Source organism: Lissotriton helveticus, chromosome 2_1 (assembly GCF_964261635.1).
Source record: "Lissotriton helveticus chromosome 2_1, aLisHel1.1, whole genome shotgun sequence".
Taxonomy (NCBI): Eukaryota; Metazoa; Chordata; class Amphibia; order Caudata; family Salamandridae; genus Lissotriton; species Lissotriton helveticus.
In genome coordinates, this window is record NC_136059.1 from 267,552,409 (window position 1) to 267,624,497 (window position 72,089).

General features: G+C 45.0%; 1 protein-coding gene across 1 annotated transcript; it reads left to right on the plus strand.

The window, feature by feature from the left end:
* Positions 1 to 13,975: 13,975 nt before the first annotated feature.
* Positions 13,976 to 56,575, plus strand: MEX3C (mex-3 RNA binding family member C). Its single transcript, XM_078674809.1, has 2 exons — positions 13,976 to 14,512; positions 53,677 to 56,575. Exons 1-2 carry the CDS (start codon positions 13,978 to 13,980, stop codon positions 54,927 to 54,929), a joined length of 1,788 nt encoding a protein of 595 aa, XP_078530935.1. The 5' UTR covers positions 13,976 to 13,977; the 3' UTR covers positions 54,930 to 56,575.
* Positions 56,576 to 72,089: the final 15,514 nt, after the last annotated feature.

The following is a 72,089-nucleotide window of genomic DNA, read 5'->3' on the forward strand; positions in this document are numbered from 1 at the left end:
CCATGGAATGAGAATGCACCCTACGTCCAGTCGCTGCGAGGTCCGCCGGTCACCACACAAACGCAGCAGGGATCTAGCAATTGGGTGAGCACATGGCAGCAGCAGCCACTGATAGGGAATCCAATGCAGCAAGGACCATGGGCCCAACACCCACAGGGAGGGGTGACAGTGGGGGAAGGTAGCACCTTCACGCATACCCAGAGCTATAATGCGCAGTAAAATAAAGCTCCCAGCGCAAGTAGGAAATTACCCTTCAACCTAAAATCCCAGTGGTTAATAGCTAGAACCCATTTACTCTTTTCTCCCAAACAACTACAAGATCTAAAGAATGACTAAAAGATAGCACTGGGAATTCAAAATTCTTTACTTTATCCAGATATTCAGAGCAGCTGAGAGCTGTGTCAATTGGGGACCCGCCTCAAGTTCGTCAGCAGCAGGGGTTCCCACCCTGCTGCTGATCCTCCAGGGGCAGGGCAGTCTGACAAGGTGGCGTGACCAAGATCTGTTTCAAAAGAGACAACCAGATCCTGTGGCCAAAGTCACAAGGGATGCATTCTGATCACCAAGTCAAAAGGTCCCCATTCTTGGGGACCTGGTCTAGGGCCAATGTTTCGTTCATGGCGTGTAGTCCCCATAGCACCTCCAAAAGCTTGAAATCGCATCACAAATGGAGGCCCTCTTTCAGTTCTAAAACAAAGCTATCCTCAGTGGCAGGAACCCGGATTCCCGGGCACCTGGGATGGTAAAACTCCACAGTGCACACCTGAAGAGCCGGTAAGCTGCGAGGCCTCAGCATGGTGTCGAGTTCAAGCCCCCATTTGGGGGGTAGGAGCAGCCTGTGAAGGTAAGAGTGGTGTGGCGGGTGGAGGCGAGTCGACAGACAAAATATTTATTTATATTTACCTAATTTTCTCTTGTTGTCGGTCGAATCCACCCCACCGCTCTAACCTGCACGGGCCGCTCCTGTGTGGGGGTGTTATTTCACCAGGGTGACAAGTAGTCCCGGATTTGCTGACACAGTCCAGTTTTTTCATCGTCACTCGGCGGACCTTTGCCATTTTTCAGTCAAAAGTACTGGGTTTTCTTGTTTTTGATGTTACAAGGTGAATACTATCTCAACTAGCCTTCTTCCATGTTTTGTGAACTGTCCACTTTTTGATTTCCAAAGTCTCATCACCTAGCCCCACCCCTCAAAAATTCGACCAGTTCATTAGGCAACACACAACCGTAGAGACCCCGGCCACAAGCTAGGGACAGTGGTCCCACCAGTGCACTTAGAATTGCGGGGTTGTCTGAGGGAAAGGGGGTTACCTGGGGAGAGGGATCCCAAAACTAAATTCTAGCTCCAGACGAACGTAGGGCACGGGGTATGCGCACCTCCATAACCTCACCGACATAATTCAGAGGAAGTCTGGGGGTTGGGTTTTTAATGTAGACAGGAAGAATGGCGCTGGGACTAGTACGCGTAGTGTTGAGCGGATGTATGATGTTACAACGCATACTTTTACATCGCATGCCTTTACAACGCGGTATTTACAACGAATACCATTACAACGCACAGTGCTTTGGGGCGCTGGATAGTGAATAGTTTAATTTACTATTCCAACTCCAGTCCCCGTGGACACTAGGGAAGGTGTTGGACAGTAAATTAAACTTATTCCCTATCCTAGAGCGCCCCCCAGCGCAATGCGTCGTAATGGTTTGCGTTGTAAAAGTTGCGTCGTAAAGGCACTGCGTGGTAAAAGTTGCGTTGTAAAGGATGTTTCCCTGTTGAGCGAGCCTGAGTAGGTACGGTGCTGACAGGTCGGGGGAATTACCCAGTAACCCCCGGAAGTGTCTGGGTAGAAGGACCCACACTGAGAAATAAGCACAGTCCTGGGCACACGTAGTGAGGGTGCAACACAGGTGTAAAAAGTCTTGTGTGAATCACAATTGGAAAGGTCGAGAATGGTATGCAGGTGAAAAGTTATTTAATGAAACAATGACTGGAATAGAAACAAACAACCAGCTGCCATGTGTTTCATCACTAGAAGTGGTCCCGTGACTCTTCAGGGCTGGGTGGCGTTTGTATGGATGAGTAAAGCAGGCCCCATGTAGCCGGTGATAATTCCAACCCGGCCGGGGTGTGAGGTGAATTGCATTGAGGAGGATGAGGCGGTGCTCTTGTTGGTTGACCAGCACGGGGTGCGTGCCTCGTGGTATCGGGCAAAATGGGCGGTGGTAGGTCTGCGGGCGAGTGTAGTCCCAGTGGGTATGGGATCAGTAGAGGAGAACGAGGCGAGTGCGCCAGTCTGGAGGTAGAGGAGAACGAGGCGGGTGCACCGGTCTGGAATTCGATGTATATCCCAAGAACTGTGGAGATTGACGTCCAGTGTCTGGAGGGGGGCTTGAGTGCTGGGTAGCAGCGGGTGTATGGGAGCCAGGAAGACACTAAAGATAGAGAGGGACTGGCCCTCCCTAAGTTTAAACTGTATTGTTGGGCCACTATTCTGAAATACTGTGACGTACTATTGACTCTAAGCAGAGACAATAGGTTAAGGTGGGACATACCAACACCATAAGAACTTATTTTGGGTAATGAAGCTAGTGGGTATCTATGGAGATACACTTCAAAACTCTGGTGGATATATAAAGCTTGGAATAATGTGCGTAAATTTCTGGGAATTGGAAGGCTCTCTTGCTATACAGTACTATCTAAAAACAATAATCTGCCGGAGATATTTAATGATGTATGTATGAATAGATGGTTAAATGAAGGGATCACTCAATTAGGAAGTTTTTATTCTACTGCTGGGCTAAAATCTTTCGAAGAATTAAGAAGTGATTATACGGTAGACTATAGGGATTTCTTTGAATTCCTTCAAATTAGGATTTTTTTAACAAAGAAATGGGGGGCAGATCTAAATTCCAGAAAATTCAAACCATTGAAATTATAAAAAAGAATAAATCAGGAAAGATCGGAGAAATCTATGATAGTGTGGTCGCCGTACTCCCAGATGATATGAATAAATTCTTGTTAAAATGGCAGGATAAACTTGGGACAACAACAGAAACATATCTTACATCGTATGAATTATCTAAGTCTATATTAATGTCTGCTATATTACAAGCTCAATATTACAAGACATTTTTCCAATTGTATTATACACCAAGTAGGATAGCTAATGGCTAGATGTAGGTAAAAAGGTTTTACCGATTCTAAAATACCGAATTTTACCGATTCGGTATTTTAGAATCGGTAAAACCTATGTAGGTAATTATTCTGTATTTTTTACTGAATCGTTAAGATTCAGTAATTACCGAAACGGTATTTACCGATTCGGTAATTGCCATTCATTCCTATGGGCCTGGAGGCCCATAAGAATGAATGTCAATTACCGAATCGGTAAATACATTCGGTAAAATTGTGAAATAGTCAAGGGTGGCAGGATGGCACTTTGACACCCTGTTGCACCCCTGATTAGTGCTTGTGTGCCATGTGGCACACATACACGCCCCAAGGGCATGTATGTGTGCCACATGGCACAGGTGTAAATGCACATATTTGCATTTACATAGGAATTCGTTATTTACCACCAACTAATAGTTGGTATTAAATAACGAATCCTTAAAGCCCTAGCACTGTTTTAAGTGCTACCTACATTTCAAAATACAGATTCTGTAATTTTACCGAATCGGTAAAATTACCGATTCGGTAAAATTACCGAATCTGCATTTTTTTCATGCCCTACATCTCAGTATCCAAATACCGGTCGGTAACGGCCAAAAATCTGTATTTTCGGCCGTTACCGACCGGTATTTGGATACCTACATCTGGCCCTAAGTGGGGATCTGGTAAGGGAACAGAATGTCCATGGTGTGCCTTATACTAAGCCGACATTATACATATATTTGCAACATGTGATGTACTACAAGAGTTGATAAGGGACATATCTTTTTTTTATCTGAAATCTTTAAGAAATTACAACAGGAGAAATAATGCTGGGTACAGATAGAGATACTCGACCAAATAACATAGAAGGACTGATATTTATGTCTGTGGCGGTGTTTAGAATATGCATAGCTTCCACTTGGCTGGATCCGAATTCGCCCGTATTCCAACATGGCGTGCGCAATTGATGGCATCGTGCAGCTTAGAGGTAGCTATATAGACAAGGAAGGGATAAAATACGTAGAAAAAGGGGCTGGAAATTTGGGATCCCCTGTTGCAGTGGATGCAAAGCCAAGAGAGTGCAGGCTAGACTCCTGGCGGTCCCAATTGTACAAATAACAAAACGTACCGGGAAATGATCTTGTTATATATATATAGTCAATTGCTTTGACAAAATTAGCGGTACATAGAAAGAGGGGTCCCAGTGCACAATATTAGTCGGAACAGGAAAAACAAATGAGAAATATATACATAAGTAAAAGGACACAGATACATATACTTAGTTGATAATGGATTTATGGGTGCGTTACATAGATGACGTCCTTTTGATCTGGACTGGAACTACATCTAACTTAACATGTTTTCATACCTGGTTGAATGAGAGGAGCCCGGACATCCAGTTCACTCTACAATCAAATAACAAACAAATTGATTTCTTAGATATAACCATTTTTTCAGAGAATGATTTGCTCCATACAACCCTGTATAGAAAACCGGCAGAATGGAATTCCCTCCTGAAATACGACAGCCACCATCCCAGGGGGTTGAGGGACAATTTACCATTTGGGGAATTCCTGCGTCTTCGCAGAAACTGCTGTATGAAGTTGAACTACATGATTGAGTCTCAGGAACTAACAGACCGCCTGCCGGAGCGGGGCTACCCTGCCAGGCTGATCAAGAGAGCACACAAGCGGGCATGGTTCACCCACGTGAGAGCCTGTTACAACCTGGGGACAGAAGTGACTCAACCTGTGAAAGGATGACGTGTGTGACAACTTTTTCAACCAGGAGTAATGCCATCAAAAAGGTCATAAATAATTATTGGACCCTCATATCAGATGACATACAGCAAAGTTCCCTTCCCCTCCATTCATACATAAGAGCCAAGAACTTGAATCACCTGAACCAGCTACTGTCCTATCCATGTGGAACCATCCGCCGATTCTGGGGCACCACAGATGTGGATCATACAAAGCCTGCACTACTACGATACAGTCCAAGATATTCATACACAACCAACGCAAGATTGTCCTTAAATTCTACACGAATTGCAATACTACGAATGTTATATATGTGATTCGATGCCCCTGCGACCTTGTATATGTGGGTCAGACTCAACAAAAAGTCAAAGCAAGAATAATGCAACACTGCGGCCGGATACGTTGTGAGGTACCAGGAGCACCACTGGTGGAACACTTCAAAAGGCTTGGACATACCCCTGATAGCCTGAAATGGATTGTCCTGGAAAAAGTATCACTGGGACCAAGGGGCGGTGAAATGAGTTTGATTTTGAACCTTTGTGAATCAAAGTGGATGTCAACATTTGACTCCATAAATAATGGACTGAACGAATTGGACAGTAGTCATGCCCAATTGGCAACATTATGCCGGTAGAGCTGATTTATGAACTCTGTCCCCACATGAATGCCCATCTCCATTTCTCATTGCTTTAATTTGAATTCTTATTATGGATAACTATAAATCAGACACACTATTTTTCAGTACTTTATGCTATGTGACAGACAACTATATCGGATTGTTCTTATGGCTCTCCGATATGACGCAGCTTTGTCTAGCTCTGTATACAATGTGGCAGATGACTATACCCTCGTGACAGAGAGGTATTTATCTGACCCCCACATGATCAATTGAGTACAATGTCCTGAGTTTATTGTGGCCTCAATACTATCTGATGTGCTGCTTACGTGTTGAATCATGGATCTTAAGTAATCAATACATAGGGGACGCTTTCACCCTCGTGCCCGAGAGGTGCGCGTCTCAAATGCCAAATAACCTCATCCTGTTTGCTTAAATTCAGAGTTTTTACTGTGGACTATTTGGTCAATTGTGTACTTTTTCCTGAGTTCATTGTGGCCTTAACTCTACCTAATGTGCTACTTATGGGCTGAATCATGGATCTGAAATATTTAATACCGTATTTTCCGGCGTATAAGACGACCCGGCGTATAAGACGACCCCCTACTTTTCTTGATAAAATGTAGGTTTCGTGCTATACTCGCCATATAAGACTACCCCCACTTCCAACGCAGTGCACAGTGCCACCATCGCCATTATCCACATTAGTATTGTTACGTACTCATATGCATGGTGGTTTGCCATTATCCACATTAGGGTAGTTTTGTTACTCATATGCATGGTGGTTTGCGGTGGAAATTACTTCTGTTCATTAGCATAGCCTGTGGTGGAGCCAGATGATTTCCCCTGTGTCTCGAGAACAATAAATAGGGTGGATATGCTGCTGGATGCATTAAGGAAAATTTGATGTTTTTGGCAGATTACCGGTACCGTAACTGTAATTTATTTCCCTTTTTCAGATCCGCTTTCAGTATGTTTGCTTTTGATACTTCCACAGTGCCACCATCGCCTACGTAACGTTAGTTCTTGTGTTTGAGTGCCCTCCTATACCGTACCTCTACTTGCACACATGTAACTTTTTCCTCCTGTCATGCCCATTTCCTATTGAGAAGCGGTCTGACACCTTCGGGTGAAGTCCGCGCTATGTAAAAACACATGAAAACATACCTTCAAAATTTGTACCCGGCGTATAAGACGACCCCCGACTTTCCAGAACATTTTAAGGGGTTAAAAAGTCGTCTTATACGCCGGAAAGTACGGTACGTACAGGACGCTTTCACCCTCGTTCCTGAGAGGTGCGTGTCACAAATGCTAAGTCAATTGATCTTGTTTTCTTCCAATTAACGTCTGTTCTGTGGGGCACGACATTTTCACTATTATCATTGACCGCAGCCCATCTAGTCATTTCACTATGGCCATCTACGCATTGTGCGTGAGAAAACGTGCACATGCGCAGCGTGCCTCTTTAATCCAATTCGGCCCGCACTACCCGCGACTGCTGATTCATCGGTGGCAGGGCCGGACTGGGAACCGAAATCGGCCCTGGCAAAGTGCTCAGCCGGCCCCCCCTCTACCCTGGAGGTGCGACCGCACTCTTTGCCAGGGTCGATTTTCGGCCGATTTTGTTACAGGGCCGTTTTTGCAGCTATGCTGCGAAAAACGGCCCTGTAACAAAAACGGCCCCCTGGGGCCCAAAACCGGCCCCCACCCATGCGGCCGACCGGGGGATTGCCCGGTGCCTGCAACGGCCAGTCCGGGCCTGATCGGTGGGAGAACTGAACCCCTTCAGGAATCGTTGGTTGACGTTTTTCTAGGTATTTACTACTCCGCTAAACAACCCAGGGCCGTACAGTGAGATCGGTTGTGTCCCCATGTGAGGATTTACCGCTCACTGAATCCTTCGTGCCTTCTTTCCATTTCAGACCATTGTAGCGGCTTTTTCATTTTCCCGATTGTACCCCGAGGACCACGACTACACCTTGACTTAAGTGAGTGTTCAGGGTGGTAGTCGTATGTGTCTGTGCTCAGGACTCTCCTTGTCTCCAGGCGAGCCCTACTCTAATGTTGCTCCCTCCGTGTTTTATTTATTTATTTTAGTAATTGCTGACCTACGTGGCGACTGGTCTATTTCCTATGAACAAAGCCTTTTGATCACGATTTTGCCTTGATCCATGTAAGTTCATATCGACTACCACTAATTGTGTATACTTATAATTGATCTCCATTTGAGATGTCTCCTCCCTGGAGCTTATGCCCCCCCCTTTTTCTTGCAATGTTTTGCAGATTGACCTTGGTTCTCCCTGGATTAGAGCCGGACGGCCCAACCACCCATGTTTTTTTTCACGGTAAATGCCCTTTGGCAACCCCTGCGATTTTAACTCACTGTGTTGCTTTTGTTACTCTGTCACTTATTGCACTACATTATTCTAGGTAACCCTGCCCCACCACACCACCCCTTTCCTGATGAAGACCCCGTTTTAAGGTTTTACGGATACCTAACTCTGCGTTTGGGGTCGAAACGTCGACAACCTATCCCCCTACCAGCTTGCGCCACTTACACTGAGGATATCTGCATAAGTGCATGGAGCATGGTTTCGCTTAATTTGCCATGAACATTGGTTGTTCCGTTTGTTTCAGCTGGCTCTATGTTGAAGCCAGTGCTGACTAACTCAAAACTTTTGATCTGAGGACTAGCATTGTTTACCTTTTTTAAAACCTTGCACATATTTTTCTCACACACACCCCTTCCCATTCTTTCCCCCTCACTCCCTGGGGCACTAATGTATTTTCAATATCAGATGTAATGCATGTGTGATATACTGTACCTCTAGGCCCATTGTGATTAAATAACAGTGCGCCAACTAAGTATATGTATCTGTGTTCTTTTACTTATGTATATATTTCTCATTTGTTTTTCCTCTTCTGACTAATAGTGTGTAAATAAGAGAGAGAGTACCCCACTGTCACCAGGGAACAGGGTACAAAGACAACTAGGTCAAAAGGAAATCCCTGGGTATGCACTATAGCTACTACTTGCTATATTGCTATATAGATTCTAACCATTCATACGGTCATTCATTCTAGCCTTCAAACACGGGCAGAATACTCCAGCGAAAGTGAACATTGGGTAAAGAGTTCCACACTAAAAAGTGAACGTTCACAGTCTGTTTATTTTCAATAGGTTAAAAGCCTCTGGTTACACAAAATTACACAAAGTTTTTGGTTAAAAATTCAAAGATAATTCTTTGAACAGGTACAATAAAATAAATCACAGTTCATTACACAAAGAAAACAATATCACAGTCAATTAAATCACAATTCTTTGCACAAGAAAAATAAAATGTAAAGAGGAGACCGACCCGACCAATATATAGAAGAAAGACCTACTTACTAGGAGAAGTGGCATCACCCCCGAGAGACTTTTAAATATATATCTACAAGCCGGTGACCCCAAAGAGACGGCAAGTTCTGATGAAGGTGTTACAACATCGAGTAGTACAACACCGAAATGCGTCGACGCATTTGTTACCAAAATCCAAACAAGGCCAAGGGAGTAGCAGATGTTACTGTATCTTTAATACTGTATACTTTACCACTAATATCTAAGAAAGGGCCAGTGGATCTAGAAAGGTGGCAGGAGTATCTTAAGGCCACAGGGATAGGGGGTTTGTGAATAGAATTTATTTGTATGTGTATTGGACGAGTAATGATTATAAAAACTTTTTTTCTGTGCTGTACAATTTTATTGACTGTGATTTTATTTTTCTTGTGCAAAGAATTGTGATTTAATTGACTGTGATATTGTTTTCTTTGTGTAATGAACTGTGATTTATTTTATTGTACCTGTTCAAAGAATTATCTTTGAATTTTTAACCAAAAACTTTGTGTAATTTTGTGTAACCAGAGGCTTTTAACCTATTGAAAATAAACAGACTGTGAACGTTCACTTTTTAGTGTGGAACTCTTTACCCAATGTTCACTTTCGCTGGAGTATTCTGCCCGTGTTAGAAGGCTAGAATGAATGACCTTATGAATGGATAGAATCTACATAGCAATATAGCAAGTAGTAGCTATAGTGCATACCCAGGGATTTCCTTTTGACCTAGCAGATTAATAGTGTGTACTGGGACCCCTCTCTCTATGTACCGTATCCCACCCAGGTCCCAGTGACTCTAATGGGTATACCCCTTTCTCGTAACGTTTACAAAATTAGCTGCGCAGACGAATCAAGTATGTGATATTTCAATATTTCTGGTTTATGTAATATAATGAAATGTAATGTCTGAGTGTTGAGGAGGGGTGGGTAAGGGAGGGGATGGAAGTAACTTGTATGTAAAATGAAATAATAAAGACCAATTAAAAAAAAAATTCTTTCAAAACCAGGTAACAGAGTAGACAACCACAGTGCACCAACGCGACGTGTCTTCAACTTACACTAATAACGAAAGAGGAAAAGGACAATTTCTGAACTCACATCAATGAAAGGAGGAATGACCCACAGCCTGCATAAAACCTAGGTGGGTGCACCATTCCTGCATGTGGTTGAGCCCTTCCATGGTGATGACAACCATGAAATAAAGACCGCAAACATTTTCCAATTGGGCAGAAGAAACACAGCCACCGGAAGAGCACAGATGGCTCCAAAGGGAATCACACCTCAAACTACCACATTGCGATAAACATTATGTATATTTCTGTGCATATGTATCCTCGGTCTACTACACTCCCACACATACATATCATTGAGGAACAGCTGAGTCAAAAGAGAGTCACTAATGGGGACAAATGGAAAAATACAGCACTTACGTAGGGAGCTTTCGTATGCTGCCTACAATTACACTAAACCAAACATGGGAATACCACACACTGCATAGTGTACTCCTACATAACACCTGGTACCAACACATGACCTCAGTTGGCTCCCAGGCATCAGCCAGGTCATGTTACGTCTGTTTGCTGACCCCACATGCGTTAGGCAGAGATAGGCTTTAACTGTCTCATGAGGTAGCCCCCGAAAACGCCAAGTGCCTTATTCACCTTTAATTATGCAGGATAAGGGCCAAGATCCAGCCCAATAAGATAGAACCTCATAAGGCAGTTGTAAATCCTGACCCAATATGACACCAACCCAACAGCGTTATAGCTCTTGATATCCAGACCGACCAGGACAGGATGCATAGCATGGGCACCATAGGGGAATATACTGTTTTTCCCCGAGACATCCCAGAGAAAAGATTCTTGGAGTTAGCAAAACCACCAACTCAATGCACAAACACATCCACTCCTGCATTTATCTGTGGACCGAGGGTGGCCCTAGCATATCTTGGGTGGTTTTCTTTAACAAGTCGCCTCTTGATATGGAGTTCCTGTGTAGGGTCATCCAGCTTGGGAATAAAAAGGGGAATTAGTTGAACGGGGTATGGTTCAATTAAAGTACGGTTAACCCATGTAAGGAAATCTGGGACACCGAGCTGGGTGGATACACTTGGCTAGAAGGGATTAGTCAACCCCTGATTTTGCGAAAACTCACCCTGTATGCCTTGTGTTTCAGAGGAAAAGGAATGCTTCCAATGGGCACAAGTACTAACTGCGGCATAATAGTGCACATTACAGATATGCAATGGGAACCTTCACGCTTATGGATTCCTACTGGCAGTGTGGCGAACACGCCTACACCCAAATGGTTCCTGGTTAGAGGGGACTGTGCTCCCTAGTGACTGTGCATCCCCCTGACCCTGGCCATTCCCTGAGAAAAACTAACAGAGCTGTACCAACACCCCTTGAAGAAAAAGACCACCTTGCTGCGCCAAGCTCACCAGAAGAGAGCTGCAGACTATTTTGGCTGGCCTCAGTTCACGGACATCCCAGAAGAGTTTAGACTGTTCACAGAGGTACTGCTGTGGAGGTCAATACCCTTCTTCACCCTATAAACAAAAGGTAATGCCCGCTGGCTCCAAATAGCCAGGTGAAAAATGCCCAAGATAATGAACAGCACTGAGATCGGCCTTAATTTGATCAAGGAAGAAATGCAAGTCATCGCCTTATGGAAATGCAGCATTGGTATGTGCTGGAATTAATGACCGCAATCAAGGGAGGGGTCTGTGCCAAGATTTTCACTTTGTGCTGCACCAATGGAACTTTGACTCTTGCCACCCAAGCACTGCATAATCTACAGAGAACCATGCATGAAGAAGGAGGCGCCCCTGTGCAGGAGTGTTTTTTTAATTGGCTCTCCTGGCTCCCACAATGGATCTCCGGTCTCTGCAAATCACTGTTGCCAGTTATTATTGTCTTCGTTTTGGCTTGTGGTGTCGTACAATTGGGGATCACTTGCTGTAAAAACACAGATCTCAAATTAGGTAGAATGCAAAAAAACAGAAAGGTTGTCATAGTCAAAAGCGAACAAAGGGAACAGCACAAGCCTAATAATGTAATGGTACAAATGCATCAGTTGGATAGTGTAGTTCAAGGCAGGAATGTTAATACGGATATCGAAGAGTTTATCGTCAAAAATTATCTATCATCGTTATTAATAAATCACCCGTCCTTACTCGCACCGCTGATACATGGTAGGTAGGTTTCCCACCTTCCACGGTGTGTAGATAGTTTATCCACTAGGTCCTGATGAATTGCCACTGATCCTCCTGACCATCTGGCATGAAACATGTTGACCCACAAGAGTAGATCGAAGTTTCCCTGAACCATTACTTCAGATAGTCGCCACTCTTCCCCCCTTTTAATCAGGTGGCGAACCAATTTGAACAAAAGTGTTTTTGGACTACCCAACCTGTTTTAATCACTTCTCACTACATCTACACTTCTTAGGCCCCTTACCCCCACTGCACCAAATGACAAGGAACAAAAGATCTCCACTAAAGAGTCCCTTTATGGGTGCCCGTCGGGTATTGCAGCACCGACCCGACGAGGAGCAGGCCCATATGATGAAGCATGACACCTAGCTGGCTGGGTGTGTTAGGGCCTTAGGTCCGAAATGAGGGATTTCACTCCTTCCGATTTTCTTAGGACCACCATTCCCCTTTGTGTCACCCTGACATATCTCCTTCTACCTCCTTTGACCTACCTGAGGAACTGCATACCCTCTTTCGTATCAAGAAAACTACATTGACATCTAATAGGGAAGAATCATAAGCTTCTGGAATCATTGTCAAATGGATACCCTTCAAACTGTTCCTGGTGAAAGAATGTTCAACTAATAAGGTAATGGAAACAGGAAAATAACCTGCATCAGGCATAGGATGCTGCACTCCTCTTCACCATCCTATCTAAACGAGAAACAAAAATCTCTGGAGCAAATAAGGGTTCCATAATGCCCAATCCCTGATCCTGGAACCTCCCACTTCAGTTGAGAACGATACATGAACCAGTCTTTCTCTGGTAGTGCCACAAGAATCTGAAACTCTCAGCCTCCCTTCCTTTGCCTAACCACCCGCCTAATCACCTTCAAAAATGGCCTCTAGCTACTCCTATTTGACAGACACCTTGGTTAATTACCCTCCGCCATACTGAAGTACTCTCTCCACCAAGATCTGAACTACCTTTGATCATAATACATTTGTGATTAGTAATTATATTTTTTTAGCAGGCTGAGGCAGCTGACAGCCAATTGCTGGGGCCTTTCTCACATGCTGTTTCAGTTTGGTTACAGTCGTGTCCCAAAGTGGAGAGCCTGTGTGTCATGTTGGTTAGTGCCCTTCCATTTCTGGTGCTTTGCAGCAGTTCTAAGATTATCATACATTTTCTCGTTGCTCAAATGACTGTAATTTTTTATATTGATATATTTTCCCTTTCTTCATTGCTTAATTTTTGTTCGAGGATAGTGTCACTCATAGTTGTTGAATGTCACTCATAATTACACTGACATTATGAAAATGTCACACATAAGCAATCTGAAACCTTGGCAGCTATGTTGTCATGTGATCCCACAACCTAAATCGATGCTTAAACTGTATACGACCTTTAACCAACTGCTGCTATTGCCTTAAGTGGTTAACTGGTGCACGCATCCACCCATGTCAACTCCCAAGTTTAATTACCGTAACTTGCTGTAACCCATTTAACTTGCTACTATTGTAAAGCGCTCTGACGCTAAACAAATTGCAAAAATAAATAAAACAAAATGATTTCTTAGTATTTTGGACTTGTAGGCCTGGTCAACCTATTATAAAACAAGAACTACAAGTACCGCAATGCAAGTAAAAATCTCGACTGGATTGGTTACTCGCGCAATGGCCACGGAATCTCATAAACTCTGACAAATACGTATTTCATTGATTCTGTGTGACTGCATTAAATAGTATCATGATGGTTCTAAATTCAAAAACGTCTTTAAATGGGTTTACGTATGCATTTTCTTAAGAATGTGCATGTTTTCTCCGTTTACGTGGATTTATGGCAGTCCGATAGAGCAATTGTGCTAGCATCTTTTGGACATGTCCACGTCTTTTTGTGGGTCTGTCTTGTTTCCGGCATCTTTCCCCCGGTGGTTGTGCACGTCCCCCTCCCGGCTTGGCAGCGCCGGTTCCGTCCGAGAGGTAGCCCTAGGCCGCACTGAAGCCCCGGCGGTGATGCCGAGCGGTGCCGGGCCGCTGCTGCCCGAGGAGGGGGGCCACGGCCTAGACATGGAAGCGGCACTGCTCCGGGAGCGCCTGGCTGTACTCGGCCTGGAGGAAGAGGGTGGCTGCGGTCAGCCGGACTCCCCACGGGCGCTGGAGGAAGCCGAGTCCGGGGAGGAAGAAGATGAGGACGGGCCGGTGCTGCTGCTCCTTCCCGGGGAGAGCCTAGGACAACCCGAGGCCCCGCTGCTTTACCCGGACGGGCGCCACGGGGGTATGGCCGTCGCGCTGGCCCAGGCTTACGGGGGCGAGCAGGCCGCGCTCATCCGCAGTAGCCGGCGGAGCGTCAACACAAACGAGTTCGTGCCTGTGCCTACCTCAGAGCACGTCGCCGAGATCGTAGGGCGCCAGGGTGAGTGTGCTGTGAGTTAAAAAAGAAAAAGTGGGACATCAGCAAAGAATGGTGATCTTTTGACGGGTGTGCTTCTGTGAACATGAGGTTAAGATGCTTGTGGAAGCTGGGAGGGGTAAGGCTGATGAAGGACGAGTGGGTGATATCATGAGAGGCCGTGGTGTAAGATTTCGTAAAATGATGTGAAAGAAAGGAGATTCAAGATCAAAAGGTGGGAGAGGCCGATGTGCTAGATGTTGACGAGTGGCAATCTGAGCCTGGTAGGAAAGAGTTCTATAGAAAGCTCTCATAGAGAGAAGGTGTGGTTCATTGATTATGTGAAGCTGAGAGAGGGTCTACTGGATACTAGAGTTAAACGTGACAGTGGATCAAGAGCTTTTGATTGAGGTACAAGGGGCACATAACTAATTGAATATTTGATGATTAAAGGAGTTCTAAAGGTGGATATCAGGAGTATCAGTGTAGTAGAGAGACCAAGAACAGTCTGTATTGTGTTGACTGAAAATAGTGACATATCACAAGAGTTGGTATCGTGAAGAACAGGTAGAAGATGGTGAGTAGGTGGGACACAGAGAAAATTGGGGAGATATCACTAGAATAATTATCTGAATTAACAAGGTGGTGAGACGGAGTACTACAATTTGAGCGTATCAAACCTGAGTTAATAGTAAATGTGGAGCAAATAAAGTGGTGTGTGGCAAGAAAAAATATAACAAGGGCCTAGTTAGAAGGGATATTGCATAAAATGGGGAGTAGAAAACTGTAAACATGAGATAGATGGATATATGCAAGGTTGTGGTCTAGAGACGTGAAGTTGATGTCAAAATTTGGATAAGTTAAAATTTTGTTACCGAAAGTGAAATGTGATTGGGATCTAATGGAAGTGTATACTGAATCCAGGTAATGCGGGGCACTATCAGTCAGTAGCCAAAATCTCGTCATCTTGTGTTCCCATACTTCTCCCAATAAAAGGACCCCATTTGCGCCATGGGAATGGATCAAAACTGGGATCATATGAAGACCACATTTACAGTACATTGACTTCACAGGTTACAAATTGTGAACAGTTGATATCGTGAGCAATGTGCCTATTCACACACGTGTAGTGCCATTTTTCTCATGTGTGGACATTCTTGGTGGTAGGGCATTTGTCAGAGGAGTTGTTTCTTGTTTCTCGATTACGCCGCCTTGCTTCCATTAACACAGCCCTGAAGAGTCGTGGGACTACTTTCCCTTGACGAAACACGTGTCGGCTGGTTGTTCTATGCAGATTGATTTACAACGCAAAGAAAATTAAAAGAAACAAGAAACAACTCATCTGCAAACTTTATTTAATTGATCTTTCTCATGGACTTACGGTTTAGTGGATTTTTCTAATTACTCCCGTATATGAGTGCCCAGGACTTGGCAGCACGATATTGTTGTGGGAATTCCCCACACACACATAGGGGTTGCAGGGGTCTCCCTTACCTGGCTGGCACCATATCTACTTTTAACGGTCTTGACACACACGCAAATATAGCTGAGCGCCATAACGTCCTACTTACTGAAAGCCCTCTCTTTTATCTATACCAAATCCCAACATCCTGTGCTGTTAGCCAAAGTGTAACATTTGCAGGTCAATATGGGTAGGACAAATTTGGAGTATTTGCATAAGCTCGTGTGGTATGATATTATGTGGTAAGTAGTGGAACAGTTAGAGATGTGATGCTCCAGATAAGAATGTTATTTTTTGAAGTAACGGGGAGTTGGAGCAGAGAAGCAGTGAAGCTCTGACTGCTGATGGATGGGTTTTAATGTACTGAAGGTATGTACTTAATAAATTAGGAAGGAGTATCAAACTGAAATGTAGAGATGTCCTTTCTACACCCAACCACTCCGTTCTCTTTTGGTGGCTTTCACAAATGTTTGAGGTTGATAGGTGTGTCTAAGTTCTTGCGGATCCTGGGCCCAAATGCTGCAATTACCCACCTCCCCAAAAAGATAGAAATGTCAAGGAAGAATCTTACTGTCTCTGCTGCGTTGCATATTGGTGCCTTTGCAGTTGTTATATGCTCACACACACATATAAGTGGGGGATACGGTTCTTATCAGGGGAGGTGTAGGAAACCTGTGTGGTAGGACTTTTGCTGTTCCTGTAGATTTTGAAACTTTCTCCCTCTGATAGGTGCGGAAAGTCTAGGTGTGTTTGCAGTTTATTGTGCCTTATGAGAAGTATGTGTAGCTGAGTAAGTCACACGACCCATGACTCCATCAGTTATATAGCTTTTAGAAATGCCTGTGGTACCGGAAACATTACCCGAAAAGATTTACATTTGGGTCTTTTGTGCTGGTGATAGGCCCACCCACATAAGTTCCGTACCATTTTTTGGTTGAGCCTACCACGCTGCCTGGTTGCGAAAAACCTATTGTGAAACTGCTCACTCTTGGGGAACTTCTTTTTTTTCTTTTTCTTTCGGCACTCCATGTGAATGCGTGTGTTTTTAGGTCGAGGCTACCGTCGCACTGCGAAGCAGTGGGCAGAGCCGAAGATTTTATGACACTTCTACAGTGGGGCTTGAACCCACCCCTCTTCTCCATTGGCTGGCCTCGTAAATGCTGGCCAGCCATTGGAGGAGAGGGGCGTCACTCGGCTCAAGCCCCGTCTTGAGCGGATTCGGGGGCGTGGTTTTTTGCATTTTTTAATCAGTGACATCATCCGTCACTCAGCAAAAAAAACCACGCCCCCGAATCCGAAAATGGCCATGTGTTTCTCCGAGGCATTTCCGCCTCGCCACGGAGAAACCTGGTTGTGATCAGATGTACCTCCCAGCCCGAGCCCCGTGCATATGTAGGTAGGAGCCAGCCCCTGGTTAGTCCCGAGGAGACAGGGCTTTGCGAGGCGCACTCGGCTCCCTGCGGACTTTTGTGTTTCCTACCATCGGGATATCGACGTTTTGAAACACAATCAGTTAAACACACGCTTCCATGCACACATGAAAAGAAGCCCAGCTTCAGCCCCTTCCCGCGCCCGTCCTCAGAGGCTTGCGAGGCGCACTCGGCTCCCTGCTCCAAGCGGACTTTTGTGTTTCCTACCATCGGGATATCAAAGTTTTAAATAAAACACAATCCGTTAAACACACGCTTCCATGCACACATGAAAAGAAGCCCAGCTTCAGCCCCTTCCCGTGCCAGTCCTCAGAGGCTTGTAATCCGCTGTGAATCTCTGCCTTCCCCCGATGGCTGACGCCCCCGTGCCTGCAATCCCGGGCTCCAGGCCCCTTTTCCCCGGTCCACTCTCGCGCTCCGAGGCCGGGAGCGGCGGCCCGTGGGCGGGAGGGGCCTCCTGCAGGGAGCGGGCCCTGTGGCATGGCAATGGAGCTCCGGGGGCCGTGGGGAGCGCCTTCTGGAACAGGCCGAAGTAACACAGGGCTCCGCCGTCCGAGCGCCGGGAGTGGAGACAATGCCAGGGAGCTCTGGCCCGGGGGCCGTCGCCGCGCGCCTGCACCCTCGGCTGTGGCACCCACGACTCGGGGGCAGCCGGGGGACTTTTAACAGCAGCGGGGCACGGTCCGGGCTCAAACACCGCATGCATCACCAGGCTGCTGCGCGCGGATAGCTTCAGATGCAGGCAGAGGGCATTCACTGCCAAGCGCCGAGCGAGAGGAGACGGGCGCAGACTAAACATAATTGGTGATATAATCGGAGTGAGATTTTGGGGCTGGAAATCCAATGAAAGAATTGCCAGGGTTACGGTGAGATCAAGAGAAGTTTGAGGTGCACGTGAAGTCAAGTTGTGAGAGCCATGGGGTTGGTAATAAAGTCGAGAGGAAGGACCAGGCTTGTGATAAACGAGGGGAAAGCCAAGTCGAGGGTGGTGGTTATGCAATCCTTTATGGAGGGGATTGGAGTCTAATGGAATAGATGATGGAGATCGAGCTAAGAGGGTAAACCAGTGGAGTGTAAACGATTAAAGGAGGGTTAGAATGGGGTAACATGAAATTAGGTGTCTGTTGGCTCATGAGGGATATCCTAGAATTGTGTCAGTCAGTCAAAATAACTTTATTTCGCCAACACAATGTAGGCATAACCACATCCATCACCACCACATCCAACAACACCACATCCAACAACACCACATCCATCACCACCACATCCACCACATCCAACAACACCACCACCACATCCACCACCAAATCCACCGCATCCACCACCACCACCACTTCCACCACCACCACCACGTCCACCACCACGTCCACCACCACGTCCACCACCACCACACCCTCCACCACCACATTCACCACATCCACCACCACATACACCACCACCACATACACCACCACCACATCAACCACCACCCCTACCACCACCACATGCACCACCACCACCACATGCACCACCCCTACCACATCCACCACCACCATCACCACCACATCCAGCATCCCCGCATCCACCACCACCGCATCCACCACCACCGCATCCACCACCACCGCATCCACCACCACCGCATCCACCACCACCGCATCCACCACCACCGCATCCACCACCACCGCATCCACCACCACCGCATCCTCCACCACCGCATCCACCACCGCATCCACCACCGCATCCATCACCACATCCACCACCACATCCACCAACAACACCACATCCACCAACAACACCACATTTTAGGTTTCACCTGTATAGCGCTTGCACTGTGCTTGAGAAAACGATTGTGTTTAATATAAACCTACAAGGGACTTATATCCTGCCTCACTCTCTCACTATATAATACTCACTCTTTCACTTTTTACTACTCGCTCTCTAATACTCTCTTTACTAATAACTCTCCTACTCACTATCAACTACTCACTCTACTACTTACTCTGTGAGTGGGTGCTAATGCAATAGGTCTCGCATATGCAAACGATTAAGCTATTGGCAATGTAATGACAATGCCATTTATTTATGATAAAAAAAAGTCATGAGCAATGCCAATAGCTCTACCTTTGATAATGCCGAGACCATTGCATTATAAATGCTTGTTAGCTTTCTCCCTTGTGTACTGCTTCACCCCCTTAAATATACATTCTTCGCCTTCACTGTATTTCTCCCCACTCCTCCCAGCCTGTCTGTAAGAGCACAACAACACATTTTTGTTTGCTGGGGTATGGCGGAAAAGCGGGCAGTTTAAGGGGTGTTTTTGTTTTAACCCCTGCATTCCACATATTGCATGAAAGCACAATCGTTGGCTCGCAGGTTTTTATGGTACAATCGAAAGGGTCATTTGCTGCACTCTGCTGTTGTCTGAGGTAGAAGATATACTTATCATGAAATTTCTTCTGGAGGGAGGCCCATAAATCTTCTACCTGTACTACTTCAGAAAAGCACAAGGCTGAATCATCTGAAAAGTAAATTAGGTCTTGGCAAGTGGTTACTTTTACATTCTGATGCGTAGTTATTTTTTAAATTCTGTTCAGTTTCCTGAGTGAAAAGTATTTGGAAGAAAAACTATGCCGTTTATAAAGATTGAAAACATATAACTCCATGTACAGATTTGAAGTACCATCAAAAATGTTTTGCACCTCTTCCAGTATTTTGCTGGTTTTTATGTCTTTTACTTTTGTAAAACAATACTTTAAATTCAAACATTGGCAAAGCCAGCAGCTTGACTCTCACGTTAAGAAGGCAAGACAGATTGCCTCTGTTAGTGCTTGCTATCAGGATAGGTGTGTGAACAGGAAATGTAGACCATTTGAAATCGTATTTCTTTCCATTTATGGCATCTAAATGTAAGTCAGTGTGACATAAAAAACATCTTTTGCAGTCGCCTTCTGAATCACTTGGGTAAATCATATGGGCAACATTCAGGCGTACAAATAACCAATGGTCTTAAACTCAGATTCTTCGGCTCATTTCAGAAACACATCGCTTTTCTGTATGCTTATTTGTCCTTCAATGGATTTGTTAATTGATGCACGGTTGGTACACAGTACAAAAGCATAACTGTAGCCCGGTTGATGGCTCTTGATATCGCATGTTTTTGGGACAGCCAGCAAACACTGTACCTCTGCAACTGGAGGAGTTTGTTGGACGTAACCGCATATATTACTCTTGTAGATTGGTCCTTGGGACAAAAAAATGACATCTTAAAATATCACCTATGTATTTTCTTCCTGATCGATTTGGACAACTTTTGACGTGGAGAAACCATAACCAATGTACACTAATGACTCCTTTCTAAATTCAGAAATGTATCTACTTTTCAGAAATGTACAGCTTTCCGGGTTCAGTAGGTTTCACACCTTTACCTCACAAACTGCACGCATGTAATGTAAAAGCTGCAAAAATAAGAAGCAGAGAACCACTTATAAAACTGCAAAAACTGTCTTGGATATTTCCCCAAACTTTACCTGTCATAAGGAGTGCTATCTTAGCACAGCAAACCTTTTCTTGAAGCCATTTAAAAAAAAACACACAAAAAACAAAACAAAAAAAACATGCGGTGTTGCGAAACTGAGATGTTGCGAAATCCATTCTGAACAAAGAGATGGAATCATGGATGTGGTGGGTCTGTAGATTTCTTTTGCACAAAATAGGTTATCTGCAGTCCGTTATCTCAAGATCTATGTTGTCCTGGGTTCGATACTAGTGGTAATAGGGTTTACCATACTACCAATATTTAAATGACTCTGGGGTGCAGTGCAGGGCTGTCTTCTGTTGACATTGCGCTGTCATGTTTTTATCAGTTTAATGTAAATGTAAATTGATACTTGTATAGCGCACTACTCACCCGCAAGGGTCTCAAGGCGCTTGTATGAATACCGCTGTGGAACCCATCCTGGCTTTCCCTGTGAGGTGTCCACTCCTGGGCACCCCCAAGGTGGAGGCCAGGCATCCTTAGCGTTGTGGGGGCCTTTGTGGAGATTAAGCAAGCTATTGCCCAGAGTTGCAGAGTGGGACTCCATGATTGGAATAGGCACTGAGGCGAGAATTATCAGGTCGGTGGAATTTTTGAGCCCAAGACCCGCCGAGGCGGGGAATTGAACCCTGGTCCCGGGCTAGACCTCTGCATCAGGGTCTGCCGCTCTAACCATTGAGCCACACTTCTCCACATGAAGAAAGCTGTCGGCAAACTCCATTGAAGTCACTTGGTCAGCAACTATATTGATCTCGCCTCCAGTTAAGTTCTCTCCCTGGGATTCGGTTAAGTTCTCTCCCTGGGATTCGTACCAATGCCAACGGGGCTGGAAGTTCAGAAGGCTTCCTCTGATCCTCACCATTATTTCAAACCCATAAAAATCAGAATTTCTTTAATATCTGAACCTGGCCAAAACAGGCGCATCGTACACTGGTCCCCCACATTGAAGGAATTAATTATCACCCCTTTTCAGGTACTGTGGCCCCTACCCTTACTTAATACTATGGTTACGTTACTTATATAAAATACCAATATTACATTTCCTGCTTTCATTTCCCAGCTATTTTCATGGAATGGGTTATCCTTTTACAAATGTGCGGTTATATGCTGGCAGTTTTTTCTTTTTACTATTTCCAGAGAAAATTGATTTTAGCACTTGAGTGGCTATAAGGAATGGGCCAGATTGCGGGTGAAGTCTGCCATCTTCTTATTGTCTAAAGCTTTCTTGAGATAAATAGCGCTAATCCCCTACTTTCAAACCCCAGTCGGGAGTCTTCTTGGATGGAGTTATTTTCTGCTAAATTTCGGACTTCGCAGGGCCTGCAGACAAACTCAATCTGGTGTTGTGCCTATAGTGGGTAGCAGACCGTAGAAGATCTACTGCATCCACTGCTAGTATTCTATGACTACTTGTGCGAGCTTAAATAATGAAGGCAAGCGAACTGGCCAGTAGTTTAACAGGATTTTAAAGGCACCACTGCAGTGAACTTTCCTTGCATTGCCCAACATTTGCGTTCTTTCTTTGGTTGGTGGTAAGCCACTGCTGCGAATCTGGACAGAAATTCGGTATTAACATGAAGCATCTACATTATTGGTAGTGACATGTGGTACCCAGCTGAGGACATGCAATCACTTTTTTCTCCTCCTTGAATCTGTACACAGACGGGTAGTTAATAGTCGGATTCAATTTATGACATATCTCCTCAATTAGGGACCTGTGCTAATAGAAGCTTACAGTAATCGTGTTGCCACACATTTCTATAAATTTTACGGATGTTCACTGATAAATTAACACATTACAAACGTGTAATACTGTATTAAAGTATAGAAACACGGTGCCACGTTACCACCGGGGTAAAGCTGGCGCTGAACTCTCCACAAAAAAAGATGTTCTAACTGCAAAGTTATTTCACATTTATTAGCAAAAAACCTACTTCACGGTAAAGCTGCATCTCCTTAAGTAGGAGGCCTTTCTTACCTTTGAGAAGTACCCAAGCCCTCAATCAATCAATCAATCAGAACATTTGTATAGCGCACTACTCACCCGGAGGGTCTCAAGGCGCTGGGGGGGGGGGTGGGGGGTCCGCTACTGCTCGAACAGCCAGGTCTTGAGCTGCTTCCTGAAGGCGAGGTGTTCCTGGGTCAGGCGGAGGTGGGTCGGGAGGGAGTTCCAAGTCTTGGCGGCCAGGTAGGAGAAGGCCCTTCCTCCTGTGGTGGCTCTTCGGATGCGGGGGACGGCGGCGAGGGCGTGGCTGGTCGATCGAAGCTGGCGCGTGGGAGCGTAGAAGTTGAGGCGGCTGTTGAGGTATCCTGGTCCTTGGTTGTGTAGGGCTTTGTGTGCGTGGGTGAGGAGCCGGAAGGTGATTCTCTTGTTGACCGGGAGCCAGTGCAGGTCTCTCAGGTGTCCGGAGATGTGGCTGCGGCGGGGGATGTCCAGGATGAGTCGTGCTGAGGTGTTCTGGATCCGCTGGAGTCTCTTCTGGAGTTTGGCGGTGGTGCCGGCGTAGAGGGAGTTGCCGTAGTCCAGCCGGCTGGTGACGAGGGCCTGGGTGACCGTCTTCCTAGTTTCGGTGGGGATCCATCGGAAGATCTTGCGTAGCATTCTCAGGATGTTGAAGCACGACGAGGAGACGGCGTTAACTTGTCTGGTCATGGAGAGGGAGGAGTCCAGGATGAAGCCCAGGTTGCGTGCGTGGTCAGTTGGTTTGGGTGCGCTGCCCAGGGCGGGGGGCCACCAGGAGTCGTCCCAGGCGGAGGGTGAGGATCCCAGGATGAGGACTTCCGTCTTGTCCGAGTTCAGTTTCAGGCGGCTGTTCGACATCCATTTGGCTACGTCTGTCATCCCTTCGTGCAGGTTGGCTCTGGCGGTGGCGGGGTCGTTGGTGAGGGAGAGGATCAGCTGGGTGTCGTCTGCGTAGGAGATGATGTTCAGGTTGTGCTGGCGTCCGATGGCTGCGAGGGGGCTCATGTAGACGTTGAAGAGAGTTGGGCTGAGCGAGGAGCCTTGAGGGTCGCCGCAGATGATTTCGGTGGCTTCCGATCTGAACGGGGGGAGGCGGACTCTCTGTGTCCTTCCGGCGAGGAAGGAGGTGATCCACTCCAGTGCCTTCTCCTGGATTCCGACGTTGCTGAGGCGCTGTACTAGGGTGCGGTGGCAGACAGTGTCGAAGGCCGCGGAGAGGTCCAGGAGGATGAGGGCCGCTGTTTCTCCGTTGTCGAGCAGGGCTCGGATGTCATCTGTAGCTGCGATCAGGGCGGTCTCGGTGCTGTGGTTGGCCCGGAAGCCAGACTGCGAGAGGTCGAGGGAGCCGTTCGTCTCGAGGAAGGCGGCCAGTTGCTTGTTGACGGTCTTCTCGATGACTTTGGCTGGAAACGGGAGCAGCGAGATGGGGCGGTAGTTCTTGAGGTCGGTAGGGTCTGCTGATGGTTTCTTGAGTAGAGCGCTGAGTTCGGAGTGCTTCCAGCTCTCCGGGAAGGTGGCGATGTCGAAGGAGGTGTTGATGATGTCCCGCAGGTGGGGTGCGATGACAGCGTCGGCCTTGTTGAAGACGTGGTGAGGGCAGGGGTCTGTTGGAGATCCGGAGTGGATGGAGTTCATCGTGCGGATGGTGTCTTCGGTGCTGATCGGGGTCCAGGCGCGGAGGGTGGCGGTGGGGGGCGGTGGTTCGGTCGTGGCGTGCGTTGGTTGAGTGCTGAAGCTGTTGTGTATGTCCGCGATCTTGTTGTGGAAGTAGGAGGCGAGGGAGTTGCAGAGGTCTTGCGAAGGGGTGATGTCGTTGTTTCCGGCGTTGGGGTTGGAGAGCTCTTTCACGATGTTGAAGAGTTCCTTGCAGTTGTGTGCGTTGTTGTCCAGTCGTTCCTTGAATGCGGTTTTCTTGGTGGCGCAGATCAGCTGGTGGTGTTTTCGGGTGGCGAGCTTGAGGGCAGTCATGTTGTCCGGTGTTGGGTCTCTGCGCCAGGTTTTCTCGAGTGCTCTGCAGTTCTTCTTGGAGCTCTTGAGTTCGTCGTTAAACCATGGGGCTTTCTTGCTGCCGGGTCTGCTCGGCTGGGTCTTCATAGGGGCGAGGTCGTCTGCGCAGTCGCTGATCCATTTCGTGAGGTTGGTGGCCGCTTGGCTGGGGTTCGTTGTGCTGGTGGGAGGGTTCTTGCTCAGGGAAGTAGTGAGCTGGTCTGCAGTGATCTTGTTCCAGCTTCTGCGGGGAGCCTGTTGCTGGAGATGGTGGAGCGTGGTCCTTCTGTAGCTGAAGTGGACGCAGCTGTGGTCCGTCCATTGGAGTCCCGTGGCGTGGCTGAAGGCGATTTCCTTGCTGGAAGAGAAGGTCGGGTCGAGTGTGTGTCCGGCGTAGTGGGTGGGGGTGGTCACCAGTTGCTTGAGTCCGAGGTTGGCGAGGTTGTCCAGCAGGGTGGTGGTGTTGCGGTCGTTGTTGTTCTCCAGGTGGAAGTTGAGGTCTCCGAGGAGGATGTAGTCGGTTGAGGGGAGGGCGAGCGGGCTGACTAAGTCGGCGATGTCCTCGCTGAATTGTGCGCGTTGTCCCGGGGGTCTGTAGATGAGGGTGCCTCTGAGGGTGGTCTTGGGGTTGACGTGGATCTGGAAGTGCAGGTGTTCGGCGGGTGCGAGGTTGTCGTCGGTGTTGGTCGTGATGCGGATGGAGTTCCTGTGGATGATGGCGATGCCTCCTCCTGTCTGGTTGACGCGGTCACTCCGGATGATCTTGTAGCCGTCCGGGATGGCGATGGCGATGTCGGGCGCTGAGGAGGCGTTCATCCAGGTTTCCGTGAGGAAGGCGACGTCTGGGTCTGTGGTGTCGAGCAGGTTCCAAAGCTCGACGGCGTGTCTGTGGACGGAGCGGGTGTTGAGCAGGATGCACTTCAGGTGGGTGCTGCTGGAGTTCGGCTTGGTGGGTGCTGGTGTAGCGTGGGCCCGGTTGCAGGTGAACTTGCAGGAGTGGCAGCTGAAGGGTCTGTGGGTGCGTCTCGGTGTGGCTCGGTAGCAGCGCGGGGTTCGGCCGGTGTTGAGAGCGTTGAGTTCGGTGGAGTCGTAGGTTCGTCTGGTCGGCTTCCGGCGGTGGGGGCCAGGGGTCCTGGCACTGGGCGCGGTCCAGGCGCGGACGGGCGCAGACGGGCTTACCTTTGGCGCACCTTCGGCGCTCATTCGGTGCTCCCGCTGCGCGCGTCCGCTGCGCGGTCGCTCAGGGGGCGTCATAAGAAGGGGGACGGGAGGGCGGGTCTGCTGGGCTGGGCGAGCGTCCGGGCCAATGGGCCGGTGGTGGGCGGGGCCGCAGGGGCCAGCGGCGGGAAAAGTGGCGAGCGGCCGGCTCAGCTGTGGCTGGGCCGCTAGGGGGTGCTGGGGGGGCGGCGGTGGCGGCAGGCAGGCAGGCAGGCAGGAGGCTGGCAAGGAGGCTGGCTAGCAGGGCAGCAGGCGAGTGAGGGGGGTGACCCGGCCTCGAGAGGCACAGTGGTCACTCCCGCGGTCACCCAGGCGCTCCCCTTAAGAAGGGGGACGGGAGGGCGGGTCTGCTGGGCTGGGCGAGCGTCCGGGCCAATGGGCCGGTGGTGGGCGGGGCCGCAGGGGCCAGCGGCGGGAAAAGTGGCGAGCGGCCGGCTCAGCTGTGGCTGGGCCGCTCGGGGGTGCTGGGGGGGCGGCGGTGGCGGCAGGCAGGCGGCAGGCAGGCAGGCAGGAGGCTGGCAAGGAGGCTGGCTAGCAGGGCAGCAGGCGAGTGAGGGGGGTGACCCGGCCTCGAGAAGCCCTCCTTCCTCCTGTTGCTGTAACAGTTTTTTTCTGCACCTTGTGCAAGCGGCAGCGCAAGCAGGGCATCAATTGTACACTAAATTGCAGTACTCGAATCTTGATAACATGGTAGCCGGAATCAAGGCCAGTCTGCCTTGTGTGTTGAAAAGCGCAAGATTTTCATAGACGCATACGCTATAGCAGTATAGTCGTGAAGACAATGGAATGATGTATTACAAATTGTTAGCTTACATGTGTGCACAAAAACAAGAATTCTTCTTTAGCCACGATGTAAAATAATTTGCAATTTCTACGGTTGATTTCCTATTGTGTCCCCTTCAATGCTGAGTAATCGGATAACTATAATCTTCACTTTCCTAGTCTGCTATCCCTTTTTTCGTGCCATAACCACTGCCCTTCTGTATGTTTTTTTAATTGTTTCTCAGAATGTTTCAAATAAAGTCACACAATCCCAAAAGTCACTGGAATAATGCAACTGTGCAGGACCAAATTATGCAGCTGCGTTGACTGAGTTATGTGACTGGAAAGGACACATTATGCGGTATGCTATGAATGGCAGGGAATTTGTATCGCACATTCAATAGCACCGTTATCTAGCAATTTTGACGAAGTTAATAATATCATAGACATTGGACTTGGTGCTATAAAATTAATATGGTGCACGATGTACTTACAGGTTGCTAATAGTTGGTACAGATTGCGCACCAACTTTTTGCAACCTGTGTCTTATTTTGCCATCTGGCGTATGTACGGATATTTCGCATCACAAAAATAAAATGTGCAGGGGGTTGCAAAATGACCTACTTAATATAAGCGACCGCCTGTGATTGGCTACTTACAACGGAATGATAGTCTACAGATGGCAGAAGACCTTTATCCCAGTGTCTGCATTCTCCTTCAGGTTTTTAGTTTTCGCTTGCACTGTGCTTGAAAAATCTATTGTTTTTAATATAAACTTGAAAAGGGACTCCTCTCTTTCCTGGCTTTCTATTGGTTCCTGTGCGTACAACTTACCTTTCCTCCATTTCTATTGGCTGTAGCATATTTTTCTGCATTTAGCAATGGTTGTTCCTTATCAGCCTCTCTTATCAGTTTCCCACCACCGAAATACTCTTAACATCCGCTTTGGTGGAATTGTATTTTTATTAAGTTTTACCTTTTACTCTTGCAGCATATTTATACAACAATTTATCATCCGGAGAGATTGCGTGATTTGCTTAGAATCAGAGGATGTTACGCAGTGCTGCTGAGACTCGAACCGAGATTCCTAGCTCGCAAGTCCCGAGCTTTGGCCTCTGTTCCACATCCTCTCCACTCCCGTGTTATCCTGTGTTATCTTTGAGGGAGCTCTTTCCTTCTGCCGGACGATGATTGATGAAAACAGCTCTTTATACATCACATAGGCGAGACCGATGCATTACCAATGCTTGTTTTTTAAGCAGACCATGTCCTTTAAAGGAACCATTTTGTGTGTGTGTTTTCCTCTTTGAGAAGACTTTGAAGGAGGAGGCAATGTGCCCCAGGGCCACTACCTCTCATCCCAAGGTTACCTGAAACTACTCCTGAAGGAAAAGTTGCCCAGTTGGACAACTTTCCCTTTGCAGATCAGTTTTCACCTCCTATGAGGAGCTGGTCACTTATCAGTGGTATTTGCGGCTACGGTCACAAACAATTGATAAATCTTTGTGCAAATCTGAAAAGTGATGCCCTCTCTTAATTACACATTAACATTTTACGTCCTGTTAGTATTTCTGCAATGTGCCCTATGTACTAACAGCTCACGTTATAACTGACCCTCCCTGTCATTGACTAGTAACTTAAGAATGGTGTCCTAGAGGTGATAACAGACGTACTTCCCCCGTTACCTGTTCGCATCCCCAAACAGGATTTATTTATTATTATTTTTTTGGATGCAGCTCCATTTCAGTAAAGGAATGTACGCTCCTTTTTTTTTGGGTTTGCCTTTGGGAAGACATGGCATGTGGGAAAGTAGGTGCTGGTTCCGTTGACCACTGCTGGGGCCCCTCAGCCACCTACCCATTCGAAACGATTCCCAAAGAGAAAGAAAGCTGTCCAACGTAGACAGCTACCCCTTTGCAAATTGGTTACCACCTCCTATTAGTAGTCAACAACTTTTCAGTGGTTTGCAACTGCAGTGGCAGTCACTAGTCGTTGTGTTGCTTTTATGTAGCGCATACTACCACTGATGAGGCGTTGAAGCGCTTTATGGTGGGTAGCTCACTACTCTGTAGCCCAAAGGTAGTGGTTAATTCAATAGGTTATTAATTATTGCTCTAGAATTGTTGCTTATTGGGTTAGTCTTGTGCTTTAAGGTAACTAAAGAATTCCTTTCATTTTCAAGTGGTGATGTAATACATAATAGGAGTTAAATGTAAATTTTATAGTGAGTTAATGCAAGAGGAAAAAGAGGAGTGAGTAAATATAGTGCAGTACATTAGATATTCTGAGATACCAAGGAGAGATTAAAACAAAACAAGCAATTGTGATTTATGTGGATGTGTAGATATGTTATAGAGGTTTTGTTGATGCAGGAATGGTATTTCATAAGTAAAGGTTATGATTTGTAAGGGAGTACTGTTAGTTTACTGAAGTTAGTAGAAAGTATGGCAGCAGGCATGTGAAAGACTGGCTAAATTCATAGGCACAGAGGCATTCAGGGAATAGTATGTTAGAGAGCATTATTAAAAAAAGAAAGGCTTAACTATAAAAATAGCTATCTTCATAAAGGGCTTATTTAATATTTAGTTGGGATACAATCTGAGGAAGTAGAAAGAGAGGATACAAGTTTATTACCTATTGTCAGATGATATAAGTTGTTCCATGTTATGATGTGATATTGTATTTGTAGAGCTCAACTAATGCCAGGAGGCATCTAGGCGCTGCCCACACAGAGAAAGTAAAAACCCTGCAAAGAAGAACAAAATAACCACTGAGCTGAACTACCCTATGTTATTGAATACCAACCCCATGTTTTGAGCTCATTTCTAGAAACTAGCAGATCAGAAGCTAACTTTAGGTGAGGAGGCGGGGAGTTCCATAGTTTGAACGTGGAGAAAACGAAGCTCCTAGCACCACAGCTCTTCAGCCGAAATTTTGGGACTTCAACTAGGTTGTCAGCAGAGGATCAAAGCTCTCTTTGAAGAGTGTACCAGGAGAACCTGTTTAAAATACTCTGGATCAGCCCCTTGTAGGGCCCTAAAGGCAATACAGAGGGCTTTGAAATTGATCCTTGCCTGCATAGGAAACCAGTGAAAGTTAGCAAGCGCTCGTCTTGCGGACTGCCACCTGGGAATTTTTAACAATAGTCGGGCAGCGACATTTTGAAGAACCTGAAGTCTGGCCAGCAGCTCCTTCTGAAGTCTGACGAAAAGGGTGTTGCAGTAGTCAAGCCAGGGCAGACTGAGAGCAGAAACAACCGTTTTCTGAAGGGACTCAGGAATAAATGGTCAGATTTTTAAAATGAGAAAGATGGAGGAGGAAACCGCATTGATATATCTGAAAGAAAACATAGTATCGAAATTGCCCGTAAGTTCTTGGCTCTTATGGCTGGGGTGGGCAGATTTCCCAGTTCTTGGGGCCACCAGTGAAAGAAACATTGGATCCAAAAAGCAGGACCTCCGGTCTTTCCATAGTTCAACCTCAGACAGCTTTCCAACATCCAGGTGCTGATCTGTTGCATGCACTGGTGAAACCTAGATGCAGTGTCCTGAATATTGCTTGATATTGCAACAATAGTCTGGGTGCTTTGGGAAGGCTCCCGTTTCGCCTGTTTCTTGTCCTTTTTTAGGTCTTGGCCTGCGTAGGCTGTACTTGTGCAGCCTCGCCGGCGAGATTTTATGTTTTCCAGAGTGGGGGCTTGAACCAGCCCCTCTTCTCCATTGGCTGGCTTCCTAAACTGAGGCCAGCCATTGGCGTCTGTCCATTTAAGCACCGTCTTTTTCGGATTGAGGGGCGTGGTTTTTTTAGGTTCTTTCTCTCCTCTTCCCATTGGCTGGAATTTTACATTTCAACCAATGGGAAGAGGAGAGTAAGAGAAACACGCCCCCAGTCACAAATGACGGCGCGCTTCTCCGAGGCATTTCTGCTTGACCTCGGAGAAACATGGTAGTGTGGAGTGCTCCTCTCTTGCCTTCCGGATCTGGCACCGTGTTTGTCACGTCGTAATCCCGTCCGTGCCCCGTGAGGATCTCTGGTGAGTTGTCTGTGCTTTCAGTCTACTCGGCGCTTGGCTGGTCTTCGTGCCGAGGATGGAAGGCAGGTCGGAGGGCTGAGCCCCCTTGGGGCCAGGGCTGACTCACGCACCTCATGGTGAGTGCGGCTCCGGGCCTTATTGAATGAGTGATAGCCAACTGATGTTGTGGATTTTGATACTGACAGTCATATGAAAGGCTGCCCATATCGCAAGTAGATAATTTCTACTCTAGTCACCTCAAGACACCACGGCAAAGGACGGTGAAAGCAATGACGTGGTCAGTTACCAGCTTATTTTGATGTTGGCCCTTGCCTGCCTGCTAGTGAGAGTCTGTGTTGTGTGCCCTTTCTGTGTTTGCTCTTCTGTCTGCGTCCGTGCGCATGCGTTTTTTGTTTCTGTATGTGTGTGTCGGTATCCCTCCGTGTGCGTTGTTTTTGTTTGTGTGTTTGATTTTGTGTGCGTGCGTGGCTGTATGTGTCAGTGTATGTGATTCTGTGTGTGCTTGAGTATGTTTGAGTGTGTCTCTGTGCATATGTGTGGTTTCCGTCTACAAAGTGGAGGGGGGGCGAGGTGTCACGCACGCAACCTCGACGGGGTCCAAAGGCTGGCATTGTGATGACGAGAGAAGGTGACGTCAGACTGCAGCAAGCATGTCAACGTGTTGGATGAGCAAACTCTTCAAGGCATCTTAGTCTCCGGATCTAAAATGTGAAAAAGAGGCCGGGAAGGTCAGACGTCTCAGTCTGAAGTTAGGTCTTTGTTGGCACGGGCAAAATGGTTATTATTAGAAGCCCTAAGAAGGCGGGCACAAGTGCGTCTCTGCAGAATGCAGAGTAGGCAACAGTTGACCATAATGTACCTGTTAACCCTCATCTTCACAAATAGGCTTCCTATTGGTTGAAATCCAAACTTCCCAGAAATGGTCACATATGTGATTTTAATTAAACAATGCAGCTACATGGCATTCATGCGCTGTCCTGTGAAGTGCCACACTTTGTAAGTTTTGATTTGTGTTTACTAATTTACACGTGTGTACACGTGAGTGTTTAGATATATGGCTATTTCACTCAAAAAACAAGCGGTTTCCAAAAGTTAACAGTCCATCCACAGTTACGCTACATTCATTCATCCTCCGCCTATCAATGTGAATAAGGCCTATGTATTTGTTTATGTTGGTGTCTACACATATACTGACTGAGGCAGCGATGGGTGGGGTGTAGTTATAATCTGCCCTGTAGTGCCAGTGTCAAGGCTTGCTGCAAACATAGTGTTTTAAGAAATAAAAAAACAAAAACGGCTTTGCTACCCTTATGGCAGGTTCATGACGCAATTGAAACGTCCATTGAAGGTGTTTCCTTGGCTGTTGCTGCACATGTGCTCGTCAAGGGGGGGGGTGTTGAGACTGGCTCCCTGCCTATGAGAGAGCAGCTAGTGGGTCTGTGTGGCGTGGCTGCTTTCGTCATTGCTCGTGCTTCCTAAACTTCTCTCTCGCGCGCGCACATGCGAATAGACTGTTTCACAAGTCAGGGCATCACATTTGTTCTATCAATCCATTTAGTATAGACTGATACGCAATTTTTGCGCCTGTTTTTTTGGTTCTGAGTGTGAAAAGGACGGGGCTTATTTATCTCTCCCCTGTGATCCCACAGCACGAAGGAATCCATTGCAAACATCCACAGTAGTTCAAGGCAAGAAACGTCCAGAATATACGGGCAAACAACAATAAATTGCGACAAACTCATAGAAATATGGTGTGAATTGAATCCCACGATACTAGATTGTGATAAAATCCACCAGGAATAGTTTAGGAAGAAATCCCTGCAGAATCAATTGGTAATGTAATTTCATCAGGAATATGTTGAGATTGCCACCGCAGGTTGAATTACAGTCACGAGAAGGCACACCGGACTGTGTAATTCAAAGACTGCATATGGAAACCGGTTCTCAGGCACTCAAACTTACTGTCGCGGAATTAGGGAGACATTCAGGTAGGCATTGGGAGAGGTCATCACACGAACGGCATGACGTTGTATCCGAGCGCGCTATACATGAGCGCCGGTTGCATTACAGACAGATACGTTCAATTTTAGGCACAGGGGAGGTTAAGTGTTTTGCCCCGAATCCCAGGATGAATAAGCCTCTTTCCTGCCGGACTAGAACCTGGTTTCCCAGCTTTAATGTTGACCGCCCCTCGCCGTTATGCCACATCCTTTGCAGAGTGTTAAAACGTGAACATATGGCCGGTATTTTTCTCGCGGTAAGACGGCACCTCCACGTAACGACAGTTAGTAGTAAACAGCAAGGCCTCAGCCAGTGTTCCCTTCAGTCGATTGCAGTCCAACTTCTTGTGGCGGCTTTCTGGTTCTAGTGGGTAAGACTCCCTTTTAAAACAACTAGGGACCTTTTGGGTAATCTGCGAAGACATTAAAACGATAAGAGTGGGTTGTCCTTTTACTACTACTTTTGTTCAGGCTACTTTTAGCTCTTTTATCTTCTTGGTGGCATGTGAGCTCGTTACAGGGAGGACGTGAAGAGAGACAGTAAATCGAACGCCAGTCATTGACCCTAACAAATACATATTTTGTAACATTGGAAGAGTACTAAAGTACTCCTGGTTGTTGGCGTAGTGTGACGCCAATTCCAATTCGTAGCCGAACAAGACACTGATTTACAGGCGCCTCTGGGTCGGTATTTCCTGTGTTCCCACTCCAAGGACCCTCACTGCAACTAAACATAGCTTCAGTCTGCTCAGTCGTCGTGTGCAAGGAGTCTGCAAAACGGCTGCCAGCTTCCAGAGGGAACCTCGGGTCTCCTGTTGTCACCCGGCGACGGGAGGCTTCGGTGATTGGAGGGAGAGGCGCGCGCTGGTTGGACCCTGGTGGGAACAATCCTGAGCCCTGCACCGCCTCATTACCGCGTTGTCTGCTTTCATAATTGCATTGTTACTCGAGTTTGCTTTTCTAGTTGTAGGTCTACAGTGCAACAGTAAAAGAACACTGCTTTTCGTCTAAAGCTCCTGCAATTAAATGGAAATAAGCATGCAACATACGGATCGTTACAGCCACTGAACTATGCCAGTATGTTTAAATAAGTTATTTTGTTAAGCAGCGTAGATATTATGTTTTTTTTTAATGTGACGACTTCAGACCAAAGTATGAGCAGGCAAAGTTCTCTACAATCGTGACACTGTATTCTTGACAAGGAATTGAGAAATATTGGAGAATCTGACGTTGCTAACAGCACCTTTCACCGAGTGGACTGCCTTTAGTGCCTTACTGTCATATTGAAATGCTGAGTGTGGCCGACATGCACATTTGTATGTGAAATATTTGCCAAAACCAGCCTGATTAATCAAACTGCAAGGGAGTCCTTTACGCCTGACGAAAAGCTTACTCCGAATCATGTTAGTGGTATGTGGACAATCTTTTCCCAGACCATTACTCTCTTCTGCTTCTCCTTCCATACAAGCTTCCAGAGAAGTGTATTCACTAACCTAGTATAAATAACCTTTCTACACTGGGTCTCTTATTTCATCATAAACTGTTGAAGATAGTTGCTATAGTCGTGACCATAAAATGTAAACAGGATTCCGAAGCATTTAAAGCAGTTCATCTGCCAAGTCCTGTTCTTTGGTTTCGTTTTCGTCCTGAGAGGGTAGCTTGGGCAAAGCATGCCCAGTGAATTGCATTACTGCAGTGTCTTCCCCCAGCTCAGTTTTTTGGGAATATGAAATGCCAAGTGCCTATAGATGCTTTAATTAACCATTCGCAATTCTTCAAATGTTACTTTCTGACCATTACATTTTTTATTGTACTTGAGTGAGACACAAATAGTAGGTGCACTAAATTCGTGAAAAAACAGCTTTTTAAAACTGGAACAGAGACGCTTTTGTGTGCCGACAATATGACTGACAACGTGATGTGCAAAAAGAAATAATATGCTTGAAGAAAATTGCTTGAATTAAAATATGCAGGGATCATCGGTTTTACGGTCCGGGCATTCCCCACTGGCCCTATTCACCACAGTAACAACACGGGAATGTGGTTTTCATAGGCCGTTGTACAGCAAAAAAATGTACAGCGCCAGACTTCATTCTCAGCTTTCTCATGGGAACGCGGAAAGCAAACTCAACTGTTGGGTGCGCCCTTTCACTGCGAAGTTTGAGAGATTACCTCAGGATCTCCGTTCATTGCGATTTCTCTTGGTTTTGAATCAGGTGACCGCTGCTGTACATCGTCTTGAACGGTTAGAGGTGTAAAACAACCACAAATAGCTGCCAATTTTAAAATTTGAGGAGTGACATTGCTGTGCCTGCAGACAGCTGTCGCTCTGTGTGTGGCTCTGTGTGTGTGTGTGGCTCGGTGTATGTGTGTGTGGCTCTCTGTGTATGGCTCTGTGTGTGTGTGTGTCCGTGTGTGGCTCTCTGTGTGTGTTTGTGTGCAAATGCAATAGGTCTCGCATTTGCAAGAGATTAAGCTATTGGCATTGTAAATGACAGTGCCATTTACTTATCTGTTTTCAAAACCAACACATAAATAAAAAGTTTGTCATTTACAATGCCAATAGCTCTAACTTTTGTAAAGGCGAGACCGTTGCATTGTAAATGCTTGTTTCTCATCTAGTCTAGTCCCAGTTTCTTCTCAGCCTCCTGCCTGCTCCTGTCCGTTTCTTCTCGCCCTCCCGCCTGCCCCAGTGCCCTGTTTCTTCCAGTCCTCCTGCGTGCCCTGTTTCTTCTCCAGGTCCCAATGAGTCACTGTTTCTTCTCCATCCCCCACTTCCAAGCACTCGCTGCTTCATAGCATTTTTTTTAACCATTTTATTCTCCATCCCCCACCTGCCCTCCCGTTCTCCACCCCCACCTGATTAGCAAAGCCAGTAGCTCACCCAGAGGTGTGACCTATTGGCTTTGCTAGTGCTTTTTAGAGCATACTGCAGTTCCGCAGACTGTTTTAAAATGCTGCTTGCTTGTCGCTCATTCCATCTACAGTAGACTGCTTTCCACATGACCATTGCATTTAAATGAGGCGTCCCTAATGAAATGCGTTTGGTCATAGCTTATCACTGAGGTACCATTTCAAGACATTGGTTCTGAACATGGAAGCCGTGGTAGAGCTTTAAAACAATATGTACAATACCATTGCAAGAGGTCCACCCACTGAAATGTGTACTTTAATTTGTCACTGCAACCATATGCCTACTATGTTTAGGTGGCAGCGTGTTTTTCTTTTTCTATTTTCTATTTTTTAATTTATCTAGCATATATTATTGAGGTTGTATGTGTGTTTTTATTGTGGGTGTGATAGTGGATGAATTAGAAATTAATTAGAGAGTAGATGAATTGATGCGTGAGTGTGCAAGAATCAATGGCTGAGCATGTTCATTTATCAACCAGACATATTGCCAATGGCAGTGCTTGTTTGCATTACAGTCTGCAAATCAAGCAGCAAATTACTGAATTTATAAAAGTGTAAAATGCATAACACTGGTATCAAATTTTTGATATCCTTGAAGGTAACAAAATTAGGTTTTAATTTCTACTATTCACATTGTTGATGTGTGCGACACCCTGTATTGAGCAGGGGAAGGCAAGACTATATTATTTCTTCCAAGTTGTATTTACATCCACCAGTAAAAGAGCCATGGTGTCTTTGGCCAAGACGATAAATTATTCTAGGCCCTAGACTTGAATAGCAAATTCCTAAGTCACCAAGACCTCTATCCTGCAGAAGGCAACTGAAACGCCATCATAGCCACAATACACTTCTCTGAAGATGAGAGTATTTCAGGCGGTTGATATAGAATTATTTTGATTTGCAGATAAGCAGGAGCACAACCATATCTGCCTTTGAAAGTAATATGGAAATGGTTGCGCCAAATCCTCAACTTCTATGCACTCGCAGTCTTGCCTGTAATTACTCAAACTCTCAAATTCTGGTCTCTCTGAAGTTTTAAGTTTAATTGCTTGAGCCTATTAAAATTGACATCCCATCATTTAGGCTTGTGTTAATAATAGCTCCATTTAAGACTGACCTGCTGAGGGAGAAGTGAATTTAATTGCTTAGCTGAAGGAAGTAGCACCAGATTTCCTGGTCACAGTGATAACCTGAACCTCAGTTTACAAGGCATCATCAAGCTACACCCCAATACTTCCCTTTGAATTTGAGGAAAACTGACAGTTGGTGGAGAGAACTATAATACTGTTGGTATTTATAGACTCTCTCTTCATCCATCATCACAGCTGATCGTGATATTTCTTTATTTGGATCTCGTGACATTGTCTGGCATGAAGTAGTCCATTACCCTTCACCATGTACTTGGCAGCGGTGCACTCAGGATCTTTGATGTAACTCCTTTAGGTGCTAGGGCTTCAGTGTTAAAGAAAATTCTCAAAAGTTTGCAGTGCCTTACACATTTCCTTTCTTTACTCTGTTTTGTTCTTGCACCGTCAAGTTGAAATATATATTTGTAAATCTATGCATTGCAGACTCATGTCTATAATTTGCTTAGATATATGCATTTTTGTAAAGCGGTGAAGAAGCACACATGACCTTTATGAAAATAAATTTCAAGGAGTTACCAATGCAATCTCGTCCATAATCCACCTAGCAGACAGTCCACTAGAGTGTGCGTGATAGAAGTGTGCCAAATCCAGATTTCTTCTTTGAATTTAATTTTTCCATGAACAAAACATTTTTCCTGAAAACCCACTGAAATGTCCTTGTATATCCTGATTTATATCCCAATATTGAAATTGATTCACTCCAACCTTTTGCAAAGCACGCGCCTCTTGTGACTGGGATGGGCCGGCTAGTGGCACCCACACTCTGCGTGTTACAGAGCACTGGGACACCACCACGTCTGAGTGGTTGGGATGGCTGGCAAACCCCGCCCCTCTTTTGCCGATGGAGGTCGGATTAGGGCCTGAGACTTCTCTCTGCCTGTAGCCCTTACGCTGGGGAGTGGGTGATTAAAGTATGACCCCTTGACACAATCGTAAAAAACATGACTTATGGGAGCTTCAGGACATGATGTAGGCACTGCCTACTAGATATTCCCCTATGGTGTGCACCAAGGCATGAACGATCTAGGCTCTCAACATAACGGCAGTCTTCCAACACCTGCTCTGGAAACATAACCTTAGGGTGATGGTTGTGTGCCTCCCATGGGCCTAAGGAAACCACTGGCTGAACACCTGTTGGTTGTGACCTTGGGTATCTGGTATTGAGCTTACAATGTGACCTAGCCACTTGCCTTTTACTGACTCTGGGCAAATAGTAGGCATATTGGCAAATGTGTACCTGAAGGACTGATCTGAAGCAAGGCAGGCTGCCATTTGAATCCAAGACGTTAACATGCTTGCATGAGGCGTACCTTGAGCTGATCATGTGGGCGGAATCTCCTGTTGAACCAGCTTCAGGGAGTAACCTCTCTGCTATTAGCAATGCAAGGAAGCCTAGCCAAGATTGATGCACTTACCTTACATTGATTATTTAAGAAAAACAATGGTTCAGGGGTGGCCTAATTAGGTCCTGAAGAGTGAAAGAGCGAAAAGGAGTTACTTAAGTTTGGTATTAAATCAGTCTGGGAGCAGAACAAGTAGGGAAACATGTGAAATGTTAGTCACTTCATATTTTCAACATGTAGATATGCATTCAGGTGCTCACATGAGTGACGGAGTGCATAACGTGGCTTGAGTGAAAAAGTGAGAATAAACGAAATGTCACACATTTGGGGTAATGATTTTGTGGTGCTCGAGTAACTCGAGCACCACGAAATCATTACCCCAAATAACTAACCCTGACTAAGAAATCACAGCCAACGAATAATCTCTACACTGAAAAAGCGGTGTGGATGAGACCTAATGGTTCTGGTCCCCCCTTTTACATCTATTCCATGACTGAACCCAAGTGAAGCCGCATCAATTACTTCTCCTAACCAAGGAATGCCATTCCTTCTCCAAACTGAGTGTCTCCAACACTCCCCATCCGCTGGGCTCCACAAAAAATTTCAGAATGCTCACCTTGTCCTGATGATGATCTTGACTAACCAAGATCGAAACGCCATTGACTCCCCCAAGGAAAATCCCCCACCCCATTGGATATATTTCTGTGGATTACCCCTTGTTGTCTGTGTGACATTTCGTTTATTGTCACTTTTTCACTCAAGTCACATTATGCACTCCGTCACTCATGTGAGCACCTGAATGCATATCTACAGATTGAAAATATGAAATGATAAAATTTCACGTTGCCCTACTTCTGCTCCCTGAAACATTGTTTTTCTTACATACGTTACAACCCCAGGTTTATTTTATGGGGTATCCTTGTTCTCTTAAACTTACCTTATATTGAGACTCCATGAAAGAAAAACTGGAAAGGCTTGAATAACGACCATCGGCAGCAGCAAACCACATTTCTGTTGCAGATACCCCTAATACCTCAACCACAGATTGCAATTGTATGACTGAGGAACTGGAAAAGATAAAGAGGTCGAATGAGGACTTGGGGGAGAGATCTTGCAGATGTAATATACTTATCATAGGCATTGGGGGGAAAAACTATGCAGAAGCTTTAAGACTTTATGGACGAAATGACCTTTCCTCCCAGGTGTGTGGTGGATATGGCTCACCATACCTTGGGCCCCACCCAGACTGATCCTTGGAATTGAACCATGTCCAATACTTGCAAATTACTTAATTACAGAGATCGGGATGCAATACTTGCACTGGCTAGAGCAGAAATCACCCACGAAGCATTCAGGTTATTGTTCTACCCTGACCATACCCAAGTGACACAGGAGGACAGATGGAAGGTCGAATGAGGACTTGGGGGAGAGATCTTGCAGATGTAATATACTTATCATAGGCATTGGGGGGAAAAACTATGCAGAAGCTTTAAGACTTTATGGACGAAATGACCTTTCCTCCCAGGTGTGTGGTGGATATGGCTCACCATACCTTGGGCCCCACCCAGACTGATCCTTGGAATTGAACCATGTCCAATACTTGCAAATTACTTAATTACAGAGATCGGGATGCAATACTTGCACTGGCTAGAGCAGAAATCACCCACGAAGCATTCAGGTTATTGTTCTACCCTGACCATACCCAAGTGACACAGGAGGACAGATGGAAGTTTGTTTCAGTGAAAAAAAAGAGACTGCAGGAGCTCAGTATCAAATATGCCAAATGCCATGCCCAGTATAGTTGTTGTTCCACTAGAGTGGGAAACTACACATTTTCACGAGCCACCAGGCAGCTGCAACTTTCCTCAAGCAGCAAGAGACTGTGCCCACTCCCGTAGAATTAGTCTGGGGCAAAGGGTGGGGTGGGAGGGGGGGTTGGAGTGCAGAGATCTCCCTGGGGCCTACACAGTCCAAAGATTTCAGCCTAGGCAGGGAGGCGTGCCCGGCCACTGAAGGGAACGGCTGCTGGGGGGGGGGGGGGAGGGGGTGGGGGGGAGAATGTAGACCTCTGCCTGTTGATCGCTCCCCCATCAAATTCAAGAAGGTGACTCTCCAGTGATGGCCTATGCGGAGAGGTGGAAGACTACCTACTTGCCCATACATGAAGGCGAACTGTACAGCGATTGCCAACATGATTAAGTGAGGCAAGGCATAGAACATTTACCCAGCTGCTACGGGCCGTTGCTGAGACCTGTGGGCTCTCAGGATCACTGTAGGAGGCTACTGACACACATGCTGGTGAGTCCCCAAGTGCGGGAGCGAGCCCAATAAAGTGACGATGTAGGCCTCCTAAGTGCACTTATAGGGCCTTATTGAACTTTACTGCGAGCAACCTACTGCCACACAATTGCAGCTTGGTGCATCTAGTCACCATTGTTAATTGTTATGAGCCTAATGTGTATGGTTCATGTATTGTAATCTTCAAAGTTATAGCTGTACCTTTCTCCCCTCTCCTTGGTTTCTTCCTTCCCTACTTTTCCCCCTCCGTTTCCCTATGGAAAGTTCCGCAGAAGCTGACAATAGAATGTACACAGTTGTCAGTGAGTTGAGCCATTAGTAGAGTGGATGACTAGAATAAAGAAGCTTTCAACTTACCAGTGTTAGATCTTCATTACATTTCTACTTTTAACGCTGGCAACGATCCTGCGCAGGAGGCAGCTGGTCATCTCCCCTTTTAGTACTCTCTCCAAATAGATTCTTTAAGAGACTTTTGCCTTTCTCCTGGTGTTGCTGACACAAGACTTTTCTTAGCCTTCTCTTTCGCTGAGGCTTGGCATTTTCACCTAATTTTCGGCATTGGAGTGCTGATCCTTTACCCCTGGACCTCTGAGACTACCGGATGTCTGAAATGTCGGGACATTGTCTCACAGCTAAACGAGCCTGCCTCAACAGTCACTTTCCTCATTCTCTGTGAGGATACAGAGTCCATGGAGACAGAGCATCTGTTCCCGGTGGGTTGCCTTATTCAAGACTACCGGACGTCAAGACTGTCAGGACAGCGCCTCACAGCTGAACGAACCTGCTTCAACCAGCACGTTCCCAAATTCCCGGTGAGGATACTTAAAGTTTTCACTCATCAGACTAACCTGGGTGGGGACTACAGACACAAATTATCTAGACCCTGTTAAAGAGACAAGGAGGTTGCGCTGCACCACATTTTAAAGTTTATTACTGCATAGCAAATTCGCCACACTCTGGAAGACCGGTATCACACCGGCACTTGGATTTGGGTTTAGTGGCACCTTGGAGGCTTTGAAATGTTATTCTGATTGTCTAAGGACTTGGAAGTATAGCTAACAGGTATCCAATGGGAATACTGTTGTTGCAACACCAGAGAGGCATCTATGAACAGCAGGCATAAACAAAATCATTATCAATATCGGCATTACGTTTATTACACGCCTGTCAAAATGCACAAATATGGTGGGAGGTACAAGGATAACTGTGAGAGATGTGCCTGTGCATGTGCAGATTTTACCCATTTAGCCTGGAAGTGTCCAACTATTGGCAGAATATTGGAGCTGCTTGTTCACACACTTAGTGATATGGTAGGTCTATCGCTGCAAACGGAGTCCTGTCTGGACCTACTGGGCTATGTCAAAATGGTGCCCAGGCATAGCTGGAAATTCGTTAGACTTGCATTGATGTTGGGCAAAATGCGGGTGGCCATTTAATGGGGAAGGAATGCTCCCCCAAGCCCCCCATGGTGGATAAATGGTTGAATCATTTTGCATTATGCAACACAAACTCGGTCTACAGCACAATATTGTCAAGGGTGTGTCTGCCTAGGGATATATGGGACAACTGAGGTGCTGTGTTGCTGGACAAACATCTAACATGACAAATGATACGGAGGATGCATAGATGTATACGCCAATTGTTTTTGTACATAGTTGTGCATATTTCATGATTCCTGTATCAAAGATATTCCTTCATGCAAATACAGTTGGCATCACATATTGTATTATGCTATGAAATAAACATTTAAAAAAAAAAAAGAAATAAGATTGACTAATACCTTGACGTTGCAAGTGTTAAAGCCTATAAAGACATGAATCCACAGTTAGGCTACTACCTTCACCTAATCTTCAGCATGCCATACTAGCTCAATTTTACCTTCCATACACGCTTATAATTGTCAAACACATTTTTACACAAAAACTAACACCAATCCATGTGTATATTTATGAACCACTTACATGATAATTGCATAGGGATGAAATCTATTTTTAACTGCTTCAGCGCTACCGCGTTTACCTGCTGTGCGCTGAAAAAGTAGTAAATGGCTTGTTTGTGACAAAGCCAGCTCGTCATGAGCGCAGGGCAGGTAACGCCCATGACGAGCTGGCTTTGTCATTAGCGTCGAAGTGGTTAAAAAAACCTAGAACTTCTCAGTACTATACATGTAATACTATCACACACTTTAACAAAATAAATAAATTCCCACCCAAAAACATTTTCAATAGCCAATTTTTTTTCGGATTCACCCCAACTATTTATTCATACAATTATAAAACCATTTACACACTCATAAACATAGTATCTCATGCACGTACAATTTCTACCTTTCACAAACAGAGGTGGAAGCAGAGGTTGAGTTTTTGTGGATGGGTGCTAGATAAGATGAAGGTCAAAGCTAAAGTTTGGAACTTCAGGTGTTCTTAGTTGTTGAGGTTTAGCTACTATTATTTTAAGTCCACCTTAAAACCCTTTGAAAAAATATATTTTAATGAAATTCTATTGTGCTTTTAGATTCCTGCGTTTTCCATCATATCTGACTTTACTCCTTGAGCTAAGCTAAGCTTCTTTAAAGAGGAGCCAAAAGTATTTGAAAGGTATTGCATCTCATAGCACATCTCACCAGATGTTGAGAATACGCTGTTGTGTTGCGAAGGCAGTGGAGGGAGCCAGAAGAATTGAACACACCTCACCACCTTTGTCAACTGACCAATGTAGGGTGTGTATAATTGAGTTGATGACTGGTTCACTGCCCATGCTGGGACCGAACCATGGTTGCATTGGAACCAGTGGTTAGATTCCATATAATTCTGCAGTTAAGTTGTGATCCCTTTTACAAACCGTTTCGAAACAAAAGTTAGAAGGGACATGGCCCACTAATGTGGCCTTATCAAGAGAAAACATTTTAAGGAATAACTAAAGAAGATTTGAAGCTGTCTGTAACTCTGCACATTTCCCAAAATGAATCTCCATAGTAAAGGGTGTTCATTGAATTTTCAAGGGCTTCTAGAGAACAATATGATACTCCATTCCCTACACTGAAATTTCACCGAACAGGGGCAAAGTATATTGCTTTCAGTTATTTTCATATCTTCAGCAAGAACCTCTCTAAAGTTTATTGATCATTGAAAAATAATTGTTGGGGAGTCTGCCAGTTCTTGACAGTGTAGGATATCCGTACTAATGACCAAAGGACTGTTAAAAAACTTAAGTGCCAAAACTATTCGCAGCGAATTGAGTAGTTAGAACTTTTTTGCTTCTTTAATTTCTTGAATACATTTTTCAATATAGGGAAATGCGTCTTTATCTTTATAAGATTCGAACAATTCAACTCCAGCTGCTTTAGTGACATTTTTTCTAAGTTCTGAATCTACACCTAATATTTACTGGACAATATTTTAAGTTGATAATGTTTTTCTGCATAGGCTAAGCTCTTTTAAATGTATTAAAAGGTTTAACAGGATGCTGTTCAGGTCACATGTCAATGGAAACCAACAACCGGTTGGATTCCAGTGAAATTGGTTGTTGTTTTTTTTTCTTCTTTTCCTTGGGGCTGATATAGTTGTGAGTAAGCATCCCCTAGGTTACCTACACTTTCGCTGCCTTTATCTCTTAATATACTGGTTATGTTCAAAATGTTCCTGCAGTGCAGAAACCAACGGTGTCACGGTAGAGTTAAACTTTATCATTAAATTAAATAGTTACAAAATGGTGCTGGGATATAGTTATCCAGCTCCCTAACCGTACAGGTTAAGGTTAGTTTGGGTATTTTGTTTTCACTGAAGATGCATGACATTGTAGCACGTCAACCCGAGATGATAGGGATTTTTTTTCTTCCTGGTGGCTGCTGGGGGCTTGTCTCCTAGGCACGCACTCAATACACTGTGGCCTTCTACACTAGGGTGCTCTCTTCATTTTGGGCTTGTTCAAGTAATGTCGTCTTCTGGCAAGTACAGTACACATAATATTGATCTATCCGATTTACAAGGAGTCATAGCTACAGTGAAGTATTTATTGAAAGTGTATATCGTGGTTACACTAGTTTTCTGCTGCCGTTCCAAGAAGTGTGGTACTAAGAACAAAACATAGTGTACATCAACCTTTTTTGGTGGACTTGTTGTAAGAGAGCAGGTAGACTGAAATAGAGTGAAGCAAATTTCTGCTTGGAGTGTGCAAGTACTTTCTACGGTTACTTGATCATGCAAGCTGTGGCATCAACAATATTTTGACGACATGACAACTCAACAGTGTCCTCATAGTTTATAATACAATTGCAAGCATTGCCATTACACTACATGGGAAAGGCCAAAATGAATTCCCACCTTGAGTTGAATTTTGTGAATACCTGGCTGTCCAGGCCATTTAGACGCGAACAAATGAATTCTAGCAGAACATCCTGAGGCAAGTGAATGGGGTCAAGGATCGCATGGTTCAGTATGCTTCTGTTGTCCAGGCAGCAGAAACGTCACTCAATAATTGAAAGTTTGGACCTTGCAAAGAAGGGGCTTTACAGGACTGAACCCTTGAGAAATAACTATGAAACAGTTTCCACCACATTTCTTTTGTGTTACCATTTTTGTCCTTCATGCATGAGCATACACATTGTGTCACCCAGTGGACATTTATCACTTTTCAGTGATTTCGTTGACTGCCATTTACACCGACCAAATAATTTTTCCTGGAGGTGGCCTGCGACAGCAGTGGGATTTATACGTGGTAACTGCTATTATCACACTGTGCATTTCTTTAAGAGCATTGACTTGCAACCATGACGATGTAAATCCTTATTTGAGTTGTCTGAACCTTTATATATGGTTCAGTAATGCAAAGTCTTTACTATAGGGTGAGTGCTCTAAGAAAGTGCTGTGACCTCAGCTTGCATTATTACCGACACTGGTTCCATTATACAAACTTGTACAGATGTTGGCATTTAAAAAAACAATTTAAAAAAAAAGTTTTTTGACATAGAAATGAAGCCTATAAATACCTTTGCACATACAATCGATTGCAAGCGTTATCTACCGCATCATCGCAAGACACTGTTCAAATCCAGAACGTCACCTTTCAATTTTTGATTCTTCGCTCAATAGCGGTGAGGTAATTTAAACATGAACATCCTTCCTGCTATAGCATTCCTTGGTGTGCTTTCCATGGCATTGATAACAACAAGGAGCCTAGAGGGTAAAGCAGGTCATAGGTCTCCCTCCACTCTCAATACAATCAATATGCAATTGACCTAGACCTTATAGGCACTTACAAATTAACCCTTTTGAGGTATACCATATGTTGCACAAACATTACAAGCTTACTCCCCTTTCTTTAATTATTGGGGTAGTAGGTATATCCAAAGTTGGTGCCTCCTTAAATATTCGCCCATTCCCTGAAAGTAAAATCTCAGTTGTGAGACAACAAAAACACACACACCTTAGTGTCAAAATACAACACAGAAGAAAGAAAAAAGTGTGTGAGAGCGAGATGGCACCTCACGGGCGCACCACCAACGGGAACCTGGCAGGTACTCACCAGGACTCCTGGTGGAGGATGTCTGGCATTGACTCAGCCCGACGGGCTGAGTCAATGCCAGACATCCTCCACCAGTGCGTAAATTGAAGGGGAAGGATTAACGACCTACGTTTGGAGTTGCAGTTCCATGAGGGGACTATCCTCCCGGCTGGTATGAGTACAGATGGCCGAGTGAGATTGTGAAGACTATGTTGTCCTTATGCAGTGGCTTTAATATGTGTGACGCCCTGAAGAAATTGCCAAAAAGCTAGATGGCAATGAAACATGTCGGCAAGTAAAGTGGTGTTGGTTGGATAGTTAGTAACCACACTCACTTTTTTTAGAATCCACACCCAACACAAGAGACAGAATAAAATTGCATATCTGTGTTGCTGTGTGGTTTATATGTTTGACACTATATTGGTTGTCTGTGGTCTATTTTCACTGCATACCTTCACAAAACACTTTCCTTTATTTGTGTTTTTGGACACATTTTTCTTTCCGAGCATGATGGTGCCAATGATGAGAACAGGGCAATCCTGGTGAGTACCTGCCAGGTTCCCGTTGGTGGTGCGCCCGTGAGGTGCCCTCTCGCTCTCACACACTTTTTTCTTTCTTCTGTGTTGTATTTTGACACTAGTGTGTGTGTGTGTTTTTGTTGTCTCACATCTGAGATTTTACTTTCAGGGAATGGGCGAATATTTAAGGAGGCACCAACTTTGGATAGTAGGTATATTGGATATACCTACTACCCCAATAATTAAAGAAAGGGGATTAAGCTTGTAATGTTTGTGCAACATATGGTATACCTCAAAAGGGTTAATTTGTAAGTGCCTATAAGGTCTAGGTCAATTGTATATTGAGTGCTTTCCATGGCATCGAGATTTTTTCCCCTCACTTTTTCCCCTCACCCTCGCCCCATATCTCCTCAGTCATACACCAGTCCATGTGCTTTTACTTCATGCCCACCTCTGGTGTCTTCACTGTCTCGCCCCCCTCACCCCCCCCCATGTTGCCCGAATGTAACATTTTGAGACAACTTCTAATGCTCCTTGGATATATGTAAATGCATCCAGAATCCCGATTGTTTGCCTTCTAAATAAAATGTACACAAAAAAATTTGCATCATGAAAAAACGTTGTCCAATAGCTAGTTCAACTTTTGATACCATTTTTTAAACATTTACTAAACAAGTTTCATTCATGTAAACATTTTAAAATAAAGAAAAGCAAGCACTTGCAAAGCAAATAGATCTCTCCTGTGCAAGAGCCATTAGCTGTGCAAATGTGTTTTAGCCAGGGTGTACGCCAGCATGGCTGCTGTTCAGCATGGCTGAAAGTTAGTGAGGTAAAGGGGAGTGCAGTGTCGTTAAGTGGAATATCATGGTGTGCCATAGAGAGTCGTGCAGTGGTGTGGTGTGAACAGTGTTATGGAATGGGAAAGTGTAGAGTGGAAGAGTGCTGTGGAGTATCATGGAGGGAGTAGTGTGTCAAAGAGTGGAAGGGAGTGGCATATAGTAAAGTATAGTGACGTGGAGCAGTGGGGAGTAGGGTTTTGTAGAATAGAGTAGAATATAGTGGCATGGATTGGTGCAGAGGGAGTTGCATAGAGCTTTATAGAGTGAAGTAGTCCGAGTGGAGTAGAGTTTAATGGAGTAGATCGAGCTTCACACAGTAAAGTATCGTGGAGTGTCGTAAAGTGGAATGTCGTAGAGTGGACTGGAGTGAAGTGGTGTAAAGTACAGCGGTGCAGAGTAGATTGGCGTAGAGTGCATTGGCTTCAACTAATGTGATGTAGAATCCATTGGTGTAGAGTAAAGTGGTGCAGAGTAGATTGCAGTGGCATGGAGTGGAAAGAGTGGCATAGAGTGCAGTGATGTAGAGTGGATTGTCTCAGAATAGAGCGAAGTGTCGTCGAGTGGAGTGGTGCAGGACAGAGTTCAGAGTTAGAGTGGCGTAGAGTGCTGTGACAAAGAGTAGGGTGATGTGTAGTGGCATGGAGAAAATATTTGAGTGGCTTAGCTTGGAGTGATGCAAAGTAGAGTGGCATAGAGTTCAGTGTTGCATAGGAGAGTAGTGTAGAGTGTATTGGCATAGAGTAGAGGAGTTGAGTGAAGTGGCCTAGTGCGGAGTGGTGCAGTGGGGTAGGGTACAGAGGTGAAGAGTGCAGTGGTACATATAGTGGGGTAGAGTGCACTGGAATTGAATCGGCTGGTGCAGAGAGGAGAGTAGAGAGGCATAAAGTTCAGTGTCATAGAGTGCAGTGGTGCACAGTAGATTAGAGTGGCGTAGAGTGGATTGGTGTAGAGTGGTGCAGAGTAGAGTGTAGTGGCGCAGGGTGGCGTAGATTTCAGTGGCACAGAGTGCAGTGTTGCAGAGTAGAGTGGCATATGGTACAGTAGCGTAGAGTGTAATGGAGTAGTGACGTGGAGTGGCGCATGGTAGATTGCAGTGGCTCAGAGTGGAATAGAGTGGCATAGAGTAGATTATTTCAGGGAAGTGCCAGAGTAGAGTGCAGTGTTGCGGAGTAGATTTGAATGGACTCGCAGAGAGTGCAGCGGTGCATAGTAGTCTAGCGTGGGGTAGGGTGCAATGGTATAGAGTAGAGTGATTTAGAGTAGAGATGCATTGAGTGGAGTGGTGCAGAGTAGAGTGCAGTGATGCGGAGAGGCATAGTGGGACTGGTGCAGAGTGTAGTGCGGTGTGGAGTGCAGCGTAGAGTGGAGTGCGTTAAAGTGGAGTATCCATGGTGTGGTAGTGCACTGCCATTACAGGCCACCCATCTACCATTAAAATGATTGTTACATTTGCACAGTCCAACAGGTTTACTGATGAAAGTATATGGAGCACAGACAGTGTGTTAAAATGGCATCACCTAGTGTATTGATTTGTTTTGGTCATATTGGCATATTTGTTTCTACCAGACTTCAGAATTTCTATAAGATGTGCTTCGTTTGTGTCTTCCATATTCTGAAATATCTGCACAGGTCATTTACAGACATTTTAAATGTTGTTTTGTGTTAGTAAAAGAATTACATCGTACAGCACCCTAAGTAGCCAGCATGCTTGTCACATAAATCCATTCCTCACACTTTGAAGTCGGAAAACGCAAATAAACACTCAGCTCCCTGGAAGATAGAGCCTGTCATTTGAACTCTGTCTTTGAATGCACATCAAATGTGACTGGATGAGAACAAGATTTAAAGGCCTCTTTACAGAAGTTCAATACTGGTGGAAGAATATAGTAAATAGGATTTGGGCATGGGAAGGGTCAAACTAAAGCTGGACAACCTAAATAATATAAAGCCAGCAACTATAAAGCAAGCAAATGTGAGTTACAAACCACAAAGCCAAAATGTAACCAACGGGCAGAATGCATTCCTAGGAAAGCTTTAGAAGTGTCCCCAAGATGTCCTTGGCAAACCAGACAGCTGTGCTATCTGGTAGGTGTAGACCTAAAAAAGATTAATAATGCAATGTAAAACCAGTATGGGTAACTTTATGAGCAAATGAAAATAAATTAGGAGTCCAGTTTGCACAGAAAGTCACAAAAGTGCATCTGCAGTTATGTGTCCTTGTGTTGGTGCAGATTTAGGACTTTCAGGAATTCACAAGAGCTTCCTAAAGAAGGCTGGAAACTATATTCCTAGCGAACGTTTGTGTGATTTCATTCTCCGATACACAAATATACATATGTGTATTTGCACATGAGAACAATTGCAAGTACGCTTTTTCCCCACCCTCAAAAGTTTCACTCCTGTCCTTGTCGTGAGTAAATATCCAGTTTTTTCCCCATTTTTTGGGGAGAGTTGGGTAAAGAGTTCAACACCCTTAACATTTAACTGTTGTGCACAGACGTGCATTCATTTAATCCCTCATACGTCTGCTTCCAGCCCAGTGTGTAGATTTGCAGAAAGCTAGCCAAATCAGAAACGTACTCGAATCCAAACCCTGATTATAATATGAGCTCTGGCATAATAGGAAAGGCTGTTATCAAAGCTATGATCAGGGGTGTGGAATTTAAAAAAAATAACTTTTTGTCCATGGGACAGGTTGCTTTATTGATCTACTTGTCCTGTAAAAAAAATCCACTTGTCCCTTTGGTGCAATGTAGTGCAGCGACAAATTATGGAAGCAATCTCATTATATAAAAGCTCTGATATTAGCCTTTCTGATGATGCAAAGGCTCATACTATCGTAGGGTTTGAATTCTAGCAATTCACTTTTTTTGCCACCTTTCCACAGATCTGGGGCTGGAGGTACGGTTCAGTAATAATGTAGCGTTAAATAATAGTTCCAGGGTTGGAATGCTCTCTCAAGTCTGTGCAAACCTACTAAATACCATGCTAGCTCCTCTCTAATCTTTTCCCATACTGAAGCAGGTTGGACATTTTGTCCCGACAATGGCACAAGCAAAACTTCTCCCATGTTTGGGGAAAAAGTGGTTGAAGGGAAAGTGAACTTGTAAACGCTCAACAGATTTTCGCAGGAGAAAATCTACACCTACATGTCTGCTTGTGCTCAAAAGCAGCTCACAAATCTTTCGAGGAATATGATTTCCTGGCCTCCTACTTCAAATTTGTGTGATTTAATGAAAGCTGTAAATCTGCCGTAATGCAAGGATATATACCATTGCAGCAATTTTTGTGACTTTCTTTAACAATTTGCCCTCTAATTAGGTCTGGAATTAACCAAGACCTTCATTTTTTGGTCGAGCCTAGAGCAGCGCATGCGCTGCTTGCTCGACTTTTAGTAAAGGGGTAAAAGAAAAAGTGCTACCAGATGCTGCCATGACCGGCCTAGAGCTTGAGTGCATGTGCGCGGTTGCGCGCTTTGCATGCCTCTCTCCGCATCAACCACACAATGATGCATTGTCTTTGTAAATAAGCAAGATAGAAGTGTTGGGCACAAAAGAAGGTTAACTTTTACACTTGTTAAATGTACTTACACATGCGTGAGACTCAGAGTGAGTACATTTGCATTTGCCACACATCTGGAAGGAAGCATTTTCCTGAGTGTTTGAATTGGACATTTCTAAATGCCAGACGAGGCAATGTATCATCAGAGTTGTTACAGTTTGGTGCTCAATAGGCACATACATAGCTTGGGAATTTCGTAAATCTGCGGTAATGCAATGATATATACCATGCCAGCAATTTTTGGGAATTTCGAGCGGAAGAGTGGAAACTTTGAAGAGCTCTCCACGTTTGTAGCTGCCCCTGTCTTGTGATATGTGACTCACGCTGTGCACAGGTTTGAGCTCTATATAAACGGTGTTTAATCCAGATTGTCAGACCGTCCATATCCATTGTACACTACAGGTCTGTTTGTGGCCAGGGGACATTTTCATCTATTGCTGGTCTGTATTATTATCAAATTACTTCTGTTTTACCCCTCTCACTCACCACCTTCATTTGTTATCATTCTCTCCCCCTCCCTCTGAATGACACGTTTCTTTTCCTCTTTAACATTCCCTAACTTCCTCTATCCTTTCCTCGCTCCTTTTGCCTCTCTTGCTTGCACGCTTCCCCTTCATCTCTTCCAGCCCCCAACCCCCAATGTTTTCATACTTTTTCGCTATACCAATAACCTTTAAAAGAAACGAACACTAGATTTTTGCTACACGGACGTTCTGTATCTCTACGAACCGTCACAACCATGGACAAACCTGCCTTCTGCAGACTCTGAAAAACCCATGTCCAGCCCCATGCCTCCGCTATCCCTAGCTCTGGACTCTGACATTTATAATACACAGGAGAATGTAATTGCTTTTTTAGTAAGAGAATTACGTCACCAGTAACATCACTGTTCCCTGCACCAGTCAGTGACTTGGAATAGCCAGTATGCTTGTGAAGGTGCATTTTTCCATGTTCAATGTGGTATTGTACGGCAGAGGCCATTTTATTTGTTTAAATGCATGGTCACACGGTCTCCCTGCGTCCTGCTCTGCCAACAACTTAAGTCCTTGGTGTATTGCTGTTTCAACTCTGAGAGATACCATGCATGAGGGAAAAAAGCAGAATGCTGTGCGAAATGCAGTTATTTGGTGCAGAAAAAAATGTAATCCTTTAAAATGCAAGTCAGTTTAAACAATTATTAGCATAGCCAATTGGTGCAACAACATCAAGTGTTGCATGACTAAACACTTATAAGGTCCCAAAGGCAAGACCTATTGGCTATGCCAATGCTTGTTTATTAACATTCTCCATCCATCAACTGGTTTCTGTTGTTTCTCAAGAAGCATATTGGCACACAAAGTAGTTTCGTTAAGTTCAAAGGAGTACTGTGACAATGTGAGTTTATTGTGACCAAACAATATTATTGCTTTTTGCCAACCTTTGCTTCCAAAACGTTTTGCGAAAACATATCAAAGCATTGACGAAACCAAAAGGCTTACCACCAATTAGTTTTGCCAGTGCTTGTTTATTTTCACATTTTCCTTTATCTTGTTGAAACTGTTTGCACTGAACTTTGGGAAATACTAACATGCATAAATACATTTTACTAAATTATGCTTGAAAGAAATGTAACCTACAATTTTACAGTTGTTTTTTAATTCTAGTTGAATTTTTTTTAAACATGTTATTTTGAAGGAATAGGATCATTAATGTGGCATTCAAGTTTCTTCATGTATTAGAGCGCATTCTGTGAGCATTCTATGACGCCTCATATTGTTAAACTTTGTTAACCATGTGTACACATTTTTACACTGGAATCACTGCCAGTAGTGCAGTCCAAACCTACAACATTTACTTAGAGCACTCATCCTAATAAGAAAGGTTTTGTATTAATGAACCCAAAATACAACTTCAAAAAGCATTAACATATGGACACAAATATTACCTAAACTGTAGATGCTGTCCTTCCTGATCCATAATATGGTGCGGTAAACTGGCAGCCAAAGGGTTTGTGCTGCAGGCGATTGCGCTTACCTGCCCCAATGACAAAATAAACATAAAAACTTGTTGTCCTTGACCCTAAACAATATGTCCTGGGAGTAGGGCTATAGGAATTCCACACCCCTGTATGATATAATGGTAATGCTGCCATAATGTGTCATCTCGCAGCATGGCTCCTGAAGGGATACGTGAATTTTATTTTTGTGAGACAGATTTGTGACACATTCTGTCCATTGAACAAGTAGATATTTAAAAGAATTCCACACCCCTGACCATATTTAGCTCTTTCGTCACTCTATTCCCTCTGTCCAGTGGTTATATAACTCACCCTTCCTCTGCACTCTTTTCCTGACGACAGCTCTCACCAGTTGTCTATTTAGTAAATGTCTGTACTTTCTCAATATGTCTCTTCTGCTAATACTTCTCTGCCTTACTTGTCTTTTCAACCAATTATTATTTCAGGAGTGCTCTAAATGGCCTACTAAAGAGGTCTGGTCTTGTGAAGCAAAGTTTGGCATTTTCTTGCCCGTAATGTATCCATTGATGGTTTTTGTTGTGCATCATTTTGTTTGAGATTTATTGCTGCCTGAAAGTTTTTAATGCCTTGAAAATATTAATGCAACTCATATTGCCAATTATTGCAAGCTATTTGGTAGATATGTTATGCCATGTTTTCTAAAATGCTTACATTAAACCCTATTTTTCTGTTTTTACCAAGGTTGCAAAATTAAAGCACTAAGAGCAAAGACAAATACTTACATCAAGACACCTGTTCGTGGAGAAGAACCTATTTTTGTTGTCACTGGGAGAAAAGAGGATGTGGCCATGGCTAAAAGGGAAATCCTTTCAGCTGCTGAGCACTTTTCCATGATAAGAGCTTCTCGCAACAAAAATGGGCCTGTTCTTGCGGGCAGTGCTCCTCCGACTACCAACCTGCCCGGTCAGACCACTGTACAAGTTAGAGTACCGTACCGTGTTGTTGGACTAGTGGTTGGCCCTAAGGGCGCCACAATTAAAAGAATCCAGCAGCAGACCCACACATATATAGTAACTCCAAGCCGGGACAAGGAGCCAGTCTTCGAAGTGACAGGAATGCCTGAAAATGTAGACAGAGCACGTGAGGAAATTGAAATGCATATTGCTATGCGCACTGGCAACTACATTGAGCGCAACGAAGAAAATGATTTCCATTACAATGGTACAGATGTAAGTTTTGAATCGGGACATTTTGCATCTTCTTGGCTTCCTCCAAATGCAACTGCTCCTGTCCGCACTAGAATGATTTCCAGTTACCGGAATGACAGTTCCAGCTCTCTCGGCAGTGGATCCACAGATTCCTTTTTTGGAAACAATAGATTATCAGACTTCAGTCCAACAAGCCCATTTAACGCTGGAACGGGAACCTTCTGGTTTGGAGAAACACTCCACCCAATGGGTTCAGAAGATCTTGTGGCTGGTTCACCACCGACCTTTGATTCCTTACCACCACCACCACCACCACCTCCACCTCAGACTTTCTGGGCACCGTATGAATCTGCAAATACCCTTGCAGGTTATAACGGAGATGCGGCAGCTAACATAAAAAATCAGCGCACGGAAAGTCTGTCACCTACATTTGTAGAAGGCCTAGAGCAATCTCTTACACTGAGAGTAGGTAGTAATCCACGCAGTGTGCATAGCCAGGCTGGCCTTCCGATATACATCCCTGCATTTTCCAATAGTTCACACAGCTATTCTTCTTCTAATGCAGGATCTTCATCCAATGGTGGCTCTACGTCGAGTTCACCTCCAGAATCGAGAAGAAAGCACGACTGCGTTATATGCTTTGAAAAAGATGTAATTGCCGCCCTTGTTCCTTGTGGCCATAACCTTTTCTGCATGGAATGTGCTAACAAAATATGTGAAAAAGAAATGCCATTGTGTCCTGTTTGCCAGGCGTCAGTTACTCAGGCTATTCAAATCCTTTCTTAAATATGTTAACTCAAATTGTACGGTTTAGTGGTCTTCCTAGGAGTTTCTCCTCACTGTTATTGAGCTTTCTTAGAATTAGGCCGTAGTTGGATATCTTTTTTTACGCTGCTACAGTAACACTAATTGCAGACTAGTCAGATACACTTAGCAAACCAATGTATCTGCAGTACATTTTAATGATGGGACAGGCGAGTAGAAAAAAAGTATTGTGATAACATTGGATATATATTAAGTTAAGATGTAAGGAAAATTTATTGAACAATTGTGATTATGGTTTTTTGACCATTGGCCTTATAATTTTGTTAGAAAAGATAATGTATTGTGATGGCTATTGGGCCCTGATGGATTTAGCACAATATGATTTTTTTAAGTATTTTAATTTGCACCAACTTTGGCCTAATTCTGTTGCATTGCAAGTAACGTTTTTAACAGTTTATCAGTTTAAAAAGTATAGTCTGCCATTTTCATATTAGCTGTAATTCATTTGGGATAAAACACTATCAAGTTGATATTAGTTTTTTATAATTTGCTTGTGGATTATGTGTTCAGAGAACAAAGCCAATCACCTCATTCATAGAAAAAGAGGCTGTGTCCTTCCCATTACAATGATTTCTTTCAATTGCATATAATTTGACTAATAGTGAGGATGCAAACATTCCATTCATTAGTCTGATCAAGTAATTATTAAATTGCGTTTTTAGATAGAACATAGTGTTACTTTTTTAGTTTGAAACAAATTATTTTATTAATCACAGGGAAACGGGTTGCCCATTGATTCTTAACAGGTTGAAAAATGGCAGCTGTTGGAAGGCATGTAATAAACTGATTGTGTTTCCAAATGATATTTCCTCTCCAAAGGATCAGTACGACTCTGCTTGTTACTAACCCTTTTTGTATTCTGTTCACAATTCAGCCTATGAATAATTTTCTACTTATTATTCCTAGGGTCCCAAATCTATGTTGCTATCAGCTTTGATGCCCTGTTGAAATTTTCTACCAATTATTTTTTAAGCATTATTTTCCCATGGTAAAATAAATACTTTTCTCTGTGTAACAAATTTAAAAAAATGTCTATTGAAATAGTAAAATATAGAGTTTTTATTTTTTATTTCCACTTGAAAGGTTACATTTCGTAAAAAAAAGTTTACAAATGACGGTTTTTATTTTGACTTTGCCTGGATGGCACAGTATGATGTAATGCATAACTTTATTGCTACTTGCTTGTAGAATAGTTAAATGTCAGTATTAAGACCTAATTTTAAACTGCCGTATTGTAGGTATGAACGAATGTTCACCATGCATGTATTTTGTATTGTATATGCATTGTACACTGCAACTAATAAGCCAAGGAATCAACATACATTAGATGCGTGTACCATATTTCAATAATCCACAACTGCGAATGACAAACTATCAGTATAGTGTAGAATTTACTAATTTTACAACCTATTTGTTTTGTATATGTAGGGACGTTATAGGGATTATAAATTCAATTTCAGTAAAGTTCAAAACGATATATTTTATGATAAAGGGCCTTTAACGTATGATGGCCAAAGCACTGATATTATATATTTGCTGTAAAGAGAATTATAAGAGTTTTATTTTTCTGATATTAAAAGTTACTTAATAAAGTCTTGTTTCCATTATGTTTGTCACTCTTAGAGTTTTTTTAATTCTTTTTAAAAAGCTTGTTGGTTTTCTTTTTTTACCCAGTGATTTCCCCCAAGATTTGGTATTACATTGACAAACAGTTAAAGAAATGGAATAATTAAAATTTTTTGCAGATACCTCACTTTCAAGCAATCCATTAAATCAATGTTATCACATACAACTGTAATTTTGAACTTACCAGACGGTGTTATATTTTGAGGATCGTATCCTCTACAATCGGACCAAAGTGGATGCCTTATAACCCTAATGCTCCTAAGCTCGCTTGATGTGCTTTAAAGCCCAGTCATCCACTCTGCATATCTGTTCCTCTTCTAGCAGTTCTATGTTTAGACTGAAATCAAGCCTATTATTATTATTAGATTATACTGTTTTAGTTACAGTTGAAAGCATATTTAGCAACTGGTTTAGCTATTTATGCTGGCTTTAGGTATAAACGTAGAGCTACATAATAAATGGCTGGCCTTTACTGACTATGACCTTAACTTACTTCAGTACTTTGTTCCTACAAGTATGTAAAAAAGGACTTTCGCAAATATTTTTGAAGGATGCCAATGACCGTGATACATTATCAGCTGTTTGGAGAGGGTGTGAATGTGGACTAAAGAAGCTTATTGTGGACCTACAAGCCCCGTGCAATAGAGTGAAATAATTTCTCACAAATGCCTGAATAATCATTTTATTGTCAAGTCGTTAAGGTTTTTTCCAGCTAAACTTTTTTTAGCTGGGTCCCCGTCAGACTACCACCCCTTTTAATGTGAATCTCTGACTACCTTTTAAACCTACATGTCTTTAACTGTCCTCGTGCCTTATACACCTTTTTAGGTCTCGGCTAGAAACGCGCAAAGCGCGTTCTTGCCAGAGAACTATAGTCGGCGTCTCAGCAGTCTCAGAATGACGAAGTGAGACAAGACCTGGCCGCGCGCAGCGTTTCCCCATAGGATGACGTTGTGCGCGCGGCCAGGTCTTGTCTCCACAGCATGGCATGGCAGACCGGATCGCGACGCGCCCCTCTCTGGAATGCAGGGGGAGTCTGCAGAGAGGCGCGCGGCGCTGATAAACAGCCATGCTTTTTTTTTCCCGTCTCTGAGCGTGGAATGCGGCCGGATTCAAATTACAAACCGAGCATGTCTCATATGGAAAAGTCCTGCTGGCTTGTGTTTTCCTTTTCTTTTTAACACTTAGTCACTAATCAGAGTTATAACTTACTTTACTTATTAACTCGACCATAAATGTTCTTGTTGTCTTCGTTTTAGCTCATCTCCTCTCCTCGAGTTCAGCTTTCGAGCCTGGTCTGCCGAACCATATGTGAGCCTCAGGACACTGCTTGTTTATTTTGTATGTGTGCAGCCGTTTGTCTATAATGCGCGCCCGCTTTTATGTTTCTTCTTTATTTTTACTCTGTTTAAACAAAGCAAAACTGTTAAATGTGCGAAGTAATTTTGTGATGCGGGCGGTCACTTTAGAGTGTTGTCGCGACGGCGCTTCTTCTCACAGTGAGGCACGGTTGCATATGAATTGTGTAAATTCGTCACCCCTGCGTTTTTTAACGGACACTCATTCTAGTGTGTCAGCGCTGTGAACCACAAAATGCTCTTGTTTTCGCTGAGTTAGAGCGAGACACGTGTTCCCAATCAAAGATAATGCGCCTCTAGTAGTTGAACGTGCGTGTAAACACCGAGTGAATAAACTGACATTGTTCGCCAGGAAGTCTTGGTGACAATCAAGCGTTAAAGGCATCTGAGTTTTCTACTTCAGACATTTGCCCAGTGCTAAAGAGGGTAAACAAACAAAGCAGAAAGACGAGGAAGAGGACGGTGGAAAACCCTTAACAGAGGGAGAACGCAGGAACTTGCACGAGTGATGTAAAGGGACATTGAGTCTCTAGTAGTGGATTTAGATAAATAGTTAGATAATTTTTATTGCACAATTAAAATCATTGCAATCTTGCTCGTTTGAAATCGGTATGAAGTGCATATTTCCAGAATTATAAGAGATATATAACAGTTTGTCATCCTAGTATGCTGGCGATAAAAAACGTTTAAACACCGCTTTATCAACTTCAAAACATGGGTATAACAAGCATTTGCAATGCAATAGGTCTCGCAAGATTAAAGTTTGAGCTATTGGCATTGCTAAATAATGCAACACCAATAGCTTTTTTTGCAGATGGTGTTGCAATATTTAGCAATGCCAATAGTTCAAACTTAATTAACCCGAGACCTATTGCATTGCAAATGCTTGTTATTTTTTGCGGGTTTTTTATATTGCGTGATATTGGTCCAAGGGCATTGGATTGCTTAACATGAGCAGCCGTTGCATTACCCAAGGTCAAATTTGCATTTTTATTTTAGGATTATGGAGATATTAAGTGATTTGCCCAGAATCGCAGATGTTAAGCAGACACTGGAACTCAAACCTGGTTCCCCGGTTCCATGTCAGTAATTCTGGCCATAAAGCCACATCCTCTCCCTATCTGCAATTGTGCTTCTAAAGGAAGACTGGTAAACTGTCTTAGATATTTTATTTTCCCTTTAGTTATTTCCCCTAGTTTATGGCTGTCTGTCAGGATTGTATAGTTGTTTGTCCCCCATCACCCAGCTGTTGATTGGACACAGGCCGACAAGCACAAAGAGCCACGAGCAGAGAAATGCCCACTTTCCCAAAGTGATATTTCCACATTGTAATGTCAAATCCTCTCGCACCAAGAACTATTGATGGACAGAATGCAGAACAATGCCATACATTCACCCCAGTACAGAGATCTGGGCCTAAATACATAGTTTTTTTGCTCGCCATTCCAGTTTGGACCCAACCATATGCAAATCACCCTGCGCCCAATGCGCCCGAACTGCCAGGCCAGGTCCTCCCTGGACTGGAAACAAGCTTCCTAGGACCGGTTTCGGGGTTTCGCCCCTCTTTAGCCAGGATAGCTTGATTCCAGTGGCATGGAGTGCACAGGACTCACGTCTGAGCATACCCGTCCCACTCGGGGTGACAAATGCAAAAAGTACTATTGATGGACAGAATGCAGAACAATGTCATACATTCACCCGAGTACAGATCCTCTTGCACCACCAGAGAGGATTTGCTATTACTAACTCCTCAATATCGAACAATATACTGCTACTCTTCTGCACATAGGAAATACTGCTCAATAGCCTTTTCACTGATCCTCTATGTTAATGCTAGGACGCCCCACCGTACCGAACACACCATCCGGTGCCATTCACTACCTGTGTATGTAACACACACATGTACATTTCCTTCCGACATCCCGACACTGTACCCTACCGCCAGGGAGTACACCAATGTAGAGACTTGCAGAACCTTGGCAAGTAGTTTTTTAAATGCCAAGTTGAGAAACTAACCTGCACACACATGCCCCACCAGGGCAAACCTGTGGCACGTTTGAAGAGCTACCTCTGTGGGTGGCACAACCAATGCTGCAGGGCCACGGAGGAGTATTTGAGTTACATGCCCTAGGTGTATATCTCACCCCTAGACAAGGTACTTAAAGCTAACTTAAATCAGCCAATCATGTATACGCTAATCACCAGTATGTATGACAAGCACAAAAATTTGGCACTCAGTGGCAGTGCCAAAAGCTCATAAAGTCCGAAGGCTAGCACATAGATAAGCGGAAAACCAGGAGGGACAAAAGCAAAACGTTGAGAGGGGAAAGCACCCTAAAAAGGGTCATTTGCAGCTGGTGTGAAAACAATGGAATTATTTCTTCTACCTGTAAACACGGAATTGAACAGGTCCCAAAGGCCAGGAAATACTGCTATCCCAGATGAATCCATATTTTATCATCTATCTCGTATGGAAGAGAGAATCAAATGCCACAGATGTTTGTGTTTACTTTTCATTACAACTATTGGAAGCGGTGTTGCTTTAACTAACAAAGCCAGGTAGTAGTAATTCCTTAGATTGGTACGACAGAATGTTGAGATTCAGGTTATCACTGAGGATTAAGTATTCTGTGGTGGTTTATCCACCTTAACAACACAATTAAGGCTTTGGAGACAGCACAATTTAACAAAGATTGTCCCAGGTTAATCTGAGATAGGCTTGAGCTCTGTTATTGGGAGGTTTCCTTCAGACACCCTAGCTAAATATTTACTTTAAAAAGAACTTCCATTATCATGGTAGACTACGCTGTCATCATTGGAATTATAATTTCGAATGAAGGATAAGAAAATTATGAAGGGATTCAAAAGTGAGCATGACTCCTTAGCACTATGCATTTCCCCTTCGGGCATAATAGGAACAATGAGATGAGAATTTCCAGTAAGGAATTGTGAAAAGTGACCCCAATGTGTTTAATCAATAGTTCTTTACAAAAACTTGAGACTCTCGGCCACATATTAGAGAAATCCCACACACGTGAACTTTTTTTTAACTAATATTGGAAGCGGTGTCAGCTGTCCAGTCACAGCAAGGTTGTATTGGTACATGTAAATATATGTTTGAGTAATACATTGCGGCAGTACCACAAAGACTGTAAAGAAGGTAATTCAGCCTTGTGTCTAAGGATTAAGTTCAGCATGATTGAATATGTGGGAATGTACATGTAACTATAGGACAGGTATGAAAACATACACTCAGCATCACAGATTCATGCTTAACATTTCTATGCATGTATACTATTTGACATAGATATTTTACCATTTCCCGTTACAGTTAAATGATACACATAAATTAGAGTTTGCTTCATATAGTATAGCAATATATAATTTAATCAGATATATTTAATCACAATTGCAAAGGCACTTACAAAAAATTAGGTTACCTTAACCTCTTCCATGCTCATGACGGCTCCCTGCCATCATGAGTCATGGTGGACGTGTGCTGATGACGGCCGGGAGCTGTCATGACCACGCCCGCGATTGGAATCTCAGCACTGCGGCGGAATTCGCGCCGCAGCGAAGAGGTTAATAACATACCTACTAACCAATTGCGTATGTGATCTAGTATAGTTGATGGTTTCACATCCTTGAATCGTATATACACAAGCCTGTGAAGCTTCCCCTTCTGCTCAACAGTCTCTTTCCCAATCAGTTATGTACGGTAAGTTTCCCAGATATTCTTGGGTCTGTTGCTCAGGGGAATCATTTTGTTATATGCCACAGATTGGGTACTACAGTAGATCATATCTCTATGCCACTACTCCAATGTGGGTGTCCGACCTCTGGCACCATCTCATTGCCACTTGCCGTTTAGCTAATAAGAATCCTATAGCTATCAATTTACGGTTTGCTGTCTCAAACTTTTTGGTGTACCCCAATAGGGCCATATGTTCTAGTTCCTGAATAATCGCCCTCCAGAAGGTGAGCATCCCATGACAGTACCAGACAACGTGTATACAGTTAGCTGTCTGCTCTGAGCATTTGTAGCATGCAGCTAATTCGTTATGCCCATATCTGTGAAACCTCTAGGGGGTATAATATGCCCTGTTAATGTATTTAAACTGAGTTAGCCTATTTCTGCCATTTTGTGATATATCCTTAATCTTGGCACAGCAGTACCTCCATCATCTATGACTGTTCCCAACTCTGACAAAGCCAGAATGGTCGAGGGTTCTAGCATGTCACCTCCTAAAATTGTATGCAGTGCGTGACTAAACCTAAAGCAGTGGAAACCAGTCACAGCCGACGGAGATGCCATTTCTGCACTTATGGCTTCGAAGCTCCTTAACTTTCCTTCAGTGAATAAATCACCGTAGTTGTAGTGATTTTAGGACCTCGACTCTCCTTCTTTCCTTACCAATTTTAAACCATATGCACCATGCTGTTGATATATGAGGTGAACACAATATGGAACTCGCCTCGGCCTCCAACAGGTTCCACCAGACTTACCCTGTGGTATTCAATGAGTCAAAATCACCATGGTGCCTCTTGGGGGAGAGAATAATATATGGGGGAGGGTGTCGGGTGCGCAGCTTATTTTTCTACATACAGGTGTGTTAAATGCTTTAGGCCATGTAGCCAGTAGTGCGCGATGGTGCTTTGCGTCTCTTCATAATTCAAGGTCCGGTGCATTGAGGCCTCCCATGTCATGCGGCATAGTTAGAGTTTCCCACTTCGCGCTCGGTTGTTTCCCACCACAAGCGAGTTTGATCATAATTGAGCTCAATGTAATGAACAATGCATGTGTTAATAGAATTGGGATATTCTGGAATAAAAACGAATCTAGGAAGGACCACCATTTCATAATTGCGATGCGCCCCATTAAGTAAAGAGGGAGCTTAATCCAACGGTCAACATCTGTCTCAAGTTTAGCTACTGCTTTCCCTTAGTTTTCGTGTATGGCCGTCGGAGTCTGAATCCTTAAGCCCAAGTACCGAATCGGGTCTACTGTCCAATTCAGAGGAAACCCTAGAGAGACTGGCTTCATTACGGAGATTAGGGGAAACACTGTGGACTTTTCCCAGTTTTGTCAGTCTCGAAAGGGCTCCAAAAGGTAACACCTCTCTGAGATTCGGGGCGAGATTTATCTCCGGATCTCCGATATATAATCGTGTCATCTGTGTATGCCGAGATAATAAAATTATAATTTGGGAAACGTCTCCCTCTGTGACTGTGGTATTCATGTATGGCACTTGCTAATGGTTCTGCTTTCAAGGCGTGCAGTAAGGGCGACAAGGGGCATCTTTGCCTGGTAGCCCTGGAGATCCCCAAGAACGGTGAACCAGCTCCCAACGCGGACCCTAGCCACGGGGTCTGAATATAGTTTGTCTACTAGGCTCAGAAAAACCTCTCCTACTCTTATACGCCGGAGCACAGTGTACATGAGTAGAAGTCCTTCTCAGCGTCCAGAAAAATCGCGACAGCTTGCACCTCTGGATTAATTTGCTGTATAACCCCAAAGAGGGTTTCGGAGATTGGATGTAATGCTACGCCCAGGGACAAATCCTGACTGTTCTTGTCTTATCACTTCGGGTAATAACGGAGCTAGCCTGTTCGGTAATATTTTAGCATACAGTTTGGGGTCAACATTCAATACTGACAAGGGTCTAAATGAAGCACATTCTGATGGATCTTTACCTGGCTTTAGCAGAGTGATCATCATTGCTTCACGCTTAGAGTGCGGCATAATACACTCCTTCACTCTGAGGAAATAGTGATCACGTGTGGGATGAGAAGGTTTTGATAGGCTTTATAAAAGCTGACCTCCGTGCCCAGGGTCTTACCCGACTGTATACCAGTGTGTTACTTTTTTTTCAGTTCTGGAAATGGGGCCATCACGTGTTCCCTATGTTCGTTGGAGAGCCATGTCATTGCTATATGTTCCAGGTAATCCCTCATGACTTCCTCAGCTGGAGTTATTCTTGTCTTGTAAAGATCCGAGTAACAGCCATGAACTCTCTTCACTATGTGGGCTTCCTCATGCAAGAACCTTCCTTCCTCATCAAATAATGTCTTGGTCAACCCTGCGTCTCGCCCTCCGCTCATGAGGGTTGCTATTGGCGCCCCCTCACCGTATACGTGGGCTGTGGCATATTTGCCCAAGTTTGTCTCTTCGCTATTGGCTATATCCTGCTATTCTAATATTTTAGTTTTAATGCACCCCATTTAGTTACTATCACCAGTGCTGTGGCGCCTTGCTTCTAGGTTTGCTAGCTCCCTTTCAAGTAGAGAGGGTCTGCCTCCTAGAGATAAGACACCTTGGAATCCTTAGAAATTGTGACCCCCTGATAAAGACCTTAATGTTTCCCAGACTGTAGCGAACCGGCTACTGTCCCCACGTTATTAATCCTCTATTGCCAATTCCATTCTGAATACATGATCCATTAGTGTGTCTGGAGGGAATCTCCATGTGAATGCAGCAACCCTCTGCGTTGGGAGATTTAAGTCTAGCACTATTAAGGAGTGGTCGGAGAAGGTGTGTGGGAGCGGCTCACATCTCAAGATTTACTGTGCCAACGTCTTGACCGTCCTGACTCCTTCAGAAGTGGTCGCTCCCCACGCTTCCTGGCTCCAGCTGGTATCGTAGCGCTTCACAGCAATTGCTCCCATTACATACGCTATTGTGCTCTGCTTTGCTATTGCTCCCATTACTGATTGCGCTCCGTTTTGATTATTTAAACGTGCCGCATTGCCTGATTATAGCGTAACGCTATTTTGCATAGCCCACATCACGTATATTGGATTGTGTGCATATTGGTCATCGTAGCGCTTTTGCAGGTTCGCATTGTTTACTCATTTAATCTGTGCCTGATTGTGCCTGCGCCTCTGCCCACCCCAATCTCGTCCTGTTTGCTTTCGTTTTGCTTCTTGTTGTTGTGCCTCCCAGCCCGCCTCTCCACCCCGCTCCCGCCTCCCAGCTGACCCTCCCTAGCTCCGCCCCCCCCACTATCCACTTATGTCAGAACAGCTGACGTGCAGCGTTCACGCGCAGCGAGCGCGCCGAAGGTGCGCCTAAGGTAAGCCTGTCTACACCCGTCCGCGCCTGGACCGCGCCCAGCACCAGACCCCCTGGCCCCCGCAAAATCCAATCCACCCGCATAACGTGCGACGCCGCCACCCTCTCAGCACTTAACCCCGGCCGCCTCCCAGACTGCTACCAAGCCGCCCCAGGACACACCCATGGACCCTTCACCTGCCACTCCTGCAAGCTCGACTGCATCAGGATCCACACCAAATCCACAAACTCCACACAGAGCTCCGACACTAACCACCTGAAGTGCATCCTGCTCAACACCCGCTCGGTCCACAGACACGCCATTGAACTCTGGAACCTACTCGACACCACATCGCCGGACGTAGCCTTTCTTACAGAAACCTGGATGAACGCCTCATCAGCACCCGACATCGCCATAGCCATCCCGGACGGCTACAAGATCATCTGAAAGGACCGCATCAACCAAATAGGAGGAGGCATCGCCATCGTCCATAAGAACACCATCCGCATCACGACCAGTTCCGACGATAACCTCGCATTTGCTGAACACCTTCACTTCCAGGTCCACACCGACCCCAAGACCACACTCAGAGGCACCCTCATCTACAGGCCACCAGGACCCCGAACACAATTCAGCGAAGACATCACTGACTTCATCAGCCCACATGCCCTCCCCTCCGAGGACTACATTCTACTAGGTGACCTAAACTTCCACCTGGAAAAGAACAAAGACAGCAACACCACCACCCTTCTGGACAACCTCGCCTATCTCGGACTCAAACAACTCGTTGACACCCCCACCCACTATGCCGGGCACACGCTCGACCCAATCTTCACCTCCAGCAAGCACATCTCCTTCAATCACACCACAGCTCTCCACTGGACGGACCACAGCTGCGTTCACTTCAACTACATTAAGACCACGACCCACAACCACCCTCAACCAATTCCCCACAGAAACTGGAACAAAATTACCAACGACCAGCTCTTCACATCACTTCACCATAACCCTCCTGCCAAATCATCGGACCCTAACCAAGCAGCCAACAACCTCACACAATGGATCACCCACAGCGCTAACGAATTAGCACCCTTGAAAAACCATCAAATCAAGCAAGGTAGCAAAAAAGCCCCCTGGTTCAATGATGACCTTAAAAAATCCAAGAAGATCTGTCGCACCCTCGAAAAAGCCTGGCGAAAAAACCCAACCACTGACAACCTGACCAACTTCAAGAACGCCACCCGCAAACACCACCAACTGATCCAATCCACCAAGAAATCAGCACTCAAGGATCAATTCGACAACAACGCCCACAACAGCAAGGAACTATTCAACATCGTCAAAGAGTTTACCAACCCCACCGCCGGCACCAACGACATCACTCCCTCCCAAAACCTCTGCGACTCTCTAGCCTCGTTCTTCCACAACAAAATCGCTGACATACATAACAGCTTTGGAGAGCAATCCACCCCACCCACCTCCGAACCAAAACCCCCCTCCAACAACCTTTGCGCCTGGGACCCAATCACCACTGAAAACACCATCCGCCTGATGAACTCCATCCACTCAGGAACGCCAACCGACCCATGTCCCCACCACATTTTCAACAAAGCAGACTCTATTATCGCTCCCCATCTCCGAGACGTCATCAACTGCTCCCTCAACTCCGCTACCTTCCCGGAAAGCTGGAAACATGCCGAACTCAGCGCCCTCCTGAAGAAACCCACAGCAGACCCCACTGAACTTAAGAACTACCGCCCCATTTCGCTCCTCCCATTCCCTGCCAAAGTCATTGAGAAAGCCGTCAACAGTCAGCCCGCCGCCTTCCTCTAATCCAACAAATCCCTCGACCCTTCACAGTCCGGCTTCCGAGCCAAACATAGCACCGAGACCGCCCTCATCGCAGCAACAGATGACATTCGAACTCTACTGGACAACGGAGAAACAGCTGCCCTCATCCTACTTGACCTCTCCGCAGCCTTCGACACAGTCTGTCATAGCACCCTTATACAACGCCTCAACAACGTCGGAATACAAGGAAAAGCATTGGACTGGATCATCTCGTTCCTCGCCGGAAGAACCCAGAGAGTCCGCCTCAACCCTTTTAGATCAGAGGCCACCGAAGTCATCTGCGGCGTTCCACAAGGATCATCACTCAGTCCCACCCTCTTCAACGTATGCATGAGTCCCCTCGCATCCATCGCGCGCCAACACAACCTCATCTCCTACGCAGACGACACCCAGCTGATCCTCTCCCTCACCAAAGACCCAAACACCGCCAAAACCAACCTACACGAAGGGATGAAAGAAGTAGCCGAGTGGATGAAGAACAGCCGTTTAAAACTGAACTCGGACAAAACGGAAGTCCTCATCTTAGGATCATCCCCCTCCGCCTGGGACGACTCCTGGTGGCCACCGGCCCTGGGAAACGCACCCATACCAACGGACCACGCACGTAACCTGGGCTTCATCCTGGACCCTCTCAATGGCCAGAGAAGTCAACACCGTCTCATCATCATGCTTCAACATTCTACGTATGCTCAAAAAAATCTTCAGTTGGATCCCCACCGAAACAAGAAAGACTATCACCCACGCACTGGTCACAATCCGACTGGACTACGGAAGCACCCTTTACGCCGGAACGACAGCCAAACTACAGAATAAACTCCCAACGCATCCAGAACGCCTCAGCCAGACTCATCCTAGACATCCCCCGCCATGCTCACATTTCCGATCACCTAAAAGACCTCCACTGGCTCCCCGTCAACAAAAAAATAACGTTCCGTCTCCTCACCCACGCACACAAAGCCCTCTACAACCTAGGACCCGAATGCCTCAACACGCGCCTGTCCTTTTACACCCCCACCCGCCAACTACGATCGTCCAATCAAGCCCTCGCCGCTCTTCCACGCATCCAAAGATCCACCATGGGGGGAAGATCCTTCTCCTACTTAGCGGCCAAGACCTGGAATTCTCTCCCCACCGATCTCCGCCTTACACAGAACCACCTCTCCTTCAGAAAACAACTAAAAACTTGGATATTTGATAAGTAAAGTACCCCCCCTCCCTCAAGCGCCTTGAGACCCTCTGGATGGGTAGTGCGCTATACAAATTTCTGAACTTGAACTTGGAGATCAGCAAGTAGTCCATACGTGTGTGTGTATCGTGTGCAGCCAAGTAATGTGTAAATCCGGACTACTAGGTCTAGTGTTTCAGTAATGTCTTTATTAGTGCTGGAGAGACAGATGGGCGGCGAGGAGGGCCTCTAAAACGATCCAATGCAGCATCCAGCACACAATTGAATTCTCCCCCCCGCCCCCACCCCCCCATCCCTAAATTTGCGGCATGGTGCTCCACTGAGAAAGGAGTGAACAGAGTGTATAATAAAACTTAGGGTCATCATAATTCGGTCCATATATCCCTACCAGTGCAGCTTCCCAATGACCTATGTTACAGAGATCAATAATATATCTGCCTCCTGGGTCTACGTGTATCCCCTGTATCCGGGCATGTGAAGTGAAACACGCAGGGCAGTATCGACCTCGCAGTCGTTGTGATGATAGCGTGCTGCTGTTGTTTGCTGAGTGTGTTTCCTGAAGAAACGCCACCTGTACCAGTTTCACCATATAAGGCTGCAGGAGTAGAAGTCCTCTGTAACTGCATCTAATGTAATGGACGTTCATGGGTACAGGAATGTTCCCTATACAGTTCTTTATGCAAGATATAAGGGCCCATGAGGTGTCCCATTAGAACTTTATTATCCAGAATCTTGGGGTCTCATGGCACACTGCAGTGACTGTACATTTATTTAAAAATGGCAATCCAATGTCGCTGAGAAACGCCCCATTTTTCAGTTAGATGGGTAAGAAAATGTTGTAGGGAATGTCTTGGTCATGCGATTATGGGATGACTTGGATAACTAAACTATGTCAGAGTAAGTAGGCGTTCAGTCTAAGGCACTATTCAGTAGACCTTGTGGCTATAATTATACATAATGAAATCTGTTTATCTGAGACCAGAAATACTATGCTTGGTTTTCTTTTACCTCAGAGTGGCATTTTCTAATTTTGCAAAAAGCCTCCCAGGGCATTTATTTATCAAGTGTGGGGCCTAGAAATGCCTCGTAGAAGCTGCCTCAATGTTTTACTGATACACTTTGAGTTAGTACGGTTTTGCAGTTGGAGGGAAATGTAATGACCTCTTTAAAGCGATGAAGGAAGTAAACCTGGGACTTTTTGAGGCTATCAAAAAAGTCTTTATCAATGTTTTGATAGCCTGCCTGAGACAATGTAACCTGGATTGCCCGCGCAATGGCAGACCATACTTACTGTATGTACATGACGCTGTAATTTTGCCAAGAATCACCATGCCTTAACCCTTTCCGCGTTGCGTGAATTTTCGCCCAGTGCGGGCGTTTTTTTGCGTGGCAGAGCATCCTGTTCGAGTCAGCTTATACTTATATAAGGATGGAAATCGGCCTTTGACAGCTATCTATAGACCTTCAGTGTAAAGGCAGAAACCATTTGGTTCCAGAAAGTCCTCACTCATCCACTTTTCAAAGCTTGAACGACCATCTGTGAGTTTATATAGTGATGCTAACACCAATCGACTGTATTATCTGCATATTACAGCATATTGTAGCCATAAGATCTGATGAGCTTGGCTTTGCGTTGGAAGTAGATGGTGAAAATGGTGGGTGAAAGGGACAAATCCTCTGGCTCGCCACATGTTTCCCCAAAAATCTGTGAGTGAAATGCGATGGGAAAATAAGAGTATTGTCGAATCTTTTAAAAAAGAGAAGTGAACCAGGCTACATTGTATCCTATACAACAGTCTCCTTAAGCCCAGAGCTTTAAATGGAATGGTCTACCAGGTTAAATGCTACAGGCTTATCATATCAAATAATGCCTGCTAAATCTCAGTCATGCACGAGGCTTCTACTTTTTATTAACACCCTGACCCAATACAAACAGGCCATTTTGGTGGCAAAAACCACCTATTTCTCCTCCAAAGTCCTCGCCGCTGAGAATCAATCGAGGGAAATCTCGATTGTGCACAATTTGGCATTTTCCGATAGAACCACCTTGAAGCCCACCCCCTCTCTGGAATTATGTCACTCCCTTAATAATTTTTTTTATTCAGAGAATTGTTACCATTAAAGCTAATATCCCCCCTCCCTCCTCAGCCTTTGTAGACCCCCAGTACCCTTCCTCCAAGGGACAAATCGTTGCCCTTCCGCCTCTAACCAAGGAATCCCTGGCATCTATAATCCCGCTAGTTAAATCTGGCTCCCCTCTTGATCCTTGCCCTTCTCATATTCTCCGTCATATATTTTCCACCTGCTCTGACCCCCCTCTTCAGCTTCTCAACAGCTCTCTTTCTCAGGGCGTTGTTCCCGCTCCTTTGAAATCAGCTATCATTGTCCCTATCCTGAAGAAACCGGGTGCAGATCCCACGGCCCTTACCAACTACCGCCCTATCTCCCTCTTGCCGTTTCTGGCAAAGGTACTCGAGCGCCATGTCACCCGCACTCTGAGTTCTTTTGTGGAGACGCATGGGATCTTAGCCCCCCGTCAGGCTGGCTTCCGCCCCGCACACTCTACGGAGTCCGTAGTATTATCGGTCCGGATAACCTCAGGGAGGGAATGGATACCAACCAGACTCAGGCTTTGGTCCTCCTCGATCTCTCAGCCGCCTTCGACACGGTTGATCATACCATCTTACTTTCCCGTGTCGGAGCGGCGGGGATCGGGGGCACCGCCCTGGTATGGTTGTCCTCCTTCCTGAGAGACCGCACCCAGGCTGTTCGCCTGGGTGATTTTACTGCAGACTTCCGGAAAGTTCAGTGCGGGGTCCCCCAAGGTTCTTCCCTTTCCCCCCTATTGTTTAACCTCTACATTGCCCCCCTTATTTTTTCACTGCAGCAGATGGAGGTCTCCGTGTTTAACTACGCGGATGACCTCCAACTTGTCTTTAATTTGTCTTCTTCCTCTTCCTCTGTTTCTAACTTTCAATCCATTATGATCCATATCCGAGACTGGATGAGCCACAACCATCTGAAACTCAACCCAGACAAGACTGAGCTGGTGTTGACGGGTGGCTCATCCAGTCCCTGGTCTTCTTTGTTTTGGCCCCCTTCCTTAGGGTCCCCTCCTGTTCCCTCTACCTCAGTAAAAACACTAGGCATTAAACTTAACTCCCAGCTCACCCTTCACTCCCAGGTTAGTTCTGTGGTGTCTTCTTCCTTTCTTTCACTGCGCACTATACGCAAGGTGTCCCGTTTCTTTTCCTTTGATGCCCTCAAATTGATTACTTTGGCAATGGTTATATCCCGCCTGGATTATGGTAACGCCCTGTATGCCAGCATACCTGCATATAGTTTAAGGCGATTACAGCAGAACCAGGCGGCGCGCCTAGTGTTCAAGTTGCCAAAGTTCCACCATGTCACCCCCCTCCTCAAAATCCTGCATTGGCTTCCTGTCCGTGAACGTGTACAGTTTAAGCTTGCCTCTCTTACTTTTCAAGCTCGACTGGACACGGCACCGGCTTTTATCTCATCTGTGATTACACCCTATATTCCTACTAGGGAATTACGTTCTTCCACCAAATCCCTTCTTACAGTTCCCCGGTTTCGGAGGAAGAAATGGGGAGGATCGAAATTTGCGACTCTCGCCCCACTCCTTTGGAACTCCCTACCCCCAGGACTCAGAGCCTCCACTCTTTATCTGCAATTTAGAAAACAGCTAAAAACGTATCTGTTTACCAAAGCTTTTAATTAGTCTTTTTAGTCTCAGTTCCCTTTTTTTAGTTTCCCTTTTCCCAATATGTTATTTGTAAAGTTATAGCGCCATGAAACCGCCGGTGTCCGTGCGCTTAATAAATAATTTTAAATTCAAATTCAAATTTAAAATACTTTCAATAAAAACTAATACTAAAGCAGTTTGTGTCCCTGTTTCCATGTATATAAACTCAGCATTATCGAAGTAAGTAGCTAACTGCTTTGCAATAATTATCCCCACCAGTGTGCATAGCATATGTAGTAAGGTGATGGGCCTATAATTCTCCTTGGCTATGCTTTCAAGGTT

What these genes read in the sequence shown, in the direction of transcription:
- MEX3C (XM_078674809.1), top strand. Translation starts at nt 13,978, where the DNA reads ATGTCCACGTCTTTTTGTGGGTCTGTCTTGTTTCCGGCATCTTTCCCC. An exon ending in CGAGATCGTAGGGCGCCAGG is followed by an intron (nt 14,513 to 53,676) that starts GTGAGTGTGCTG and finishes GTTTTTACCAAG; the next exon opens with GTTGCAAAATTAAAGCACTA.